This window comes from Rattus rattus, chromosome 3, assembly GCF_011064425.1.
Source record: "Rattus rattus isolate New Zealand chromosome 3, Rrattus_CSIRO_v1, whole genome shotgun sequence".
Lineage (NCBI taxonomy): Eukaryota > Metazoa > Chordata > Mammalia > Rodentia > Muridae > Rattus > Rattus rattus.
The window spans coordinates 116,727,434-116,799,522 of record NC_046156.1 but is presented as its reverse complement, the minus strand read 5'-3'; the positions used below and the strand labels follow the sequence as shown (position 1 = coordinate 116,799,522).

At 45.3% G+C, this 72,089-nt stretch overlaps 1 protein-coding gene across 1 annotated transcript; it reads right to left on the bottom strand.

Moving 5' to 3' along the window:
* Positions 1-12,491: 12,491 nt before the first annotated feature.
* On the bottom strand, positions 12,492-20,085 carry Il21 (interleukin 21). The gene is made up of 5 exons (XM_032896762.1): positions 19,936-20,085; positions 19,785-19,820; positions 15,190-15,345; positions 13,091-13,168; positions 12,492-13,002 (listed from the first exon to the last, which is right to left on the bottom strand). The coding sequence occupies exons 1-5, from the start codon at positions 20,083-20,085 to the stop codon at positions 12,979-12,981; spliced, it is 444 nt and encodes a 147-aa protein (XP_032752653.1). The 3' UTR covers positions 12,492-12,978.
* Positions 20,086-72,089: the final 52,004 nt, after the last annotated feature.

The window sequence follows — 72,089 nt, the reverse complement described above, 5'->3', positions numbered from 1 at the left end:
CCAGCATTTTCCACGGATCCGCTCGGTGAAGCACATGTCTTTAGACCTAAAGAGTCTCATTCTATTCTGAGATTCCTTTTGAAGCAGAGTTCAGGCTGTGTGCTGAACTGTTGACATTTTCCAGAAGTGATTCAGGTGCTGTTACCATATTTATCTTCAAAACAACTTTTGCAGATTTCTCATAACACTCTGGTATTTCTCTGCAGGCTTCGCTTTCTGGTTTTCGTTGTAACATCCTCTGTGAGATATTTTTGACAACAAAGTTTGTCTGATTCGGTCTTCTTCTCATTTCTGAGACAACGTTTCTGACTCACCTTTAGTATGATGCCTCTTGCACAAGCTTGGCTGTGGCAGTTCTATGTCACGGGGGTCTGAGTTAGAGGCAGGAAGATGAGAGAATACCTAAGGGACATCGGCTTCCCAGTGCCCTCCTCACTGTTTCTGCTTTGTAGGTGAAGCCCCTGGCTCATGTTTGACACCATCCCTGCTCGGGCTAGATACTCAGAGAAAGACATGCGTTGGCCACTTAAAGTCACATTCTTCCTAACATTTCATACTGAGAAAGGCAGAATCTCATCCAGGTTGTATCCTGCCCAAAACATTTAATCTGAGCCTAACTACTCGGGTTCATTCAAATGAGAGTTAGTGAAGGGCTCCTCAGAAATGTCACAGTAGCTGGGCATGGTGACCCACACCCTCTTAACTCCTTGGGAGGCAAAGGCTGGCAAACCTGAGTTTGAGGCCAGCCTGGTATATAGCATGAGTTCCAGGATAGCCAGGCCTCCTGGTTTCTGTCATGAGTTCTAGGACAGTCAGGGCTACACAGGGAAACCCTGACTTATAAATAAGTAAACAAACAAACAAATTAAGTAAGTAAGTAAGTCAGAGTAATAGAATAGAAAACCATGGCAAATTGTTGTGGGTCAGTTTTCACGTATAGAACCTGGAGCTCTCGTGAGGGAAGACCCTGACCAGTGGAAGTTCTTGTGCCATAGTAGCAAGGTTTTGAGCGGCATGTTCTGTCCCCTTCACAGCAAGCAAGCCAAGTGTCTGCCTGCCTAAGTGTTCCCGGCCTCTATCAACAGTGCACCAGTATGGCATATGGAAAGAGCAGTCTCGTAAGGGGTTGGGGGGAGATCTGGTTTGCAACTCATCAGCAAAGTGTGACACTGTAGCCAGCGCTTACAACATGAACCTGGAAAGCCTTGTGCAAAGTGTCTCATGACATAACAGCCAACAGGAGCGGGGCTACACTGATTTCATTCATACACCGATTTCATTCTGTCTGTCAGGATTGCTTATTATGTGTGGCATTGGGTCTGTTTGATCCATGCCAACTCGGTCCAGTGAGGAGCTCCTTCTAGGAATGGAGAACACAAAGTCCTGTCATCCCTGGCCGCTCAACACACTGGTGACCTGGGTAGGTGACTTGAAACTTCTGCCCACATGTGGCATATGCTTGTCTATACACATAGTCATGGGGTTATGGGATCATTAGTAGTCTGCATGGCATAACTTTTAGCATGTTCTGTGAAATGTTTGATCCAACCCTTAGATATGTTGCTAATCCTAGCTCTGGAAATAAGCCCCACATGTAACCCACAAGTCCAAGTTCCTGTCCAGGAAAGAGTTGGTATTTTTCTTCACATAGACATGCACACAAACACAGCACGAGGTTCTTCAGGGCTTGTGTTTGCTCTTCTGCAGCCAACATTGCATTTGCTTTTGTGCCAATGGTCTGCTCACTTCCCCACAACTCACCCGGTCTTCTCTCCTTCAGCTGTAGCTTCTTCATGACCAGAGAGGCTTGCGGGCTTCTGAAGGGCTGTACTGTCTACTGAATGGTCCCATAATTAGAAGACCTCCCTACCTAGCAGATCACCTAGGCAATGCCTGTGCCTCTTGAAGGACATAGGGAAACATCTAGAGGTGTTTTATTGACACAGCTTAGGATAAGGCAGTGCAGTGGCGTCTAAGGATCAGAGGACAGGGGCATCGTCATCTGTTCGGTCTAATATGCCAATGGTGTCAAAGGAGAGAACCCTCTTCTACCATGCTTGGCAGTATGTTGTCCTGAAGTTTACATTTCAAGGCCTCCTGTAAGCACGGCATGTTCTTAGCAGACTGTCCAGTACACAGGGATTCTTCAATGCAGGTTGCTGTTTTGACTGTTGATGTTTTGGTCTTTGTCTTCTTGGACTTCTGGACTTTTATGTCAGAATTAAGTTTCTTTTTCTTTCTCATAGTGAAAACTTTCCAAGACAAAATATGTTTTGTGTTTTTAAGTCTTTCCTATTGGCTGACATCATAAAGAACCCAAGAGAACTGATTATTATCCCCTGACCTGTGAACAACCAGGTCTCAAAATAGAAAGACAGGCTCATGAAAAATGAGAGGAATGGGGTCCTTACCCCCAAAATCTTACTGTCTCCATCACCCACTTTTACAGTAAACATGTAAAGCCCCCTTCTCCATGTCATTCTTTCCTTCACAAACTCTCTCCCTTGGCTGACATCCTTAGCAGTTGCTGATATCCCTGGGGAAACTGGCTTCCCTGAGCTCTTACATCCCTTTGCGGCCTTCTCCACTCTGAACTCGGTTTGACATTGTTCACAGAAAGCCTTGGCCTCCCCCAGTTTCCAAGATGAACTTCAAAACCCTACCACCATTCCATTCTGTTAATATGTTGGTTTTTTTTTTAAAAAAAAAAACAATTTATACAGTAATTTATACTTTTGGGCATTTAAAGGGTATTTGTCCTTGAAAAAAGTAAGAGAAAAACATAGATTTTTATTCTATATTTGCTTGTGGATCTATTTCCAGTGCTCCTTATCTCTTACTTCTTCCTAGAAATCTGAGTGTCCATCTGCTGTTATTTTCTTTAGCTTGAAGCACTTCCTTTCATTAGCCCTTCTAAGATAGGAAATGCTTTCGTATTTTCTTCATTCTGATAGAATATTTTAACTGTAGAGTTTGAACTAAGACTTTCAAAGTACATTAAAGATGGGATTTATTTTTAATCATTTATTTTGCTTTGCTTTCTAACGAGAGGCCCAGCCTCCTCCTCCCCACCGTCCTCCCCTGGTATGTCCTCCTCCCATCTGAGGGCTTGTGTGAGTGTTCACTTGGGTTTTAGAAATTTGATCGGGATGATTTTGGATATGGTTTTCTCTGAGGCCATTCCACATGAGAGTCTGTGGGCTACTTAGATCTGGAAATGGGTTTTCAACCGACTTGAAAAGCTGTGGCCACCATGCCTGTCAACTTTGTTCTTCTGCTCCATTATCTCCCTTCTCATTTCAGTCCCCAGAAGCCCGGCTTCACACATCAGAGCAGCTGACGTTGATACAAGCCCCAGCTCACTCATTCTTTCATGTTGGTTCCATTGGAAACGCTCAACTCCATCTACAAGGTCATTGGCTTTTTATTCTGCAGTGTTCAGCCTGCTGAGTCCATCCAATGAGATTCTCCCTTCTGATGTTACAGCATTGAGTGTCTACAGTCTGTAGATTTATATGTTCCCCCTGGTACTGTATTAGTTCGTTATGACCATTTATCCTGTGTCTTGAAACATTCCTATTGACAACTTTGGAACTATAACCTACACATGCTGTTGTTTGGTTTTAAGCTGCCATCTATTTCTTCTGGTTGTTTTTCTCCTGACGATGAGCAGTATGTCTCCCCTCTCCCTCCTCCCAGACTACCTCCCTCCCCACTATCTCTTTCTCTCTTTCTTTCTTCCTGGTGGAGGAGGGTGGGACGGGTACATTCTACAGCAATTCACAGAAGTTCAGCACTCTATCACCTTCCCCTAGGGCATAGTGATTATTTTAAATTGAATGTTTAAGTTTTGACTCATTGCTTGAACTTGTAGAGACTTGATTTTCTATCTTACTAGACAGGTTTGCTTTTGTCTGTCTCTGTTTCTTGAGTGGATTTTTTGAGTTTGAATTTGAGTCTTTCTACCAAAGTCTCTACCTCTTCAGGGTTTCAGTGAAAAGCCAGAGGATTCACCATGCCCTTTCAGCCCGGGGGGAATCACATGCCTACTCTCTCCACAGAAGCAAACACTGGCTGAGATCACTGTCTGCCCTCCACATCTTGTCCACAGGCTCCTTGAGCTCAGAGGCTGTCTCAAGATTGAGGCAGGGTATGTGCAGTTCTAGAAGCTTCTTCCCACACGTCCTCAATCCCCAACTACTCTGCCCCACTAAACTAAGCATTCTGGTACCTTCTCATTGTAGAGTAAAGCTCTCTCATTCCATCTTCATGGCTTGGACAGAGCCCACAGGAGAAAGTCATGAATACATACATTCTCAATTCAGAGAATGAGAGAATCTTCTTATTTTTGCCCACTTTTGACCCTGCTGCCATATGTGTATCTCTCTCTCTCTCTCTCTCTCTCTCTCTCTCTCTCTCTCTCTCTCTCTCTGTGTGTGTGTGTGTGTGTGTGTGTGTAGGCGTGTTCATGTGTGCAGGTACGCATGTGAGCAAATATGTAGTCATTCTCCAGGTATCATCTTCCTTGTGGTTTTTGGGAGTCAAGGCCTCTCACCGGCCTGAGGCCTGCTGCTTTAGCCAGGCTGGCTGGGCAGTGGGGCCCAGAGATCTGCCTCCCCAGTGTTGGGATCGTAAGCATGAGTAATGCTTTATAAATGTGGGTTCTGGGAATTGAATTCAGGCTCTCGCCTACTGAGCTATCTCCTCAGCCTCCTACTTTGGGTTATTTTTAATCCAATACAAATAATGGCTTTTTCACTCAAGCATTCAGCCCAAGGCTTTTCGCTGTTGCCTCTGGATGGTTGTTTAAATGGAGTTAGAGCTCTGTCACAGCGTCGTGAGCAAGCACCTAAAAGGAGTCGCATAATAAGGAACGTTAATATCTATCTCAGTTTTATGCAGTGCTGGAGACTGAACCTCACACACTAGGTTCTAAGCACTCAACCAGCCAGTTGACCTACTCCTCAGCCCCCGTTTTGATCCCTTTTAGTGATGTCAATAAAACCAACAAATGTTGGTGGCGTTCACCTGTCATCCTAGAACTCAGGAGGCTGCAGTAGTAGAACCTTCAGTTAAAGGCCAGCCTGGGGCACATAGTGAAATCCTGTACTTTTTTTTTTTCTGGAGCTGAGGACCGAACCCAGGGCCTTGCGCTTGCTAGGCAAGCGCTCTACCACTGAGCTAAATCCCCAACCCTGTGAAATCCTGTCTTAATACAACAAAAATATTAGCAACACCCAGTACTTTTGCAACTATTCTGAGATTATGAGTTTACATGGTAAATAAAAACCAGTGGCATGCTGTTGATGTTTTAGTCATATGAAACGACTGGTTAGGTGGTCATGGTTCCCCTTATGCTATCAGGAAAGAACAGAAGAGATAGCTCGTGTGCTGGTGCATGGTGGCACAGGAACCCAGATCCTAGCATCCTGGGGGAAAAGAAGCTCTCTCTTCAAAGAATTAAAACAAAAGCAGCAGAAGGCTTGGTGTTGCTTCAGCTGAGCTGAGGTAAGGACTTCCCCAGCTGAGTTGGAGGCTCGTAAATAAAATGTGTGGTGCTAATACTGAGGGTGGACAAGGCCAGTAGAATGTGGCTTGGGATTTATTTGCTGTTCCCCACTCTTCAAAAGGAATAAAGCTGGGAATATGGTTTTATCACAGGGCACTTGCTTGGGACACCCGAGGCCTTTGGTTCAACTCTCCAAAACAGCAGAAACAGAACGTACAAGATGCTAAATAACACCGAAGAGGTTGAGACCCAGAAACAGGGCATTCTGGGAGGCATCTGCAGGAGGGGACTTGCCTGCCGTGTTCACCTCACAGTGTCCTTGAACCTTTCTTCTCTGGTAGCCCTGGGAATGTCTTAGCTTCCTGCTTCATAGGAAACTGAATTAAAACATAGTCCCATGAGGCCAGCACTGAAGAAGGGGCTTCTCACAGGGTTGGGGTGGGGGGCTCTGCCCTGAAAGGAGTGCTCTGAAAATGAGGTAAGGCAAAACCATCAACACAGTTGCTACTAGACACAGAGCCAGCCTGACGTAAGCTTCTGTATTCCCAGATGTGTGCATACACACCCAAGCTCTTCTGCTTGCTCCATTTCACCTATGTGAGGGTTCTGTGGTCTTAGAGGGCTGAAAACCTTAAGATCATGTCAAGGTGAGGACATCTGCAGTACCTCTGGCTTCTAATAAATGAAAGAGGAAGTGTGGCATTTCCTGCTTTTAAGGAAGTCCAGAAAAAGAGCTGCAAACTTCAGTTGTCAGTGCTCTGCCTGTGAGGGGACCAACGAGTTCTGTTTTCCAAAGCTCACACACGGCATGACAGTGGTGGCTTTCACACCATGCCTCTCTCTTCCACACTGATTTATTTAGGGTTATGTGTGAGAAAGAGTGTGTATATGCATGTGTGTACAGAAACACGTCTGTGTGTGCAGAGCTGTTTATATGTATGTGCAGAAGCATGTGTGTGTGTGTGTGTGTGTGTGTGCGTGTGTGTGTAAAATCGTGCATGTGCATGTGCCTGAGTGCATCTACATGGAGGTCAGAGGGCGCACCCAAGTGTCATTCCTCATTTTGTCATGAATATTGATTTTCAGTATCACACTTGAGACCCAGACACAACAATTTGACTTCAGCTATGATAGCTGATCAGTGAACTCCGGAGACCCACCTGTGTTTGCCTCCTTGGCTCTGGGATTACAAACTTAAACCTTTTTTTTCCCTAACAAACGTGAGTTCTGGGAATCAAACTTGGGTTTTATGCTTACACAGAAAGAACTTTGTTAATTAAGCCATCATCCAGGCCCTCCCCCACACCCTTTCCTGGCTCTAAAGCTACCTTTATTGTGAGTTGATCGTATCTCAGAGAATACAAACCAACTGTGTTGCAGGTGTGGGGTGACAAGATGTATCCCTTTGGAACCTGGCACTTGAAGTGTTTGCGTTCTCCCTACAGGGGGCAGCACAGTCTCAGTGTGGAGGGCCACAGTGTGGAGCTCCTGCGAGGAAATCAGAAGTGATGTCATCAGCACAGGCAAGTGCATCTGCCCCCGAGACGTACTGTGAATGTAACACTGGGGTCAGATCTCCAGCCTTTGTCCATCCTGGGAGGTTAGAATCAGACCTAACCAGCTATTATCCAGCATCCATAACTTTAGAACAGAGCCATGGCGTGAAACTTCTACTTCAAGCTAGAAAGCTGTTCAGTTCCCTTATTATTAGGGAAGCAGGGTGCTAGACAGTCTGTGGACTGGATAATGGACATCTTCCCTTCCTCCTTGTGGTACCTTTTCCATCCTCACTACCTTTGGCCTTTCTCTCCGCAGCATCAGCCCAGTATCTTCTCTCTCCTCAGGATGGGTTTATCAATCAGCAGATGTCAGTGTGTTGACTCCATTCATGCTGTCTTCTCCACCAAACAATGGCTGGCCTTAAGTGAGTCACATAAGAGAGTGGGTGACTGGAAGCCTCAAAACCACTGGCCACCGAGACTGTGAATGTCTGTGGGGGGGGTGAGTCTGTTTGTAGCCTGGAGTTGTCTGTGGCTAGCAAGAAGGTTGGAAGGAGGAGAAAGTACCTCTGGGTGTGAAGGACTTGGGGTGTACGTTAGAGCATCAGATTCTATTACTGAGCATTCTCTGTTTAGGATGCAAAGATATCTCTAGAAATTGGACTCCTTTAGGTTAAATAAGCTTAAAGAGAATTCAGTTGTAACTGTAAAGGCAATAATCTAGGTAACCTGTAATAGATGTATAACCGTGCTTACCTTCGTGGCTCAGGCATAGCCTAACAATACTGAAAACCCTCTCACGATGATTACAAAGTAACCTCTTCTCTACCTTTATGTTTTGAAAAATAAACTTAGAAGGAAAAAGGCCACTGTGACGTTAGCAGTGGGGATTTATGTCAGGGCCCCGCAGGTCTGTCCCCTCAGTTCTGTGAGGTTATATTGCCTTGTCTTCTGTGTGAGTCAAGGGTATCTTAGATATTAGAAATTCTGGAGTAATCTCACCTCACCTGAAGTTCACTGTGCATGGATAGCTGTCAGAAATAGACACCCAAACCCTTGCGCCTCCAATGTAGCTAACAATCCTCAGGTCCCATGCAGTCAGGGCAGTCTGGAGCTCCACCTGCTGTGACCATGCCCCGCCTAGTCAGCTCGGTTTCTCTTTCTCCTCCCTTAGGAACTCACTGGACCCTAGTGCTTTGGTAGTCAATTAATCTCTACTCAGATCGACCGGGCGGTGTACATTCCTTGATACCTGCCCCAGTGTGTTTTGGGTTCCTGAATGAAACACACGCACACGCACACACACTGGGTCACTTCCTAACCTCCACATGACTGATGTACTTTTGATAATCCTAACTCATCACTTAGACCTGTATTCTATCTTGCTGCCCAGGACCAGACCTGTAGCCCTCCAGGGTCACGGTCCCTGGTATTTACGTGTTGGCTGTCTCTCTGTCCTGCACTTCTCAGGCATGGCAGCTACAGCTTTCCCAGCTTGGTGGCTTTCTCCTTCCTCCTCCCTCAGTCCCCTGCCTGGGAATCCTGAAAGTCCTGCCTCTGTCTCCTTTTGTTGCTGCTGGCAACTTTATTCACCAATCAAAACCAGCTGGGGGCAGGGACCCTCAGCGGCTTACATGCAGACATGCGGATTCCCATGTAATTTTGGAGATCCAGTTAACAAAATACAAGCATTAGACCAAGTCCACAACACCCTAGTTATTCAGAGAAACCAGATACATAAACAGACTCACATAGACACAAACATAGGTACACACACACACACACACACACACACACACACACACACACACACACACACTTTCACTTCCTCTCTCACACACACACACACACAATACTCAACACACACACGCACATTTCTGCACACACGTGTATTCACACACACACGGATAAACACACACACGCACATCACACACACACACACACACACACACACACACACACACACACACACTCAGGTACATTGAAGCCAGCATGGGCTATGTACTGAGTACCAAGCCAACCTGGGTTACAGAGTAAGACCCTGTCTTCAGAAAGAAAAACAAAAATTTAGAAGTACAAATGCCCTCGATGGGGTTCCCCTGGAATGTTGGGGAAAGAATACCGATGTGCCTGGAGTCCGTTGGAAAAAGAAATAGGGTGGGAAGACAGAGGGAGACCAAGTATCCCTAAGTGGCATGGGAACTGTTGGGGTCTTTGAGTTGAGGGAGGGACATAGTGTGATGTTTCTGATATGCACATGCACCACAGGGCACATATGGAGGGCCAGGGGACAATGTGCGGAAGCCAGTTTTCTCTTTCTACCATGTGTGGGTCCTAGGGGTCCAGTTACGGTCAGCAGGCCTGGCAGTGAATGCTTTCATCCGCTGAGGCATCTCACAGGCCCTGAGGGTTGGCTTTTAAAGGAGTTATTCAAGTTGTTTTATTACAAATAGCTTTTAGTGCAGAGCAAGGACAGGGGCAGAGAAGTTGCTTAGGAAGGCTCTACAACCATCCAAGTAAGAGGTCCTGGTGGCCTCACTTTGGTGGCTGATGGGGTGAAGCCAGAGTGGGGAAATGACTCCAGTAGCTATGGAAGGTGTTTGAAATTTTCCCAAGGCGAGCAGCCAGAGCCAATGTTTGAATCTGAAGTAGAACACAGATAGGTGTACACTTCATGGGCAGGTTCTCAAGCAGGTAGAGGCACCATGTTTTGCTCAGCCCCTGGCTCCAGGTTCCAGGGACTCAGTGGCCAGGGCTCCAGAGCAGGTGAGGACCGAGGGAGGGGTCAGGAAGACCTGGCTTTACAGAGACAGTAGGAATTTGATGGTTCTCGAGCTATGTGACCAGTAGTAGATGCTGGGTTTCCATGTGTGAGAGTCTGGGCCATGGCCCTGAGAGTGACAGTGGGTAAAGGACACAGGTGCTCACACAGAGACGTTCAAGGTTCTGGGAGCCTCCTGGTGAATCCACCCCACTGCAGTCACCTGAGAGGGGAGCAGAAATTATCAAGGAGCACAACTAAGGCCTTGATGAGCACAGCATAGTAACCCACAGATGCAGATTAAAAAAAAACATTGAAAATAAGAGACACACAGCCAAAAGGGAGCGACATGAACCCAGGAGTGTAATCTACATGGAACACATGTGTCGGAGAGACAGGCAATTTTCAACCACTTCAAGCCTACCAGGTGTTCAGAGGGTGGTCTTCAAAGAAAGTGGGGTCTTTGAGCAAGAGCAGGGGATAGTTTTATTTTGGTGGCAGTGAACAAAAACTACATCTATGCTGTAGCCTTAGGAAACCTGTGCACCCACATTTTCTGCCAGGATGGTCGCATTAAGGACATTCAGAGATCACAACAGACAGTTGTACTGACTGAGTAGTATTTAATACGATCATGTCTTAAATAAGAAGCCATGAATACAAACATTCAAAACCAAATACATAATAAATAATCATTAAGTTATAAAGTACATCATTCATATTAAAACTAAATTCTCAGATGTGACTGTAAATAAAACAGAGCAGTAACATAGGTCAATAATGCTATAAATTTATTCACATATACAAAGAAAACACTTTCAGCTACAGTATTAACAACCATAACTGATTTCTCTGAACTCTCTCATGACCTACAACAATCTCTCTCTCTCTCTCTCTCTCTCTCTCTCTCTCTCTCTCTCTCTCTCCCTTTTCTTCCTTCTTTTTTTCCTTTTTGAGCAACTAAATATCACACTTGGGATGAAATTTAACTCAAGAGTGTGGTCAGGTGCTCCTGTAAGTGTACTGGAAACATTAAAACTCAGACATATAAAGCTCAAAAAAAAATACAGAATAGACTTAGGGAAGCCACACATCCTTGTTCTACAGATAGGAAAATGAAAACCAAAAAAAGCTTACACCAGGGGCAACCTCCATGTCAACAGTGTATCAGGCCCAAGGTGTTGCCACCCACAGAGAACAAAAATGTCAAGGACTGGCTGAGTCTCTAGCACAGAGAGGTTCAAGACCGCTGTGCAAGACTTGCTCTGTCTAGTTATTAAAGCATCGCTTGGCCTTGGCTAGTGGAGAAGCCTTTAGGGCTTCCGAACTCTACAAGCTCTTAGCCTGTCTGCACTGAATTAGTTGTACTTCTAGAGTAGAAATAGTCAATGGTTTAAAAGCCTAGAACAGATTTTTAACAATAAACACACCAAAATAAATATGTTGTCTTAAATATAAAAATCACAGTGTCAAGAAGTCAACAGTTATAGCCAGAAATAGCCACAGAAGACGACACAGAGAAGCTGTCCCTCTCCATCATGCATCTCTACTTCAGCTCCCCAGCAGCAAACTCAACAACCCATGCTAGCACCTCCGACACGTAAGTGGGCTAGGACATCATCAAGAGTCGCACATTCACAGTTACACAGTTTCTTTGCAATACATAGTTTAACAATTTAAGAAAATACATTGTTTCTGTTGTGACACTTTTCTGGGAATCAGTTAACAGCAGTCAGCTCTGTCTTAGAGCAGTGGCTGTGTCTGCGCTTGTTTTAAAGGTACTTTTAAATACAGATACTTTTTTCTTGGAGCAAAGACTTCCCCAGGCCATGCCTGGGATCTCAGGTCCATTTTAACAGTAAGAAATTTACAAAGAGAGTATACTATTCCAGGGGAAATGACTTTCTAGACTTTTTAACTTGCCGTTGAAACATACTGTTGGAATTGATATCAAATGGTGGAACCATTTGCTCAGTGTAGGCTCTGTGGTTAAAAGATCAGAATGGTAGGTAAAGGTCCGTTTAAAACCGGGACAGAACCTCTGGTCTCTTGACTTATCTCCTGACTTCGATTTTAAATACGTGATTGAACTTAACTTATCAAAAGTGTGCACGTGATGTCTCTTAAATGCTGAACTTGTTCGAAATGCCTGTTCTTAGAAGTTTCATTTTACACATCAGAAAGGAAGGAAAGGATGTGGGAGAGGAGACTGAGGCTGGAGTTAGCAGATTCCTCACAGCACACCCATAACCACTGGAGGTGAGCGCTACAAAACTGAAGACTCTATTTGGCTCCAGAAGACTGGTGATTTGGTTGCCTTCTTCACAGATTACACTATTAACTTATAAAGGATCTTGACATTGAGAGGGAAAGCAAGTCAAGCCTCTTTTTTTTTTTTTTTTTTTTTTTTGGTTCTTTTTTTTCCGGAGCTGGGGAGACTGAACCCAGGGCCTTGCGCTTCCCTAAACAAGCGCTCTACCACTGAGCTAAATCCCAACCCCTCAAACCTATAGCTATGCGCCCTTACCCTTACCGCTTTAGAAAAACAGTGAAGGCCAGGGGTGAACCTCATAAATAGGTTAAATTCTACCATACTTAAATATTTTGATAGACCTAATCAAGAAGAAAAGTTGTTTGTGCCCATCAGGAAAAGCTGTCCTGTAGAGAATAAAGTTATCACTGGGCCAGATGTTAATGGTAACGAGTAAACCCTTCAGACATGCTTTCAAGTACAAAGATTTTCGTAAAGAATAAAGACTTCAGTCTTCAATATAATCTTATGCTTATGTATTTTCAGCTTACATCCTTCAGTTAGGGTCATAATAGGTCTTATTCTTGCAGACCAACAAGTTCTTTAGCCTTATTTTTAGTTAAAATTTTTAGTTTTCCCTTTCTGATCAAAGAATGTCACAGTCGGGCAGTAAGATGAAGCCACAACGTGAGAAGTCCCAGAAATCCCCATCACCACGATAAGCTGGGCTCTTGCTGAGAAGAGATTTTCCATGTTGACAGCATGGAGTCTGTGCAGGGAACCGCAATATCTGCATAGTAAATGGGCAAAAGGATCTTAATCTGCAGCTTTTCTGAGTTGTTCCTATCATAATATATCGTACTTCTCCACTCAGAATCCCAGGAGGAAAGAGGTACTCCTGTGTTTGTGAGCGTCTATACTGTCCGGTGTCCTCGGGAATCTTCGGGTCCTACGTGTTCTAGGACAGATGCTGATGAATCATCTGTGGAAACGACAGCCTGTGAGTCACTGGGCACAAGAGGCAACCCGGAGACAGCATGGGAGAGAAAGAAATTCATTTAAAGGCTTACCTTTTGAAGGAGCCATTTTAGTCTTTCAAGGAACTCTTTGGGTGTTTTTTTCTCATACAAATCACAGGAAGGGCATTTCTGGAAATCAAATAAATAAATAAATATTTAAAAACTTTTAAAATTCCTTTTAAAAACTTTGTACTTCATAAAATACTTATGTAAAATGCATTTCTTCTCTTGCAAACATAAGTCACATTCAGTAACAAACAGGAAAAATTCTGTAAAATCGTTCTGGAAACCACTTGTGATTTCATCCTCAGAGACAACTCTGGTATTTTAGTGTTTAAACTATTATATGGGGGGGGTTTCCTCCTTCTCCTCCTCCTCCTCCCCCTCCCCCTCCTTCTCCCCCTCCTTCTCTCCCTCCTCTTCCTTTGCATTCTTGTTGCCCTGCTTGTTATGCCTGTTTGTTGTTAGTTTATAACCAAGTACAAGGGTTTCCTGGGCCTTAGATAAGCTTTCAGCACAGGATATGTGGCAGCTGCTTTGTTTTCCAGCACAGACAGAGCACTTACTATTTTTGGATACAGAAGTGCTGTCCCCTTTTATGTACAAGTCTACAGAGATCATCTGAGCAGATACTGTTTCATATGTGTCAAATTTCTAGAGTTTATTAAGTAGACTAAAGGGATAAATACCTCAAGGAATATACATTGTAAAACATGTTTCCTCTTTGAGCTTCAACCAGTCTTACCACTGTTGGGTACTGTTTCCATAATTTAAGACAGGATTTCCTCTTTTAAGGTCCATTCCCTTGATTACTAGGGATCAAAGTAGTGTGGCTGGCTTTCCTTCCTTCTCCTCAGTCTCTCTCTCTCCCTCCCTTCCCCTTTCTCCTTCAATTTTATGCTCATTCCTGTTTTGTTACCAAAGCAGCAGGCTGCTTCTCAACCCTCAGTCATGTGATGTTACGGTGAGACCATTGGGGGGCAGCACAACAGCTGTGTTCTTCCTCATCCTGACACAGCTGTTTGTGAAACCTGGAGAAAGTCGGCTTCGTAGCTCTCACTTTCCTCACCTCTACATGAAGAAGCTTGGTGTGGAAGAGTTGAGTTCCAGGTCTATAGCACACAGCTCCATTCCCTAAATCTCTTGCCCTGAGTTTCACAGCCCTGAGTTTCAGTGCGTCCCCCACCCCCATTTCTCTTTCCTCCTGCTTTCCTTCCTTTCCTTTTCTCCCTCCCTCCCTCCCTTCCTTCCTTCAAAACTTTGGAACAAGGTCTCACCCTGATAACCCAGGCTGTCCTGGAAGTCTCAATCCTCCTGTCTCAGCTTCCTGGTGCTGACCTCACAAATATGCACTACCTTCTCAGGCAGTTCCTTTCTTTGTGAAGAAAGTTTCAGAGGGACGTTTTCATATAATAACCAGGCCAAGCAGTCAGAAGAAACAAGACTCCTTTTTGCAATGTAATTATGATTTCATTTTAGCCCATGTGGCATTTCTTGAAGGACAGACAACCAATAAATAAGGCAGAGAAATGTCGTTTATGTCCTCTCTGCAGGTTTTGATTAAAGTTTGAATTAGTCAATTCTTGAGTCTCTGAATTGCACAAAGGTTGACCAAGAAGATATACAAGGAAATTCAGGGTCCTAAAGAAAACAGGAACCTGGACTGTCCTGCCCCATAAAAGATGCTCCCTTTTAAATTCACTATTCACTCTGCTTTTGCTTGGGACAGTAGTATTTTAATCTTGGTGTTGTAAGCTGTTCCCTCTTCTTGTCAGATAGCTAAAATCTAGTCCCCCATAATGATGCCACAAGCTATGGCCAGCACATGGATGAAAGGGAAATATCTCTTAACTTCGAACACATTCTTTTCCTAATGGCTTCTTCATCCCAAAGCTTAACACACTGCCAGGGAGTGGTAGCCAGTTCTAGTTGGGTTTCTGGACAGTGAAGACTTAACAAAGGCAATGCTACTTCTCAAAATGCACCTTGTACACTGCGGAGTAACTCAGCAAGAAGGTAGGAGGGGCTCTAGCTGCATGGACATGTGAAGCAGCGTATGTTACAGCTAACAAGTACAACTAGGATACAGATATACACGCTCCGTGGGAGTGACAACTGCCAACAAGAAAGATGACAAAGGACAATCTTACAGCCATGTGCGTCTGTTTCTGTCCTGTCCTCTTAGCAGGCAGCTTCCTCCTCAGCTGTGCCAACAAGTCGTTGATGAACATCTTATTGTTTCCAGTGTTTGATGGCTTGAGTTTGGCCTTCTGAAAACAGGCAAAAGCTTCGTGCTCACATTGCCCCTGAAGGACAGACAATTAGCATACGTCAATGAACATTGTTAGAGGTTAAAAAGGATCCTCCAACCCGCAGCTTCTGCTTGTACATTTGTTTTGGACATTTGTTTTAGGGGCTTCATTAGGCCTGGTCATATGTCCAAAACTGCAAAAGATAGTTTTTCCCCGACTCAGACAGCTTCTCTGTCTAGGAGAAAAAGGGAGCCATTTCCTACCGCACAGAGACAAGCAGGGCCTCAGCCTTCACAATTTTCTATGCCTGGTGCATGCTGATGTCACTCTGAGGTTGAAGCAGTGGACACAGCTTTGTGGGGTTGGATGTGAGTGAGTGTGTGTGTGTGTGTGAGTGTGTGTGTGTGTGCATGTGTGTGTGCATGTGTGTGTATGTGAACCTGATATGTATGTGTGTTATGTCTGTAGATATTTATTTATGTGTGTGTGCATGTGTGTGTGCATGTGTGTGTGCATATGTGTGTGTGCATGTGTGTGTGTATGTGTGTGTGCATGTGTGTGTGTGCATGTGTGTGTGTGTGCATGTGTGTGTGTGCATGTGTGAACCTGACGTGTATGTGTGTTATATGTGTGCATATTTATATATGTGTACATGTGTATGTGTGCACTCGTGTGGATGTGGGTGACTGTAGCGGTGTAGGAGGTATTGAAGAGAACCCAGGGACACACATATATAGGCAAGAAGTCTACCACTGAGCTAGTTGACAAGTCTTTCTATCTGTGACAGAGAATTTCGTTTAGGAGCAGTCACTAAACTCTGAGACTGTGAATTGTGACCTGTAGCAGCTTTGTGGAAATGATCCAACAGTCTGGCTAAGAATCTTTGTCACTTCCATCCACGCTGCACACAGCGTGGGTGGTGTGCCTAGGGCAGCTCTGTAATCTGCAGTGCCCAATGCCAGTGCTCAGTAACTATGTGTGGAGTCCATTAGTAGGTGAATGAGTTTAGACCACTCCACAGTACAGTCTAAGAGGCATTTCACCTGCTTGAGAGCCACCAGACATCTTGTAACATCTCAGTCATAGACGTCTGGGTAGGGCAGGATTCCCCATAAAGGGTCAAAACAGACGTTAAGACTTGTTTAACCAGTGGGAAGGACAGCCTTCTTTAGAAGAGCTGTGTCAGAGACTTGGACAGGTCAAACAACCACGGACCAGGGAAGAAGCCAAAATCATAACAACGGAATGCACTGGAAGAACACACTGGGCAAGAGCTTTTCCACTGAGGGGAATGAAGCCTTGGCTCATCAGAGCCACATCTGAAACCATCTTAACTCTGATCCTGGAGCTCCTGACTGGTTGCTATTTCCTTTAGTGTGTGTGTGTGTGTGTGTGTGTGTGTGTGTGTGTGTGTGTGTGTGTGTGAGAGAGAGAGAGAGAGAGAGAGAGAGAGAGAGAGAGAGAGAGAGAGAACTGTTTTCTCTGGAAGTTTCTGCATCTTCTTGTCACCGACGTTCACTTAAGCCACTGACTTCCACCCAGGAGCCTCCCTCCTTCCCAGCAATCTTGCCGGAATCTTCTCAGGGACAATCAGCTGAAAAGCAGCAGCCTGCTTTGCATTTTTCCAACCGATGCACTTGGCCACCGTGGATGTTGACTAATAACAGGAGCCCTCAGCCTTGCTTTGCATAGGTAGCAGCAAGCCCAGCACGGCTTATCTAGTTCCTTCTATCAGGTAGCCTGTCACTAGGGCAGAGCACCGGCCTTCCCATGTTTGCCAAAATGCTTATTTAATAGAAACTATTTATAAATGTTAATTATAGCACTTTTTTTTCCTTGAAAACCACATGTTCATGCTTGTTGAAGCTTTTTTTCTTTTCTCTTCTTTTTGACCACAACCGGCTTAACTTACTGGAAAAAATAATATTCATATTTAAAGGGGTAAATTTTCCAGCTGAAACTGAAAACGCTAACTGCTTCATCTGTGATGATCTGAGAAACCAGCATTTCTCACAGAGGCTTATTTTGCTGAGTTAACATTTTCATTTGCACACTGCAAAAAAACTAGGTTCCAAAGAAGCTTGGGGAGGGGTCGTAAGAACAAACTCCCAGAGACTATTCTGCCAGGAATGGTCAGGCTCAGCCATCAAAGCCAGACTAGAGGAGAGTTATGACATCAGGATGTGGATGTGCCACTGTCCCTACCCTTCCCTGTCTACTACTGATAAGACACCGGTTTGGTCTTGTCCTACAGGAAGCAGCCTGTCTCTAGAAATCTGTGATCTGGGATAGGACCCTCAAGCTGGATTTCAGAGCAGGTCAGAGGCTGAAAAGCAGTGGAGAAACGTGAGCTGCAGAGTGACTGAGAGTTGGGGAGTTGATAGGGAGATGGAGGGAACCAGGGCCTCTGAGCCAGCACCAGAAGATAATCATGCCCGTGTTTCCTGGCTACTTTTCTCAGTGGGGCCTCAGTGGAGAGTGTGAGGAATTTTCTAGACCTCCTTGGCTCCTGCAGACTGGAAGGTACAGTAAGGAAGCAAGGAAAGGAGGTGAGAAGCCACTCCTCGCCTTAGCAGAGAAGAGATTTTCAGAGAAGGCACACCTGGCTTGCTAGTTCTACAACTGAATAGCTGAAATGTAAGGTTGATTTCTCACAGCCCATTTCTGACAACAAATAAAGTATTTTTATCTTTTGGAAGGAAAGTCCTGGCCAAGTCAGCAGCTGTTAGGTGACCAGGGTTTCCCAGTGACACAGGTATATTGGGCTGGATAACTTTGTTGTCAGATCCATTCCACACATTCATTCCACAACATTCACTAGCATCCCTGGCCTCTAGGGACCAGACGCCACCCTCAGCCCATTCCCAAATGTGCCAACCAAAGGTCACCCCACATAATGTCAGCTTTCACCTGAGGAAGGGCAGCAAACGCTCAGATAAATGAGAAAAGGAGACACAAGAGGGAGTTGGCGACAGAGCTCAGTAGCTTTGTAGAACTTGTTACAGACCCTGCTTTGGATGCTAACTCTGAAAACTTGGTGCATCATTTCTGCAGCCCTTACTTGTCTTCCTCTGTCTTTACATTGCCTGCCAGTGTAGCTTGAGGGTGTCAGTTAGAGCAGTGCTCATGGCTGCATAGGCAATTCTGCTTGGTCAAATCATCGGAAAGATGCAGGTTCACTGAGACAAATCTTCTCAAGGAGATGTAAGATTTTCAAACATCTTCCATTAGAAGATAGATTATAAGAGACTGGGAAGAGCGTGGAGGGAGAGGACAGAGGGACCAGACTGTGCATGTATCCCACAGGGGACTCATCAGCTTGTACAGGTCTCGTGTGTTAGCAATGTGAAGGCGATAAAAATTAAAGTGACTACTGGGAAATTCAGACTTAAAAGCTATTCACTAAGAAAGTGTACCTGAAAAGTACTCATTGGGTCAACTCAGCTGAAGGTGAGGGATTTTCCTGTGTTCTACTTTGCTGCAGGCAGGAAACCCGGGAAAGAGCTCTACCCCCAGTCATCAAACACGGTGCGTGAGATGCTGAAAATTAGGCGCGTTGAGAAATATTCTCACTTATTGGAAATGTCCTCTCAATAAGTGGGATGTGCTACTTTCTGTTTAGAGGCTGCTCATTAGAAAGGACCCAGTAAACCCAAGAGTGGTCATGTTCAGAGGCAGAGAGTGAACTGTGGAGCAGAGAGGTGGTGTGACTCACTCACTTTCTAAACTTTTACGCTGTCATTTACCATAATTCTCTTCTTTGAATGTCTCTGTGCGGTGCCCTCATTACTGGCAACACTCTCCTAGTTTTCCTGATTTGTACAATTAAAGGTCTAGCGGTGTGAGTGTTTCCCCAGTTTCATTTGCAATGCTAGGGTAGCAAACCGAAGGCCAGAATAAAGACATTCTCGGGGGAGAGACAGCGATGAACGCACGAGGGCTGGAATGAGCTGTAGAGAACCACCCTTTGGAAAGACTTCATCAAAGGCTAAAGACACGGAGGCTCACGGAGGCCCAGGTACATGGGAATTGCACACAGAGACTTGTGATTTCTGCACTCTGCTCTCTGCCTTCCTGGCAATCTCATTCTTTCTTTCTTCCTTTTTAAAAGATCTGTTATTAAAACGTAAATGTTGGCTCTTAGCTTAAATAGATTACAGAGAAAGCTACAGAGTCTTCATATCCCAAGGCTCTAAAATGAGAATTATCAGTTCTCACTGTTCAGAAACTGATCCCAGCATAGCCTTTTGTCGTGGTTGGTTTGTCTTTAAAACATGTATTTTAAAAGGATATGTCATATGTCATTATAAGGATTTATAAAATGTCATTGTTTGATTCACTAGTAAATCTATGGCCAAAATGGAAATGAAAATTTTGCCAATCATTAATTCGGAAAGTCATTGGAAATAAGCATAAATAATCATTCTACTGACTTGTTAGACTTTAAACTTAACATAAAATACATTTTCAGAAATAAATTCAATTGATCTTACCTTTACATCTTGTGGAGCTGTTAGAAGTTCAGGATCCTAGGAAAATTAGCCAAAGAGAATTAGTTCTGAGTTGGTGGTGCAAGCCAAAAGGTTCCTTTTGCATTAATTAAAAAATATCCTTTAAATTGCATTGTGACAAACATGGCCTTACCAAGTCATTCTCATAGATTTTCAGCTGTTCAACAATGTCCATAAGGTGACGAAGTCTAAGGGCCAGAAGGTAATCTGGCCTTTGGGGGCTTGATTTATGGGCCACGGTCCCCAAGAAGATGACTATCAGACAGACAAGGGTCCTCTCCATGCCACCAGACCTGGGTCTCCAGCAGCTGATGAACAAGGCCTTGGTCTGGTTCTCACTTCAACCTGACTGTGGACAGGTTGTCTCTACAGCTACCTATTTATTCATCCCTCGAGAAGAGGCAAAGCCCTCCCATTGCAGCCTGGAAATCTTTGTACAGTGTAGAGTGAGTAACTCGTTTTTCTTTTCCATTGGCTAGGTATACGTGTGCGTGTGGGGGCAGGGATGGATAGAGTCCACGAAATGTGCTCCATCTGCATCTTATACAGGAAAAAGAGACACAAGGGTGAATTCCAGTTTTCAGCACTCCTCACCAAGGTGTGTGTGTGTGTGTGTGTGTGTGTGTGTGTGTGTGTGTGTGTGTGTGTGTGTCACAGGAGGCACCACCATTTCAGAGAAGTAAACACAAACACTTTGCTCGTTTGCTCTGCATCCCTGGCACCTTTCCTGGTTTGTCTGACAGTCATAAAGGCACTTCTGCAATGAGTAAAGTGGCGGCATGCCCTTTGTTGGAACTTTTCATAGGGTAATGACCATGCTTTCTGACTGAACCATCTATCCTGTATTCCATTGCAAAGACGGAAGACGTTAACTTGTAAGAGAAATTAAGTGATGGACTAGTTTCCTAACTAGTAAGAATATTTTAGATCCTTCTGTGTTTGCAGAGCTGTTAAAATAAGATTTATTTTCAATTTTCTCCAGTGTACCTTTAAATAGCACTAATGGTGCTTCCTGCCACTTCATGTAATGATGTGGTTTGTAGTGCAATAAACCGTTTTGATGAACTACGTGGACAGCTATGTGGACAGCTATGTGGACAGCTCTCTGTGAAGACATTGCTCTGTCTTCATTAAAATAAGGACCCACAAATTCTGTACCATTTGTTGCTTGTATTCAATGTACCAATTAAACAAATGAAAATGGTAAATGTTCCTCTCTGTCCAAGTTAAAAAAAATATTATCTTCAAACATCGAGAGCAAAAGTGTGTCTCTTTTCCTCCTAGGGCTGTACTGACTGTTTCTGCTGGGTCTGAGCAGCAAGGTTCTAACTGCATTTGTGACCAGGTAGAAGCCGATAAAAGTCTCGGAGAGCAGAAGTGGTTTTAGCGCCCACCTCTCTGCTGCATTTCTTGTTCTCGTGGCCCTTCACCCACTGGAGAAAGTTGAGTGTTATACTCTGGCTCGAAGGATGTTTAGGGCATAGTCAGGTATTCTTATAAATAAGTCTCTTGACTGTAGATTTTGATTTACCTGCTCGTCCACCTGTTTTGTCACACACCTAACAACCTTACCTTCCTGTATTCCAGAATGTTTGCAGCCAACATAGAGTCTGTACCTGATTTACTCTGAAGGTTGGATTGTGAAATGCAATAATATTAATTCAAGCTATGATCTTATGCAGGAGCTGGGCACTCTTAGTCTGAGGAAAAGGTGCTTCCGGTAATCATTTAATAGTGTAAGGGAAGTTGCTGTGTGAATTTATTAACTGATAAGGACTAAAGCTCACCACTTGGTGCACCCCATTGCTTTGCCCACATGGTCTTTTCTATATGTCTTCCTGATATACCTATGTAGATTCTATCTCTTGAGTTCACTATACACGGCAATTAAGAGTTCAAAGGCAGACTTCCTGAGTTCAAATCTAGACTCTAACAGTGCATTACCATGTGACCTGGGTATGCTCTGGTGACGGGAACGTGGGAGATTACAGGCTTACGAGACCAAGGAAAGGGCTGAGTATAGCACAAGGTGAAGGCCCAAGATACTAATTGATCCTAAATGAGGGTGGGAAGGAGGTACAGACACATACAAAGAAGACTAGATCAATAAATGCTAAGCCACACTCGTGGCATGGCTTTAGTGGTGGTAGAAACATTGAAAGTCATGCTGCCCATAGGAAACCAGTGCTCTTGATCTGGTTACAGATTCTGTCATGCCTCAAGACCTCCTGGCACTTGCCACAAGCCACCTGTCCAGATCAAGTCTCAAGTGCCCTGCCCAAACATCCCCACCCAGGAGCCATTAGGAGTGGGAATCCTGGGGACACTTCTGCAGTGCCGAGGATACTAGCTAGCATCATGGGACCCACAGGAAGGAAAGCAAAGGGTCAAAGTAGATGAGATGATGGAAACATATCCTGCCCAGCACATAGGCAGAGACATAGGAGATGTGTATCCTCAAAGGCTGGGGAAGCCAAGGAACAGACCAACTCCAGAGCAGTCGTTCTTAACCTGTGGGTCACGACCCTCTTGGAGGTTAACTGACCCTTTCACAGGGGGCAGCTAAGACCATGGAAAAACACAGATTTTACACTATGGTTTTTAACAGTAGCAAAATTGCTGAAATAATGAAATAATTTATGGTGGGAGCACTAGGAATGTTGAGAACCACCGCGTTAGGGATCCTACTCCACCATGCATCTGCTTTGTTCTATGAGCTCCTTGTACCCCTGATCTTTTGAACTGCAAGATACTTACTTTGAGTTGTTTTGTGTTTGGTTAGCAATATAATTTTTTTTTAATTTTTCCCTCTTACTGAAAATAGAGTTTTCTAAGATACTATATCCTGATTATGGCTCCCCCCTGCACCCCTCCCAGATCCTCCCATCCCCATTTCCACCTGGACCCGCCCCTTTTCTGTCTCGTATTAGAAAACATACAAGCATCTAAGGGACAGTGATAAAATAAAATATAATAAGATGAAACAAAACTATCATATCAGAAAAGAACAAAACGAGCAAACGGAGGGGGGAGCCGACAAAAGGCACAAGAAGCTACAGACCCAGAGGCACAAGCAGGTGTGCACTTGCTCGCACACTCAGGAACCCCACAGAAATACCAAACTTGAACCCATGATACATATGTGAAGGGCCTGTAGTATAAAAAGAGAAAAGAAAATAATTAATAATGATGATAATAATAGGAAAAACCTAGACACAACACAAGGAGACAAGAGCTTCAAAGGAGCCTCCATGTTGTCTTCTGTTGTGCACTGCTGGGCCTCAGCCCACCCTAACGAGTAGTTTGTTTCTCCAGTGAAGTCCCTTGGAGGAAACGGAATTTTCATTTACAAGTGGTTATCAGTTGGAGAAAGCTTCTGGGTTAGGGAGAGAGGCATGTGTCCATTTCTTCCAACTGGTGCAGACCCATGCAGGCCCCGTGTAGCTGCCTCAGCTCTGTGAGTTCATGTGAGCATTGGCCCTGGGCGTTTAGAAAGCCTTGTTTTCTTGGTTTCCTCCATCCCCCATCTCTTACGTTCTTCCCACCTCCTCCTGTGTAAGGTTCTCTGAGCTCTGGGGGTGAGGGAAAACATTTGATGGAGATTATCCCATTTAGGGTTTAGTGTTCCAAGGCCTCTTACTCTCTGCGTACTGCCCAGCTGTGGGTGTCTTTATTTGTTCTGTTACAGGAGGAAGGGGGAAGCTTCTCTGGTGATGGCTGAGCAAGGAACTGATCTGTGAGTATGTCACTAGGAGTCATTTTATTGTTTTGCATTTGCTGTTGCTATAGTTTGTTTTCAGAAAGTATCTGGTTTCACCACAGGTCCCTGGACTATCTAGACTCCGGTTCTTGGTCACCTAAGCAGTATTGGGCATGGGTTCCATCCCCTGGAGTGGGCCTTAAGTCCAATGAGATATTGGCTGGTTACTCCCACAAGCTTAAGTCATCATTGTCCTAGCAGATCTACACAGGACACCATTGTAGAGCAGGGGATTTGCAAGCAGGTTGGCGTTTATGGCTCTCCTGTGGTGGGATCTAGAGTACCTCCCTGTACCAAAGACACTAGCAAGTGTAGGGAAGGGCTTGACTCTCCATGCTCAGTGAGTTGCATAGGTCTTAGCTTTAGCCATGGAAGTGTGATCTCAGTTTGTGGAGAGCACAGGTAACAGCCTGTGGGGTTTTTTTTTTTTTTGGTGGGGGGGAGGTTTCCTATGGATCCCTTTTGGACAACAACTCAAATAGACATAACCCAATCCCAGTCCTGGAAGCATCCTGTGGTGACAAGTGGTGTTCAGTTGGGGCTTTATCTACCCCAATATTTGGCAGCTTACTCAGATTGCCTTCATACATGTATACATTTTAGGAGGCTTCAACTGCATTAGGTTTCCATGCTGCCCCTAAAACAGACTTTAATTTCATCTGTCTCTCCACATATCCTTCCCTCATCCCCCTCTTTTCTCTCCCTCTCCACTTGATCCTACCATTCCAGTGACCTCTCCATTCATCCATAACTACCTATTCTATTTGTCCTTCCTGGGAAAAGCTGCCTGTTCTCCACTAGTCCCTTGCTCTGTACCTAACCTCTGGTTCTACTGAGCATAGCTTGGTTATCATTGGCTTAACAGGTTATCCCACAAACGTGAACACACACCATATTCGTCTTTTGGGGTCTAGGTTATTTCATTCGGAATGATTGTTTCCTAGTTCCATCCATTTGCTTGCAAATTTCATGACTTCATTATTTATGATGGCTGAGTAATATTTCATTGGGTACCACATTTTCTTTTTCTATTCATCTGCTAAGGGCCATCGAGGTTGTTTCCAGTTCCTGGCCACTATGAATAGAAAAGTAACGAACATGGTTGAGCAAGTGTTGTTGTGGTAGGGTAGAGCATCCTTTGGATGGTGCCCAACAGTAGTTGGATCTTGAGGTAGCGTGATTTCTGTCTTCCTGAGGAATGGTCCACAGTGGCTGTACAAGTTTGCCCTTCCACAAGCAGTGGATGAGTGTTCCTACCTCTCCACAGTCTCATCAGCATGAGTATTTTATTGTATCTTTGCCATTCTTATAGGGGTAAGACGATCTTTTGGATATGTTCTTGGATTCAGTCTGTAAGTATTTTATTGAGAAGTTTTAAATCTATATTCAGAAGAAAAATTGGTGTATAATTCTCTTTGTTGGATCTTCATGTGTGGTTTGGGTATCAAGGTAACTGTGGCCTCATAAAATGAATTGGGCAGTTGTTCCTTTTGTTTCTATTTTTGTGGAATAATCCAAGGAGTCTGTTGTTATGTCCCCCTTTTCATTTGTAATTTGGATATTCTCTTTCTGCCTTTTAGTTCATTTGGATACAAGTTTGCCATTCTTATTGATTTTCTTATTGGTGGTCAGATAGCATTCAGGGAGTTATTTCAATTTTCTTGTACCATTTGAGACTTGCTTTGTATCCTAACCCAAACCCTTAGTATATATGTAGCCAATACTGGAGAAGTTCCATGAAGTGCCCCTGAGAAGAAGGTATATTCTTCTGTGTTTGGATGAAATGTTCTGTAAATATCTGTTAGGTCCATTTGGTTTATAACATCTGTAGTTCCATTATTTCTCTGTTTAATGTTTGTGTATTGGTGAGAGTAGGGTATTAAAGTTTCTCACTATTAGTTTGTGAGGGTCAATATATGGTTTGAGCTGCAACAGTATTTCTTTCATTTGTATCCTTGTGTTTGGGGCATAGATGTTAAGAATTGCAATGTCCTCTTGGTGGATATTGCCTCTGATGAGTATGTAATGTCCTTCTTTGTCTCTTCTGATCAGTTTCGGTTTGAAGTCTATGTTTTCAGATATTAAAATAGCTACTCCATTCTGCCATTTTGCTTGGTTTGTCCTTTTTCAACCCTTTGCCTTGATGTCTACAGTTGATGTTGAGGTGTGTTTCTTGGTTACAACAGAGGAATGAATCCTGTGTTCACATCCATTCTGTTAGTTTCTGTGTTTACTGAATTGTTTTAAATCCTCAAGTATGTAACAATTTGTTACAGAAGCAACAGGAAATTAAAATGCCCAAGCACTGATTTTAATTTTAGACAGAGTCATACATCCCAGATTGGCTTCAGTCTTGCTATACAGCTCAAAATAGCCTTGAACTTCTGAGCCTCCTGGTTTCTGCCTCCCAGGAAGTAGGATTAACAGATGTGTAACTACCACATGTGGCTTATGTCGTCCTGGGGATGGAGTTCCTGATCCTGAACATGAGGCAAGGACTCTAACCACTGAGATATATCTCCAGCCCTAGAATTTTTACTCTTGAGGAAAAGGGGGCGGGCAACATGTTCTGTGACTGTGTCGGGCTTTTGCAGTGTACAGAGAGGATGGGGAGGTGTGAGGATGGGAGGAAACTGAGCACCCAGCCATGCAGTGTGAACTCCAGAGGCTACCAGGGAGGTGTGGTGAGGATGAGAGGAAGATGAGCGCTCAGCTGTGCAATGTGAACTGCAGAGACTAGACGATGAGTCCAGCCCTCTCAACCCCGAGAGGCCTTCGGTCAGACCAACAGTATGCCTCAGAGCCACGAAGCTAATCTTGCCTTTTGTTTGAATTTACCACTATATTGAGTGATAAGGCCACACTCATTGTAGGTGCATATGCAAAGATGGTGGTTCTCTGCTTAAAACATAGCCCATTGCTTCTCTGCACATCTCAGTGGCTTTCACTCGCTAACTCAGTCATTGTTTAATTATGTGGCAGCACTAAGTCTGCCGTAACCCCTGCTTTCCAAATGAAGCTTTAGGAGATGAAGGTATCAGAGAATACTTTGATTATAGTGTGAATCCTATGTTGTCTTGTGCAAGATTTTTGCTGTAAGGAACACAGGCTGAATGCAAGAAATACCACTTGTGGAGCCCTGTGGAGAAAGCAGCACTGGGTTCTCTTATCTGAGGCTCCAGCCACACCGTGGTGAGCCACACCCATCCATGGTACTGCCAAGAGCTTCCATTTCATAGACTCCCACACAGCCACAGTGAACTGCAGTGGCACCCTTTCTAAAACCTGCACCTGGGGGCCAAATCTTTTTTGTAGATAAAACACTTTATGTGTATAACACTTACTGCTTCATAATGGTTCAGTGCACCCAAAGCCTTTCTATTGTATCATGATCTTTTGTATCAGGTTCCTATCTACTCTTTCAGTCTCACTTTCCAGTGTTTCTCTTTAACCCCATTTCCCCCTAGGCCTGTGGTTTTTATTATTTACTCTTGCATGGTGCTGTGATTTTATACACATATCTCATAGTAGAGTGGGACTAATGGCATTTTGTTTGTAAGTGTTGCACTCATATTACATCAGTAAATTTAAATCCAGGTCAAAATAAGGGGTTTTGCTTGTGTTTTCTCCTGTCTGTCTGTCTGTCTGTCTGTCTGTCTCTCTCTCTCTCTCTCTCTCTCTCTCTCTCTCTCTCTCTCTCTCTCTTTCATTTGTTTTGCTTGTTTTTCTGTTTTGGCTTCCAGCTCTAGAGATTCAAGCCAGGGTCTTGTGCATGGGCACTTTGCAGTCCATAGAGCCATAACCAGGCCTTTAATCTTTTTTTGTTTTAATTAAGAAATAATATTTCTGAGTTGTCCAGGCTAGCCTTGAACTCATTAAGTAGCCCAAGCTGGTCTTGAACTTGCCAGCCTCTTTCCCTCAGACTCCTAAGCAGCTGTAATTCTAGATGGCCAGGCTTGGCTGGGGTATTCTCTAACGTTCACAGGCCTCCTGAATCCATTTGCAGAATTTAGTGTTCATATTTGTGGGAAGAGAATGGTCTTGAATTTCTTCAACTGGCTTCTCAGGGAAAACATCGTGCAAGTGCTGTTCTATCTTCCAGACTGCAGGGGGCGTCGGTGAAAGCCATGAGAACAATGGCACTTCCCATCATGCCAACCTCAAATCAGAGATTTTACACAGAAGCTGGGCAGAGGCATCCTGTGCACAGCCGAGTGGCTTCATGCCTGGGTCGCCTCAGTACCTTGGTGTTGGGTGATGAACTTCCGAGGGTGTCCCTGCAAATGCTTGAAAGAAAGAAGAAAACTTTAGTCATCTACAGGAGGAGAGTCATGGTCATATTTCAAGAGCTTTCTGTGACAGCCTGTGCTTATGATACAGGGCAGAAACACGGCCGAGGGGGTGTGCCAGGCCACCTGCTCTCAAGGCAGTGAGAGAAATGGGCAGTGTGATCTGAGCAGATGACAGTCTTTGTAGGTCTGCACTTGCCTGGGCTGATGGCACCCAACTCCTGTGCCCTGTCTGCAAGCTCTTCCTCTAGCCACTAGCTGCTGTGAAGTCTGAAGGTGCTGCACAGAGACCAGCACTCACATATGCAACTGGCAAAAGTGGTTTTATTTCGAGAAAGCAAGAAGCCTGCATGTAGGTCGGCCACTTACAAAAATGGCGAAGACCCCAACAAAGGCATGCAGGCCTGTTTATAGGGAACTAAGGGAATTTTAACTAAGCTTGGGTAATCTAAAACTTCATTGGTGGGTGCTGGGGATGATGTATGGGTTGGTTGCTGATCAGCTTGTGTCCAGGTGTTCAGTGGACTGCATTCCTGTGTCATGAAAGTTAAACCACAGGATGCGATACCCAAACTATATATGGCTGCCCAGCAGATGGACCATCCTGAGGTATTTCCCCGTCCTTGTTGTTATCTTCAGGCTGTTCTTTGAATGGGGGATTTTATGGCCTTGTTCTTGGAATTTATGGTCTGTTTCTGGATCTGGTGACTTATGGCCTAGGCCCTGGAACTTATGACTTAAGGGAATTAGGTGCATCTTCTCCCACTGAGGCCAGACAAGGCAGTCCTCTGCTACTATGAGGCAGGGGCCATGGACCAACCCATGTATGCTCTTTGGTTGGTAGCTTAGCTCTGGGAGTTCCCAGGGGTCCAGGAACTTGACACTGTTGGTCTTCCTATGGAGTTACCATCCCCTTCAGCTCCGTCAGTCCTTCCCCTAGCTCTTCCATAGGGGTCCCAACCTCAGTCTAACTGTAGGTATCTGCATCCATCTCAGTCAGCTGCTGGTAAAGCCTCTCAGAGGACAGCCATGCTAGGCTCCAGTTTATTAGCACAACATGGTAACAGTGTCAGGGTTTAGTGCCCACTCATGACATGGACCCCAAGGTCTACAGGTCACTGGATGGCCTTTCCTTAAGTCTTTGCTCCATTTTTGTCCCTGCATTTCCTTTAGACAGGAACTATTCTGGATCAAAAATTTCGAAGATAGTTTGGTGACCCCATCTCTCCACTGGGGGCCCTGTCTGTCTCCTGGAGGAGATCTCTTCAGGCTCCTCCCCACTGTTGAGCATTTCAGTGAAGGTCGTCCCCACTGAGTCCTGGGAGCCTCTCACATCCCAGGTCTCTGGGACTTTCTAGACGTTCCCCCACCCCCAACCCTACAACTGCATATTTCCATTCATTCTCCTGGCTCTCTGGGCTTTCCTCCTGTTTCCGCCCCCATACTCTCCTATACCCCTTTTTTCCTCCCCCTCATCCCTTCCTCTCTCTGCCTTCCATAATTATTTTGTTCCACCTTCTAAGTGGGATTGAAGCAACCTCACTCACTTTGGCCTTCCTTCTTGTTAAACTTCTATGGTTAAACATCTATGGGTTGTATCCTGGGTATTCTGTACTTTGGGGCTGATATCCAGTTGTCTGTGAGCATATACCATGCATGTTATTTTGGGTCTGGGTTACCTTACTCAAGATAATATTTTCTAGCTTCATCCATTTGCCTGCAAACTTCACGATGTCCTCATTATTAATAGCCGAAGAATATTTTATTGTGTAAATGAACCACATTTTTTTGGTATCCATTCTTTGGTTGAGGGACATCTGAGTTGTTTCCAGCATCTGACTATACAAATGAGGCTGCTATAAACTTAGTGGAGCACGTGTCCTTGTGGTACTGTGGGGCACCTTTTGGGTATCTGCCCAGGAGTGGTATAGCTGGGTCTTCAGGTAGAACTATTTCCAATTTTCTGAGGAACCACCAGATTGATTTTCACAGTGGTTGTACCAGTTTGCAAACCCACCAGCAATGAAGAAGTGTTCCTCTTTCTCCAGTATGTGCTGTCACTTGAGTTTTTGATCTTAGCCATTCTGATTGGTGTAAGGAGGAATCTCAGGGTCGTTTTGATTTGTATTTCTCTTATGACTAAAGATGTTGAATATCTCTTTAAGTGCTTCTCACCCATTCAAGATTCCTCTGTTGAGAATTCTGTTTAGCTCTGTACCCTATTTTTAATTGGGTTATTTGGGTTTTTGGAGTCTAACTTCTTGAGTTATATATTATATATTTTAGATATTAGCCTTCTGTTGGATGTAAAGTTAGTGAAGATCTTTTCCAACTGTAAGTTGCCATGCATTTGAATTGCACCTATTTGACAGGATAATTCTTCCCAATCCCTACCTTAAATGTGTGTTTAAAGTAAAAGAATTGAGCACTGTCTTCTCCAGAGAACAGAGGTTTTGATTTGAGGTCTGGGGTTCCTTCTCCTCACCTTGAATTAATGATCTTTTAACAGAAAAGCCAAAACATCATTTGTCTGGGAAGAACTATAAAAGGTGATGACAGCCTGGAAATGTGATGTCTCTCAGTCCATGAATGAGACCTTTTTACTTTCGAAAGCATCTCTCTCTTTTCTAGTTGGCACTCCTAGGTGCTACAACAGTCTGATTAGGCACTCCTGCACAGCTTCTCCATTGCACAGACCCGTGTTAAAAGCTGTCAATCACTCTCCGGGTCAGCAGGGACCAACAGAGAGGAAACATTTTCATACAGTTTTGTTTCGGATGGGTAAGACACTGTTTATATTTTCATTTATTTCAGCACTCTCAATTTGTGGGTTGTAACTCCTTTCACAAATCTCTATCTCCAGATTATTTGCACTAAGATTCATAACAGTAGCAAGCTTATAGTTGTGAAGTATCAATGAAATAATTTTATGGTTGGGGTCACCACAACTACAAGAAACTGTATTGGCCGCAGCATTAGGAAGATTGAGAACGACTGATTTATCTGCTACGTTTTATATTATTAGAAAGAGACAGGGGTTGGGGATAGAGCACTTGCCTAGCAAGGGCAAGGCCCTGGGTTCGGTCCCCAGCTCCTAAAAGAAAAGAAAAAAAAAAAGAAAGAGACACTTATGTGAAAGGTATATATGCTCCCACAGGTGCTTAGGTGGGATATAAAGACGACTTGCTTGCTACACTTGAAGTTATTGGATAGAGACTTCCTGCACCAGAGTTCACAGAGGTCAAAAAGACATTGGGTTGGGAAGCGCTGGTGCTGACAACCCCGGGAGGAAACACAGCCAACATCCTTCGTGGGTTTTCTCTGAGAGCATGTGCCATGGATGTCCTGAGGTCACTCGAGTGAGATGGAAAAGGGTCTTAGTCATCTTTGAAAATACTGACACTGGAGGTAAAAAGGGGGAAGCGAGAAGACCGCATACCGCCTGTTCTGCGCCCTAGACACACTGATAGGAGCAATTCTGCTTAGAGGTTGACGAGGTCTGGAGACGTGAATTCTCTAAGCTGGCAGGAGGATTATGCATCTCTCTATCTTGCCATAACCGCAGGTGAATCACTGTCCTTCGTAGACTCTGGAGGCTGCCCTGCAGTGACTGCCTGCTCCTCCTGCCCAAGTCCGAACCCCAGCAAAACCTCCTGTACCTTGGCACACCACGTCCTGCGTAAGATTCAGATTGGAGGAAGATTTACTTGCCATTAAAAGTAAATGTCTTGGAATAACTCATCCTGCCAGCTTTCTGAGGCCCTCCAGCAGAGTTACCTATTCTAGCTAACCACACAAGGACAACTTATGGAGTGAACGGGCTTGAAGACTCCTTCACAGCATCATCAAGGGGCACTGGGGCACACACTCTCACATAACTGGTCACTTGAAGCACGGCAAACAGGGTCTTTGTACCTACACAGGTTTTATTTACTGCTGCACTCATTGGCTTCTGGACACCAACCATAGTTATCTCTTTCTATCTGTGAAGCCAGCTACCTCTGGTACTCAGTAGGGTCAGTGAAGTACAATAAACCATTCCATCCTGATATTCATGAGGGGATAACACCGTAACCACCATCCATTTTAAACATAAGAAACCAGAGGCTCGGGGTATAGTTCAGTTGATAAAATCCTTGCCCTGCAACAAGAGAACTCCAGTTGTCCACATAAAAGGCTCAGCAACATGGATGTATTTAACTTCAGTGCTGGGTGGGCAGAGACAGGCAGATGCCACTTTGGTTAGCCTATTAAACTTAATTAATTGGTGAGGAAGAAGAAATGGAGGAAGATGCCAACCGTTGACCTCTGGCCTCTACGTGCACATTCATCTATTCATGTGCATGAGCCTACACACACACACACACACACACACACACGCACACACACACACATACACACACACCACACATATACACATACACACACACATATACACACACACAAACATACACACACACACACCACACACATACACATACACACACCACATACACACACACCACACACATACACACACACACACACACACATACACACACACACACACACACACATACATACACACACATAAACACATACACACACACACACACACATACACACACACACACACCACACATATACACACACATACACTCACACATACATACACACACACCACACACACACACACACACACACACACACACACACACACACACACACACACACACACACACACATACACACACACACACACACACACACACACACACACACACACACATACACACACACACACACACACACACCACACACACACACACACACACACACACACACACATACACACACACACACACACACACACACACACACACACACACACACACACATACACACACACACACATACACACACACACACACACACACACACACACACACACGCCCATATGTGCAATGAAAAATCAGAGGCTCAAAGAGCATAGTGATCAGGTCACTCTGCAAGGTAATGACTGGGCAGGAAGAATCCTAGTCCTGGGACCACTCTGACAGCAACTCATTGTTCTTTGTCTGGCTGCATTATTCATAGTAAAAAAAAAAATCATTAGACTTCAATGAAATAGCTGACTGGACCAAGACTCAAAACCTTTCTCGTGCATTATTCTTATTAAGAGTGACAGTTGTCACCTCTAATGTTGAGTGTCCACAAATGTGTGAGTACTGGGGTTTTTGTGGTCAGAGCACTGACAATCCCACATGACAGTGCACACAGCACATTTCTGTGACTACATGAGAGCCAGCAAGAGCCTATTAGGTTAAAAAAAAAAAACCAGTTCAGGGACAGCTGCTTATTACCTGGAGTCCCGTGGAGGGAAGGGGAGGGTCTCAGTGAGGAGCTCAGGCCACACAAAGCCCCTCGGCTGTTGGAAACATGATTAAGAACAAGACCAACAAGGAAGCATAATGTACTTCCGCTTCGTGTGTGCGTGAAGTGGGGAAAACACACGGTTTCCCTGTCACTTAGCAAGAGCCAATGGGCAAGTGACGTGTATCTGTCATTTGTCACCTAAGACGTCTGTGGCTTAGGAACGTGCTGAGTCAACTCGTTACCTAGGAATTTACATGACCGTGATGGTGGGCTTCCCCAAAAATGGAATTCTGAGCCGCTCACATCCCGCCCTGCGGAGGCTGAGATGTCATCTTTCCCCTCTGGGAAGCCACATCAGGAGGTGAGCCCAAGCCAGACCTCATTCTCTCCACCTTTGTTTTCCCTTACCTAACAGCTCAACTGTGGGCACACTGAGTGCCATTCTGAAAATCAGAAGCCAATGCTTTCAAGGAATTTCTTTAACAGTGAGTTGAAGATTCTTCAGCTCATCGTTTCACCAAACAGACACACTAACCTAAAGTAAGAGGCAGCGTGCTACCTAAAACAATAAATAGGAAACATTACATCATCAAAAGTGTGTGTCGAGCCACATGTGTTTGGTATGTCTCTAGATGCTATCAGCTCCCTCGCTGTGAAGCACTCAAACCAAAGCACATTCCATCTGTGCTGGGGAGAAGGGACACACGCTGGTCTGTGGACAAAGTGACAGTTGAGAAGAGACCCACAGGACTTGAGATGGTTCCCAGCCACATTTACCTATCCCTCCGGTCTGTGGCATACTCCCAACTCGCAGCCTATGCCATGACACGCACATCATTATCAAGAGGAGGGACTGTAATCTCAACGCATCAATGTTTTGTTCTTTAGGGCATCAGTAGAGACCAGGGCCATTAGCTAGCACTAACATGAAGCTTTAGTAAAGATAGTGTAGATGTAAGAATTTAGGGAAAGGCTCACTTTTTAAAAAGTATTACCGTAGAATAACGGCAAGATGTGGACGAAAACTTGAGTTCATTTCTTCTGAGCTCACCTATCTGGGATTACCCAGTGAGGAGCCACTATGGAACAAGAGCATGATCATTTAGCCGTGGGAAATCCATCTTGACAATGTTGTCCAAATTTCTGTGCTGGTTTTTCTCTGTCGGTCCGAGTTGGAAGAGCCTTAGGTCACTGCCCTGTGTCCCAGTGTGATGCGAGGACCACTGTTACAGCTCTGCTCGTTGCTGTCTCTTCACAATGCTTAGCATGGAAAGACCCTTCAAAATGTGACTGACTGACTGACTGACTGACTGATGACTGACTGACTGACTGACTGACTGATGACTGACTGACTGATCAGCTCACATAATCAGCATAGCAAGTGCTAGGGTTACAAAGAAATACAGAGTAAGAAAGTAGTCTTCAGCTCAGTGCTGAGTCCAGCAAGGTAGTCAGATTTAGCGCCTACTAACCAAACATGATAGAGCCGCTTCCAGAAAATGCAGCGTGGAGGCTCCTCTGCAGTCACATCCCCACTCTTCCCCTCCCCCACCCAGAGAAAGCTTGCCAAGGCTCTCCAGATAAAACAAAGTTTCCATTTATCAGGCAGACACAAAGTTTCCATTTATGATGCAGACACAGGGCTTAATTCACAAAGAGGCGGTCATTTGAGCAGGCCAGGCAAGTGCCTTGATCAGTTTAAAAAAAAAAACAAAACCAAAACGTTTTCTGCAGAAGAGGTTTCTGAAGACTGCTTTAGAGCAAAACGTGGGTAGTTTCCTTCTCACGAGCCCAGCTTGACCTGGGTAGTACATGGTGCTAGCATTTGTTAACAGCAGAAGCAGTGAGGAAATTACTCACCGTGGTTGTCCCATGTTTGATGCTCGTTTAGAAGCAGAGAGAAGGATGGCCTTCGGGAGCCCTCTGTTCAGACAGCTACAGTCAGAGAGTGTGGGACTCAGCAGGGGAGGATGTGAGAGAGGACGTGGGTATTGGTTGGCAGCCTCCTCTGGTGAAGCTGTAAAAATTATAATGCAAAGAGCTACTCAGCCTGGTAAGGGCAATTGGGTTCTTTTGTTCTAAACAAGGAGGATCACCGGAAGGCAGCAATTCAGAGTTTGAATCCCATGAGACTTTAACTTATGGAAGTAAAGTGCTATCTTTAACCTGGTTTCCATTTTTTAAAATACGTGCAGGAGATAGATTGTACTCCCTTTCCTCCTGTGACCCACTTCCATGGACGAAGTGACTTTATCAGTCCCCTCCACGGATGACGAAGTGACTTTATCAGTCCCCTCCACGGATGACTGGTGCATGCAGTTGGGCTTTGCAGGTGTGTCCCTTGTATCTGGAGTCTCACGAGTCTGTGCATAGAGGTAACATCTTTGTGTGCTTGAGATGTGTTCACTTAAGTGCTGGTCCTCACATCTCTGCCTTTTGCCTGTGTGAAGAATGGGCTGCCTTTTACCTGAGTTTCTTTGAGTATAACTTATGAATTTTTACGTTTTTGTGGAAATAAAAATAAGTCAGTTCCCTGTCTGTGAGAAAGTTATTCTCAGTAGAGCCTCTCCCTACAGGAAGAAGAACTGTGCCTTGGGTTGGGAGCTGCCTGCTCTGTCCTGACGCTGTCTCACAGGTGCAGGAGCATGCCTTTGTGTGGCGTGGCCTTCCATGCTCTTCACAGAAATGGTTGCAGTGGGGAGAATACCTTTAAATCCTCTTAGCTAGGGAATGTCCAAGTGTCTCTGTGCCTCACTGTCCATACACCAACCAGAGGGCTAGGCAAGAGCTCATCAGCTATCGTTTAAAAATATTAAGTATTCGGGCTCTGCAGCACAGAGGTGAGGGGCCAAGGCTGTGGGGCCTGCCTGCCTGCCTTTGTGCCTGACTGTGTGGTGTCAGCATGCGTGGGCCTTGAAGGATATTTCTGAGCCTTGACTTCATTTGTTAGGTGGAGATCATTGTTCTAATTGGTACCTATCTCACAGAACTATGAGGAGATATAGAAGGCATTCAACTGGGGAGATTGCTCAGCGGTTTAGAGCACTTGCTGCTCTTACTGAGGACCTGGGTTTGATTCTTAGCACCCGCAAGGTGCCCTACAATCTATCTGTAAGGTGCGTTCAGTACAAAGACTAGAGGGGGCTCAGCTTGTTCTTAGTGACCATCATCATCAGTCATGCAGTCACAGTGATGACTATCAGCCATTGTCATTGTCATCATCGTCATCGTTGTCATCATCATCATCACAGAATGATGTCATCCTCGGCATTCCCAGTGCTCAGTAACCATCAGCCATTATGGTTGTCATATCCACCTTGCAGCCAATATGGCTCTGTAACTCCAGAGAAGCAGCACATCCAACCCCGCCCTCCACCTGACCGGGTTCCAGCATCACTCACTCAGCTCTGTTACCCAGTGTAACTTATCCACATGTCACTCACCAATGGGCACACACTGTCACCAGGTACCATCCTACCATGCTCATAGAACATGAGAATTCATCTCGTAACCCTTCACCAGGCTGCTCCTGCCAGACACCACTTTAGCGCCTTGGCAGACACTCGCTGTCTTTTTATGAGTTAGCACCTTTGCTTGAGTCAAAAGATGAGCGTTTGTCAGGTCACCTCAGTAAGCTCTCAACAGTAGACCCGGATAGACTCGTAAGAATAGTCCCTCGGGTGGATTCCAGGTATACCTTCTGTAGGAGACCGTGTATCTGCTAGCCTTCTCTCTGCAGCCAGTGGCTCCAAACCCTGGTAGTTATGAACAACTGCACTGGCGGATTTTACATCAATTTGACACAAGCTGCAGTCATCTGAAAGGAAGGAACCGCAACTGAGAAAATGTCTCCACAGTGCTTGATGCGGGGCGGCCCAGGCCACTGGGGATGCTACTCTTGGGATGGTGGTCCTCAGTTCTATAAGACAGCAGGCTGGGTGAGCTATGAGGACAAGCTCGTCAGCAGCGTCCCTTGACGGCTTCTGCATCAGCTCCTGCCTTCAGGGTCCTGGCCTGTCGGGTTCTTGTCCTGACGTCTTTGATGATGAACAGTAACATGGAAGTTAATAAGACAAATAGACGTCCATCATGGCAACAGGAACTCCAACTAGGACAGCACCCGTCCCAGGGCCTGTGTAGCTCAGTGATGGAGGTCTCGATTAGCGACCAAGTTCTTAGGTTTGAGCTCCAGCATTGAAAGCAACAAGCAAAACCACCATTCACTACCCTTGGCCCGCCTGTGAGACTGTGGGTGGCTGCTCGTGCAGCTGGCTGCCTCAGCTGGTTTGCTCATGTGCCCATGGCCAGTGCTAGGCCTCTCCCCTGCTCACCGTGAGGGAGTGTTTCAGGGTGAAGGGAGTTAATATATAAGACAAGCGGTACCCAAACCCTGGTGTGACTGTAACCACGCCAACAGTGATTGCACCAGCCCTACTGGCTGTTCTTCAAGTAATGCAGCCTGACTCAGTTTCCCCTCAGATCAGAGCCCATTTCCAGCTCTGGGTTCTCCAAGCTTAGCATTTTTCCTCTTCTTCTCTTTCCCCTTCTTCTTCCTTCCTTCCTTCCTTCCTTCCTTCCTTCCTTCCTTCCTTTCTTGACTCAAACCTTAGCATTCTTTTGTAAAAAGCACCCGGGTGGGTTGGGTGAAGGCAGGGGAGGCACATTCAGCCCTGTGTGTCCTACTTCTTGTTTTACTTCAGCCTGTTCTGTTGAACTTACAGTTTCTGAGAGCGTGTTGCATAGAAAGAGTGATCACAAAACTGTCCTATCATACCGTGAAAGTCGGTCTCATTTTGACAGGTTTTAGGATCACCTTGGGCTACACTGTCTGTGGTGTTTCCAGAGAGGTGTAGCTGATAGGGGAAACCCACCGTCAAGCTGAGCGGTCCCTTTTCAACTGTCGGGTCGCAAGCAAGAGGCGGTTTGTCTAGGCTACCAGCATTCTCCTCCAGAACGCTTGGGTCTGCAGCTGCTGCCGCCCTCCACTGCATCTGGGCCTCTGCTTTGTCTTTGTGGATGGAACACGAGAAGCTCTTCTGGGAGCTGCAGGCCTGCAGGGCCAGGTTGGGACCCCCGAGTCTCTGTGGACTGAGAAGCTACAGGCTCTTGCCCTCGCTGGCATCCAATGGCCACTGTTGACCCACCCAGGCCCTATTGTGTAAGGCAAGCTAACGGAGCCCCTTTAAAATACATAATCCATATTCTGTTGGCTCTGCTCCTGCACCATGTCCTGTCCAGTGCAGTTTCTTATTCTTGAGAAGAGAATGAAGACAAATCTACTGAGGCCCTCCCTCTGCTCAATACACCTCACACTGTTGTCTTTCTAAAGTGACCACGCAACCCTGCAGAAGTTCTTTATGGAGCTGGAGTGGGTGAAGTCCTAAGGAATCTATGTGGATTCACCCCATCATAGACTGTCACCTCTCTCCAACAGAACAAACTTCGCCTGGCAGGGCTGCTCCCAGCCGTGGGTCTCAGGATCGCCTTTAGCCTCTGCCACTCCAGGCAAGTGAGGAGGGACAGGTGCCTTTTCATTGTCCTGCTAGTACTGACTATGCTGGCTGATCTCAGCTGTCAAGTGACCAGAGTAAGAAATGCTTAGGACATCAGTGAGGCACACTTTGGGACTTGCCTATGGGGACTTTTCCTGAGAAGATCAACTAGGGCAGAAGATATTCTGTGACTGTGCACAGCACCATCATGGGCTGAAGTCCTAAAGTTGAGAAGAAACCATGCTTCTTGGCTGCAAGTGCAATCAGCTGCCTCAGACTCTTGCTGCCGTGCCTCCCACCAGAGAAACTGCGAGCCCCTCACACTGTGAGTCAGAACAAACCTTCAGTGCCCTTAATTGCTTATGAGGACGTTTTTGGCTACAACAATGGGAAAAGTAACTAACATAGTTACCTAGTGCACACACACTGCCACTTCTATATTTTCTCTCACTTATTTTCATAATCTGGAGTTTAAGTCATTTATTCATTCAACAAATATTCACTGAATATACACTTTGTGCCAGGATAATAGACAAAGAATCCCAGCCCATTCGGAGTTTGTAACCTGGCTGGGTAGAGACTGAAAGTGATACAGGTAATGATACAAAATAGCTTGTGTTTCAGAAACGGGGAATGTCTAGGATAAACTGGGATAGATGCATAAGGGAGGGGGGTGGAGGCCAGTGCTGCTCTCTTGCTGAATGAAGACAGGAAGTGAGACTGTGGAAACCGCTGGGAGAACATCCCAGACAGATGGGATTGACGGTGGAGATGCTGAGGAAGCAGCTGGATGCACAAACCTCCTGTTTGGGAGAACTTGGGTCTGGAAATGGAAGCATGACCGGCCTGCTTCTGGTGTCCAGAGTTGAGTTGCTTTGACTCTGCAGGACTCGGAGCAGCTTATGAGCAGAGGAGATGTTCAAGCCAATCCTCAGAGTCTGAACGCTTTAAAGTCTGGGCCAATAGGAAGCAATCGGCAAAGAAAATGAAAAAGGATTGCCCAAAGGCAGGAGAAAGATAAAGAAAGGAACTCAAGCAAAGAGCTGAGTGAGCCAGCGACTAACATTGGGAGATGAAGGACAGCGATGAAACCAAGCTGACACAAGCAGTCAGCAGCCATGAACTTGAAGGCAGCCTGTCAGAAAGTTGGTGACAAAATTTAATGGGGGAGGGGTCAGCAGCGGAGTGGGAGGAGAACGCTGGTCTGGTTTGGAGAGGGGTTTTTTGTTTTTTGTTTTTTGTTTTTTGTTTTTGAAATGAGAGCACAGAAATAAAATGGTAGATGGTGAAATGAAATATTAGACACAGAAATAAAATGTTCGAGAGGGAGAAGCAGCCAAAATTCTCCAACAGGAGAAAATAACACCTGTATGCTAATGAAGTGACTGGGGCAGTGGGAAAGCTGGAGCTCCCACAAAGGGGCATGGGGCAAGCTCTTGAGAGAGATAAGGAAATGAAGAGGGAGCTGAGTGCTTGGGTCAAGGACAGCAGTGGCCACACTTGCTGAGGCAGCTAGAAGGAAGGACTCATGCCCACAATCCCAGGCTTTAGGAAGACGGGGCAGGAGGATCACTGTGAGCTCAAGGCCATCTCAGGCTCTAGACTACAACCCTGTCTTTGACAATTTTTAAATGAAAACTGAAGAAAAGATATGTGGTGGGAACACGAAGACATTCTGGTTGCTTCTGTCTGCCGAGGGAAAATGGAAGGCAAGGAGAGAGAGTGCGGGATGTGAGAGAACCACACTGAGAACACACCAGTCCTCTCGTTCATTTGAGGCCGGTGGCTACGGCGCTTCATGGAGACCCCTTGGCCTGGCTGCGTACTGGTCTCCACTCAAGCTCGGCTGTAGGTGCAAGATAGATGTAACCATGTAGAGAAAATGAGTGGAGAACTGAGCAGATAACAATGCTGGAGGGAGGGGTGGGGTAGGGTGGAGACTCGGGAGGGAAGGAACAGCACACAGGCAGAAGGATGACTACACTGAAAGGGGAATGGAGGGCATTGGGAGAAGGAATACTAGAGAAAAGAAGCCGGGAAGGTCGAAGGCAGTAGCCGGTGGACGGGGACCTGGAGTTGGGTCTTAAGGGATTAAGATGATGGAAAAGAAGACCATGTAATGGCCTGTAACTCAAGAACATGGAAATGAGTCCACATGAGACACAGGATACCTATGAATGCAGCTCAACACAAAATTGTAAACTCACTTAAACATGGCTTATTTTACAGTGTGTGTGTGTGTGTGTGTGTGTGTGTGTGTGTGTGTGTGTGTGTGACTTGATTATACAGTTCTCACATGTGAGTTTTACAAATGACAGCATCATGTCAAAAGGTTGGGCAATCCTGGTAGGCAAAGCCTTTGAAGAAACAAGGCCCCTGAGCCCCTGAGGACTTACAGGTTAGAGCACCAGGATTGAGTGGACCCTTAAATCACCAGCAATTGTCAAGAGCAATGTTGTGGGGAATAAGTGATAGCTAGGAACTAAGCGTCCAAGGGCAGAGGGAAAGAAATGAATGAGGTAAAGTGGTCACACAAGAACCTTGTAGCATCTGGTTCAAGGCACATGTACAATTTTCAGAAGAAGGCGCACAAGAACGACCTAGAATCAGCAATCAGGTGCAAGCTGTTTGAGGTCTCAACTTCTTTCCTTTATATCTCTTCAGCTTAATACATTCATAGAAGTCCTTCATTAGGGTGTGGGGTGGGCATTGGATAAGATGATGGTTAAAATCTAGGAAGCAGATTGATACATTCAGTAAAACTTGCTGTCTTTTTTATTTAACTGTCACTCAGGTTGAAACCTCCTGGCGTTAAATCCAGGGGCTCAGCCCTGCTCTGCACATTCACATTCACCGCTGTCCTCCCTCCAGAGCCCGTACAGATCTGAATGTGCGGCAGAGCTGACTGGGCTTGCTTCAGTAGGCTTCTGCGTAGGAGTCTGCACTCGCCAGGTTCTCAGCACCTGCATCCTCACGATCTGAAAACTGCACAGACACCATATAACCATCGCCTCAAATTGCATAATTTGCTCTTGCCAAGTGGAAAAAAGAAGTTTCAGAATGTGCATTCAACCTGCACTGGCCTCCCGTAGCTCCCAGATGGGTGGAGAATGGGGTCACTGGGGGTGGACAGCCCTGAAGACAGGACCCAGGTGAAGGAGCAATGGGTGCTAATCAAGGCCCTGCCCCACCCCCTCTGTATCTCTCACTGAGTCTTTCATGCCAGAGAAGGAAGACATTCAATGAGTTTTGCGTCCTAGTTGTAGATGCTTCAGAAAGCCATTTGCGCTACCGAGTACTGAAGTCACCTTCACTCAGTGGGTTACCCAACCTCTGGGGGACTCGAGCCGGTCTTTCAGTAGGTCTGGCATTCCCCGCTGGCCTCTGCTAATACACACGCACGTGCACTCTGCATATTAACTCATTAATTCCTGAGAACGTGCATGAGCCAGGAAGGAGGGCAGAGAGAGTTCTGATAGCCAACAGGCAGAGAGTGTGTTGTGTGTGGAGACTCAGATCCTCACCTCAGCACTTCAGTGAATGCCTCCATTTCGTAAAGAGAAAACTCAAGTTCACAGCAGCCAGAAGGATTGCTCAGTTGAACTATTGATAGGCATGGAGCTCACACTCAGGCCCATGAGGATCTTCTCCCAAAGTGGGTGCTTTGTCGATTGTATCAAAAAGCTCAGGGCAGCAGCAGCACAGTCTGGGTTACTCTTCCTTCTGGGTTACACGGCCACCGGCTGGGCTGGTGGCACACTCCGTATCTCTAAAGTGGACAACCGTGATCTGCCCAAGAGGCATAAGAGACAAGCAGGCAGGGAGCTAGTGTAGAAGAAGGCAGTGGGGACTCTGGCAGACAGGGAGGCATCTCCCACCTGATGGGCACCATGGCCAGTAAACACTTGGCCTCGATGCAGACTGTCTTCCATGAAAGAGGTTGTGATATCTTCTAATGTTAAATGCTAGGTCACTATTTTTGCTATCTATAATGTGTTCCTAATGGTACGTTTGAGATGCTATAATCTAACAGAGGTCTGACCCCCAACTTTAACAGCTGCTTCCAAACTCTTGCCCTGGCCTCTTTTTTTGTCATCCCAGGCTCCTCTAGATGTTCACATGAGTGCCACTGCAGGGCAGACTGACCACAGTCAGCTTGGTATTTCAGTTGGTTTGACTGCTTTGGACTCGAAGATGCGTGCAAACCTGAAGACCGTGGCTGCTGAGAATGGAGAAGCAACCAAGAGTTAGCCCAGGCATCTGTAGGTAGGCACATCAGGAGTATGCAAAGGGTAACTGTACGAGTGACCAAGTCAATGAATTAAACGTGGGAGTGTGGGCCTGGTGCACAGGTGAGGTTGGCATAGAAGAATGCATACAAGAGAGTACAGGAAAGAGAGTGGCCGCTGAAGAGGGGAAACCACAGATACAGTCACCCAGTGCCGCGGAGAGCAGCAGTGAGTGAATCACTGCCATTGCCCAGGAAGCCAGAGCAGGGTGGATAAACGCCCATGCGAGATTAATCCAGAATCCCCTGGTGTCTGGTTTTACATGTGCGTGTGTGTGTGTGTGTGTGTGTGTGTGTGTGTGTGTGTGTGTGTGTGTGTGCATATGTGTGTGTGTGCATATGTGTGTGTGTGCATATGCGTGTGTCTGTATGTTTTGAGACAGGGTGTTTCAGTAACCAAGACTTCTCCAAGTTCCAGACTGGCTGAGCAGCAAACTCCAGGGAAGAATCCCCCTGTTTCTGTGCTCCCAGTGCTGAAATTACAAGCAAGCACCAGGCACCCAGATGGTTTGGGTTCTCTTTGTTATCTGAGTTCTATGGATTAAATCCACTCTTGCAGGGCAAGCGTTTTACCAGCTGAGATGCAGCTTGGGCCCTCACCAGGCTTTCTTTCGTGACGTGCTGCTATGTGCACACCAGAAAGTAACTTACATAAACATGCTAAGTGATGATAAATAATTATCATAAATCTTCTTTTTTTTTTTTTTCTTTTTTTCGGAGCTGGGGACCGAAACCCAGGGCCTTGCGCTTGCTAGGCAAGCACTCTACCACTGAGCTAAATCCCCAACCCCTATCATAAATCTTCTATAGGACAACTGAGGACCATTTCTGTGTAATTCCATGTAAATCACCTGCCTGCTCCCCCAGTATCTCATTCCCAAGCCCTCTGACTCGTATTGGGTTTTATCCTCACAAAGCCCTAAGGTATGGATGTATCAACTTTTTCTTTGCAGATGGGTGACATAGAAGATGATCTCCAAAAGCCACAGTGTGGGTGAATGACAGATCAGGACCATCTCACCAGCCATTCTGTCCTCCAAGCCATCCTCCCATCACCTTGGCATCACTGAACTGTTCATATCATTTCTATCTATCTCCCTATCCACCTGTCTGTCTGTCCATCTTTTCATCCATCCATCTGTCTATGTATCTATCATCTATCTAATTATCTACCTATCTATCTGTCTGTCCATTCATTCATTTGTCTGTCCATCCATCCATCTGTCCATCTATCTATTATTTATGTATCATCTACCTATCTACCTATCCATCTGTCTATCTGTTCATCCCTCCATCCATCCATATCTGTCTGTTCATCCGTCCATCTGCCTATCTATCTATCTATCTACCTACCTACATACCTACCTATCATCTATCTCTCATCTTTTTAAATTATATGACTATGAGTGTTCATTAGAGAAAATCTTTTAAGCATAGAGAATCATAACTAAGGCTACAGCTTAAACTTGCCCATTGCATAGCACGGTACCTTTTTAGTGAGAATAACTTTCCCATGTTCCCCTTGGGAGAGATGGACAGAGTAGTGTGGATGATAAATGTACCATTCTTTTCAGGGGTCCATCTCTCCAATTGTCTTCATATGTACACAATGAAATGTCAGAATTTAGTAGGATCAAATAGATTATTAAACGATTCTGGACTAACTTATTCATTTGAGAAGAGAGGTCTATAGATGCCCCAGTTGACTGAATAACTGAAAACTACAATTATTTAGAGAACGTCTCAGAGAATAGACAAAGCTCTTCCCAGCTCTGCACATACAGGCTGTGCTCATCCGAAGGAATTCTGGATTTTATCCCTTCCCTGTATGCTAACCTACAGTTGGCCGTTGCTGCCATCTGTTGGCAGTGTGTGGAAGTGATGCATTTCTTCCTAGATGCATAACAGGGTTCCTCCTAGGCAAGTCCTTAAATATGGGAAGCTCTGTGAGGAAAAAAGGAAGGGGGAGGGGACAATAAAAGAAAAGGAAAGAAAGAAAAATCAAGTTCATGCAGAGTCAGACCTGGTTCAAATATTAGCAATACCAATATAACTAAACAGTCTTTCTTTCCCATCTTTAATGGGGATGCTGTCTAGTTCAAAGAGATAATATAAGAGTTAAAAAACATTACATACCAACTTGACCAAATGCTAATCCGGATCTCTGTGGCAGTTCCCTTCTGAGTTGCATCTTAGGACAAATATCATTTCCTCCAATAACTCTCCAACTTGAACTTCCCAGATTACTTAGATGCCAGCCAGGAAAGCAGGAGGAAAGGGCGTGATGCTTGCAAAAGAAGCACTTGTGGGCCAGCACGCTGTTAGCTGGATCTCAGTGCCACAGTGATGTCAGCTGAAGAACGTGTGACGTACAAGGACCCCACGCCTTGGTGGCTCAGATGGGGAAGCTTTCTGTGAGAAACATCTTAAAGGTGGTTCTAATGGCTGAGGAGAGTGGGGATGAGGTTGGGATGAGCTCTGAGGAGCATCACAAACAAGAGGGCATGATGAGGAGAGACGCCTGGCTGAGGAGATGATGCGTTAGGTAGGTAGAGAGTAAACCGAAAGGATGTTGGCAGTTGGAGGGAAGAAGGAGCCAGCGAGAGGCTTCCAGGCTTAGAGAGCTGTACTAGATCCAACGGACACCAGCAGAAAGCCAGCAGCCCCGGGAAAACCAACTGGTAACTGGAAGAAGGAAGCAGATTGCTACACAGCACTTGATGCTTTATATCAAATTCCTGAACTTCAAAAATCTGAATGCTGCATCAAACAATCCTCTGAATGTTTCCAAGGTTCTACGACTGTTCCAGGGGCCGGGGAAGGCTTTATGTGGTAATGGAAAAACAATGAGGATAGGGCAAGAGTCAATTGGTTACACTGAGAAGAGAGTCCTCCTATGTCAGAGAACAAATAGGTAGCCAAGACTGAGTCAGAGCAAACTCAGAAAGCACCTAGAAGCCTTCCCTGTGTGAAACACGCCAGCCAGTTTCACGTGGGTGAAGTTTGGTTTTAAAGAAGACGAACCGAAAACACAACTTGTTTGTTTAGATTTTGTGATTCTCCTGGAGACTTGGGTGGTTCAGTGAAACGTGTAGGAGAATTTTCTTCATTGGAGCGCAAATGGTAGAGCACTTGCCTGGCAAGCCCAGGATCCCGGGAAGTTTCTTCCCGGGAATATTGAGTTTCCTTGGAGAGGCCCTAGTGTGACGAGTACACAGGGTCGTTGTTTCCGGCCCACATCTGCTGTCCTCGTTGAGACAGACACAGGCACAAGCCCAGTCCTGTACACACTTGGGTTTGAGGGAAGGTCTCTGGTTCCCCAGAACACTAGAGAAGCCCAGACAACACCCTGACCTGCCTTCAGCTCTTAGGGCATTTAAAAGGAAGGTTTGTCTCTGTTTTTAAGGAAAAGATTAGATTTGAGATGAATGGTTATTTGCTATCTCTTTATTTACACAAATAAGATATCTACTGTTAAAGACAGGCAATGTGACCTTGGCAAGTACTGAGTCTGCTCTGGGCTTTGGGCTTTTGTTTTCTTCTCTATACAATTATATAATCTCTGACGTCTCCCTCTGACCTGAAAACCGAATTCTAGAACAACTTCCTGTTTCTAGTGAAACAACTCGAATCTTGAGGTTACTTTATCGCATCACAAGAAATCTCTGCCATTGTTGAAAAACCTAGCACTCCAGGAGGGAGCCCCGGGGATCGTTATTTAGGGGCATCACACCTTCATGGCTGAGCCCAGAGCTGTTTATCTTACACCCCAGACAGGAAGGGACAAGAGCTTTAGTCACACCTATCTGCTTCCTCAACCATGGCTCCACAATGCAGTCCCTCCCTGTGTGCCCTTCCCAACTGGACATGGGTTTGCATGCTAGCTACTCTTACACCTCTGTCTGATTCAGTATTGCTGCATAAGCCCACCCCTCTCTGAAGGATATTTGCTCTAAAGCAGGACTACATCCTGGTCAGTCTCCCATCTTGAAAGTGCTCAGGAAGTACAATGGCTGACTGCTGCCTCATCTCACTGAAGAACAGACCTACCCCATCACCACAGAGAACACACTTGACAGTCTGCCCATGCGCTGACTGGCTAGAAATGAAAGGATGGAAATGGCAAAGAGCTTGGAAGGCACTTAGACTTCTTCTGTGTGGCTTGGCTCAACTAGTTCCAGCATCACAGAACGTGCCACCTCATAAAGTGGCCCATTCCACTCTTGGAAAACTTGGTATTAGAAAGTTCTTCCTAAGGACTCAAAAATGCTGCCCCCCACATAGACCCCAGCCACCCCCCCCACACACACACTATATGCATAGGGCAATTGTAATGACTCTTCTCTCTAGAGCTCCAGAGTGCGGCTCAGTGGTAGAGTGCTTAGCCAGAGGGCATGAGGTCCTAAATCCAGTCCTCAGCACAGAAAGAAAATACAAATGCATGCACATAAGTCAAGAGTTGAAGTCCTTAGTTCACATCTCATCTTCCCTTGTTGCTGTCCCTTGTCTTACTTTTATCTCCCCACTTCCTCCTCTATCTCCTGCCCTCTCTCCCTCCCTCCCTGTCCGTCCGTCTGTCTGTCTGTCTGTCTGTCTGGTCTTGATAGAGATCAACCCTACTGAGCCATAAACCCTTGTTTTATTGTTTTTGCACTGCACACTTTCTAAGAGCGTTCCTATTTCTTCTCCAGCAAGGCAACAATTAGGCAGATTGTGTGTCCGTGCATCAGAACCCAAAACAACTTCCTGTATCTTCCCCCCAGGTCTAAATGTAGAAATGTCTAAGTGGCTTGCTTTAGTTTGACAGTTCAAAAACATTTTGCAAGTGAAAGAGGACAGTAGAAGCACTGAAGATGAATGGTGGACTTCAAAATGGTGTCTACAAAAGAGATTCCAGAAGTCAGGCTCCGCGTAAAAGGGCAGCTCTTCCTCGTGGGTGGAGACTGCAGGGGCGATACAATGCTAAGCACCAGGTACAGCTTCAGATCTGCTCAACAAATGCCAGCGGGGTCTGCTGGGGCAGCAGGGAACTGAGATGCTGCTCTTAACCCGCAGTTGCTATCAAAAAGGTGTTCCTTTCAAATCTTAGCACCGACACTTAGATGATTTACAACTTTGGTAGTTCTTGGTACCACTGATAAATCAGCTGTCATTTTACACACGAAAGGATTAATGCCTGACTCACTTCATCAGCTTTAGTATGTGATCAAAATCAACACTGTCATCTGTGTAGAGCCATCCTGCCACTAATAGCCAGTACTAAGTACAGTGTGAGATCTACAGTTGACCACATACACACACACACATATATATCCATATACACTCATATACCCATACATACACATACAAACACATACATTCATGTATACACATGTAAACGTGTGCATAATATATACATATAAACACACATGAACACACATATAGATGGGTATATATACATACATGCAATCACACATGTACACTTATATCCATAGATTCTGCATCTATAAATTCAATCAATCATGGTCAAAAATACTTGAGAAAATATGGAGTCTGTAGTAAAGATTTCAAAAAATGTTTTTATTTAAGTGTATACCTGTATGTCACTGTATGACTATATACCAATTGGGTGCACTCCCACAGAGCCTGGAAGACAGCATCAGATCCCCAGGAGATGGACTTACAGGCAGTTGGGAGCCTACTGATGTGGGTACTAAACTCGGATCCTCTACAGCAGCAACATATGCTCTTCCCCACTGCAGCTTTCCTTCTTGTCCTTATCCCCTCCACAGCACAGTACAACTGTTTATATTGCATCGAATGTAAATAACCCAGAGAAGACTTAAACCACAGGGTATGCAACTTGTATGCAACTTGTATGCAAATTGTATGCAAATAGCATGCCAATTATATGTATGTGTGTAAGGGACATGAGCATTTGGTCATTGGGGGTATTTGAAAGGATAATTGTGATAGATAGATAGATAGATAGATAGATAGATAGATAGATAGATAGAAAGATAGATAGACAGATATTACATACATATTACATATATACATATCTGTACATGTATATACACCTATACAGAGATCACATAGAGATACATTTTATATAGTTATCTATGCTTATGTTTCATATGGGTTATTGTCTTATGCTTTAACTGCATATTGTCTTTAACTTTAACTGTCTTTTACATAAACTGCATTTCAACATACCTATTTCTAGTTGCAAACCTGGAGTATGCATTTTAACGTGATTTGATGCGTGTGCACACTCACACATAGATACTGCGGATTTTTGCATGATACATGGGAAATCTTTCATGGAAGCCTTGGAAGAGCAGGAAAGGATGCTGAGACTTGGAAAATGACTCATCTCTATTTCACATTTCACTCACTCATAAATTGTTGGTTTTTTACTTTTATAAGAACAAAATAGTCTTATAATATTTGGTTATACTAAGCAAACATTATCAGCCTACATCTCCTCCAAGATGAGCACAGCACAGAGTTAAGGCCTAATCCAGGCTGCACTCTGTCCAAGTTACGATAGTTTTGTCCCTCACATCTGCATGGGCCGTTCCACTGTGATCCCCCGTCCAGCTCTTGGCCGGTGAGAGGGGTATGACATTTTCCAGCTACTCACCGATAAGACGTGAATGGCTGAAATCCAGCGTGCTCGCTGCTTCACGGTGTGTGTGAGGACAGCCACTGGTTCCACAGGGGAAAGAAGAAACAACACTCAGGGAAGCGGGGCTTACACAGGGAGGGGTCCGGACAGTACAGAATGGTGCAAATACAAGCTCGGAAATGCAGCAGACATTCAGGAAGCCGGAAGACGATGGTCTGGCTTAAGTAGAGGGGGAAGACAGAGTGACCAAGGCCAATCTGCGAAGGCCAGCAGGGGTCCAGCTGCACAGAACAGTATGCTGTTCTCCGTCCAATCACAAGCAAGGTGCTGGGAAACCAAAATCTCATCTGATTTTTAAAGACGTTTTAAAAAATGTATTTAACTATTATTTTTTACCTTTAACAAATTAATAATTTACTTATAATAATTACCTTTAACATATGTATGCATATGCCTCTGTGGGGTGGGACATGTACACATTCTGTGTGTTTGTGTGTGTGTGTTTGTGTGTGTGTGTGTGTGTGTGTGTGTGTGTGTGTGTGTGTAAGCCAGCACACAACCTTGGGTGTCATTCCTTGAGAACCATTCACCTTACTTTTTTTTTTTTCTTTTCTATTTTTCCGAGCTGGGGACCGAACCCAGGGCCTTGCGCTTGCTAGGCAAGCGCTCTACCACTGAGCTAAATCCCCAATCCCTCACCTTACTTTTGAGACAGTTTTTACTGGCCAGGAGCTTACCAAGTAATCTGGGAAGAGGCAATGAGCCCTTAAACCTCCTATCTCCACATGCTAGCTGGGATTATGCCTGGCCCTTCTCTCTCTCTCTCTCTCTCTCTCTCTCTCTCTCTCTGTGTGTGTGTGTGTGTGTGTGTGTGTGTGTGTTCTCAGCCTCAAAATAAGATCTTTATACTTACCAGGCAAGTACTTTACCCACTAAGCTATTTTCTCAGCCATAAGAATCGTTTTCACTTTTTTTTTTATTACAAAGTAGAATTTTCTGTTTATCTTTCTATTTTGATAAAATAATTTACTAGATAAATATAGCATAAAGAATAAAATATAGAAGTAAATCAGATCCTTTTTTTGTTGTTGTTGTTTTATCAAAGTCCCATGTTTGATAAATTGATGGAAGCCGTATTTCTCTCCCATAAAAATGCAGATATATAGAGCTCTCAACGTGACTCTAAGTTAATAAGGGTGCTTGCTGCCAAGCGTGACAGCCCAAGTCCTGTGTCTAAGACCCATGTGACAGAAAGAGAGACCTGACTCCCACAAAATGTCCCCTGACACTCCCCCCACACACGTATGCTGAGGCATGTATACAAATATAAAAATAAGTTCAATGTAGGCATTTAATATTACATATAATTCCAGGAAGTTCGCAGGACTTAAGTTTTAAAAAAAATCCCTGAATTTAAAGGTTGCAGAAGCAATTAATAGGCAGTTTTGTTTTGACAGATTTGGTTTTTTTTTTTTTTTTTTTTCAAAGAAGAGAATTGAGTCCAGAGCCTTGGGGACTCACCTAGAACCTACTGAGTTCTAAAGAACCAGCTCAAAGTCTCAGTTAGCATCAAACTCTGAGCGCCCCTCCCAAAAGCAGCGTATGGTGCTGAAGTCCTCTTAGTTATAAGAAAGCTGAGGCCGTCAAGTGGGTGAGGCTGAAGCTAGGTCCTCGACTATGGCAGGATACACGAACAGGAAGTGAAAGGTAAGCCATCCTATAAACTAGCTGGAAAACAGTTCCATCAGGTCCAATTGCAAACCCTTCCCAGAGTGACTACATTCAATACCAATGAGAAGGGGCCCATTTTAAGACATGCTAACTTTCCAGACAAAATGTGACTCCTTTATTGTTTATTGGCTAAGAACCTCTGGAAACGGCCCTGGCCGAGGGAACGGAAAGAAGTGGATTGAGACCAAGTATGCAGAGGGGCGAGTAGCAAATTCATGGTTCTAGGTCTGAAAATGAGTAAAAATAGGACCGAGGAAAACAAAAACACACAAACAAACAAGCAAACCCCTGCTCTTTGTAAACACCTTCTTGTTCTATCATGAGAAGAGCCTACTTTTGAGACTTAGTCATAGGGAAGGACTCTAGAGATCTGGGAAGGTGGGACGAGGTATGAATGGGTTAGGTGGGGGAGAGAGGCCAGCCAGGGGTCGAGGCTCCTCTGGCTGAAGTCCCAGAAGGAGCTGCTGGCTCCTCGGAACCTCCCACCATCCTGCTTGCAGCTCCTGCTGGACTACCGCTGTCGCTGTCGCTGTCGCTGTCGTTGTCTTCGTTGTTGTTGCTGCTGCTGCTGTTAGCATTCCTTCCAGGCTCTGCCCTACAGCTACTTGGCAATAGCTGACTCTTATTCTCTTACCCTCTTACTCTCTTATCCATCTCTTCACATTCCCCTTCTCCCTCTCTCTCCATGTGTCCCTGACTGGATCCTCTCTCTCTCTCTCTCTCTCTCTCTCTCTCTCTCTCTCTCTCTCTCTCTCATCTCTATCTCTACCCTTCAACTCCCTTCCCCCCCATGCCCTAAATAAACTCTATCCCTTCCACTTCACCTGTGCCTCTACCAAACATGTTCCTCTTCTTTTTTATAAAACACAACATTGGTGCCACGTGACTCGGATTTCGGTTCACATCTCCTGCTGCCACATGGAATTACAACCATCGGATGGCTTGATAGATCTGTCTACCTAAGCACCTTTCCGGTCGGCAGACAGGGTCTCTTCTCCCAAAGAGGTTTGGCCACCCTCTGTGGGCTTAAGGATGGACTTCCCATGGTCCCTGTGACCGGCCTTCCAGATCATGCCCCAGTTTAGGACTTTGACCCTTGGGTGACCCCTCCCTCTTAGATGCTGTTTTCTCTCACTGCAGAAGAAAACTCCTAACCCTAGGTAAACTGTTCTTTGGACCCAGGGCCCACTCAGCCACTAGCTTCCACGTGACAATCCGGTAAGTCTAGACTTGGCTGCCTGCTCTGAGGTTATTAATTTATTCTCGAGACGCCGGTAGGAATATTTTAATAACGTCCCTCACCTAAGGGGCATCTCATCATCTTTGACCGTGCCGCCAAGTTCCTCTCTGGGATGCCTTCTGGAAAATCTCAAATCTCTACAACTAACACCTGCTTTAAAAGCATTTGAATGTACTCATCTTGGCTAAAGTTTAGCCCCAGTACCCATTAGATAATAACTCCAAGTGGCCACTTAACTGACACTTTAAAACCAAACTTTTACAACTATCTAATTAGCGATCTGTAGACACCCCACTCCCCATTCTCTTGCCACTTTGCTTCTTTGCTCTCGCTTCTGGTTCCCCGCCCCCTTGATTCTGCCAGCTCCACGTTCCGGGTTCCGAGGCCATCTGCCCTTCCCTCTATTGCTCTGGGCAGCTGCCGCCTGACTATCCTCACTCTCCACATTCTCTCTCGCCCCCTGCCCAGTACTCTGCTCTGCTGAGTCTGCCTGTGTTTCTGCTGCTGCCGCCTCTGCCCACCCAAGTCCGCTGTCCAGCGCTGGTGCACTTGGCCACCCCCCACCGTCAAGCCACACCGTGATCCCTTACATTGCGTTGCTGAGATTCGTCTGAATATTTGTCTTTGCTAAGCTTCTGTTGTTTCGTTCTAAGATACAGAGCCACATTTTACAGCTCCAGTCTAAGCTATAACACTTTCTCCTGGCTGAGCTGTAGCTTCAGCGCCATCTTTGTTGTGGGCAGTTCCCAGTTCATTGACTTTAGAATACAGCCTGTCAAAGTCACTTAGTAATTAAGATAAAGTTTCTGTTCTATCCTGCCTTGGTAAATAATGATTTCTAAACAGTAAAAAGTTAAAGGTCACCGCCTTAAATATATGTTTAGCCTTGCTTTTGTTATTGTCATTAAGTTATAGTGTGCTGTATTTGCTAGGTACATCTAGAACAAGTAACTGTTTAACTCAGATATGCTTAGTAGACTGGCTCTCAATCTTGTCAGAAATCTGCTAAATCTAACATTAAATGTTTAAGCTCATGACAGAGACTCCCAAAGCCTAACAATGATCCCTCCAGCCCCCAACTCAAGGTCTCCAAGAAGATATGGGCCCAGCAACAAGACTGCCTGGATCGTGGTATGATAACCACTGAGAAACACTGCTCCATTGCCTTGCTGACTCCCAGGGCTTGGTCTACACCGTGGACAGAGGACACCCTCTGTTAATGCTAATGTTTCATATTGTCGAAGTCAAGGCAGGCCATTTCTCATTTCACACATACGTACTCCTCAGGAAAAGCTTCTCATCTCCTGGGCCTGACAGCCAGACTGACTCCACCCAAGTTGTTATGGAGACCACAGGGACCTGGGAACTGTTTAGACTGGACCATAGACCAACCTCTGTCGTTTTAATTAATGCAAGACACCTAGATTATAATTTATTCTTCCCACATTTCTGACTACATTGACAGTTAACTGTAGCTTGACAGCCAGCAAACAGACCTAGCTCCTTACCCCCAAAGTAATCCACCACCTTATTAGCTCATTAGTTAATTTGTTAACTAGCTAAGACTACCAGATCTCTTATCAAAGAGACAGACAGGTTTGCCCTGCTCACAGACTTCATGATAAAGGATACACAAGTTCAGACGTGAGTCCTCACAGATGTAACCTGCTGTTACTTCCTTATCTAAACTCAGTTTCCAGTGAGTAAATGCTTCGTATTTCTTCTCTTTGCCAAGACTCTGTCCTAACACTAACCAATAGAGTGCTTATGAATTAGCCTAACCCTAATAAAACATTCCCCTATATGGTCCACTTTCATAATCACAAGTTCAGTTTCCTTTGGTTGTCTTTTAACTATAGATGTAAGGTATTCCTCATGCTAAACTGTATGATCAGCTATCATGTTCACAAGGTCAGGGTTTTAGGTTTCCTTTGTCTTTTAAATGTAAACTTAAAAATGTTTCTCATTATGCTAGTCAGTCTCCTAGACAGAAGGAAAAAGCCCTTCTTGCTCCTTCTACTCCTCAAAAAGTTTTTTGTCTTCCCTAAGTTCATCTTGTTAACAAATTTATCTCTTTCATAAATTTATAAGCTATAGGAAACCCACTCAGATCTACTTCTAATGGACCGAATAGACTCCATCCAGGTAAGTAATCTACCAATCAACAGCCAAAGTCCCCACTTGCTACCTATTCCTCTCTTGTGCCCTGGGATTGGGTCTCCCCTCACCCCAACCACCAAGACCTACGGGTTTCAAATGTACTTTCATATGTACACCTAAGAAATTTTTTCTCCCAAACATACTTAACTTTATAAATATATAAATATGTGTGTGAGTGTGCGTGTGTTTCAGTATCTTGCTAGGTCCAGGCGTTTACTCAAAATCTGCATCCAGGACAGATCCAGTGAAGCAACTCACTATACTCCACTCTCTTCTCACAGACACAGATGTGCTCCTTCCTGTCCATAGATGGTTCCACAGACCCTGGAGAGCAAGAAAACAGACAACTCTCCTAACTGGACCAACACGCCATACCCATTTCTTGTTTGTTTGTTTCCCAGAGACATGTTGCCCCAAAGTCAAGAGAAAGTAGCTAACGATCACGATGAACCTATTCTGCTCCATCATCTAATGCTTCCTGATTTAAATTAAACCAAAACAGAGGGATTTTAGCAATTCCTTCTAGGCTCCGCTCACAGCTAACTGACCACAGCCAGGTATGCCCGACTCATACTCTCTCTTACTTTTTTACTCTCTTACTCTTCTCTCCCCATTCTCCTTCCCCCTCTCCCTCTACGTGTTCCTGATTGGCCTGCCCCCCTTCTCTTTCTTTCTCTGTCTCTATTCCCTCAACTCCCCTCCCCATGCCCTAAATAAACTCCGTTTCATACTATATGACTGGTACCTCAGGGGAAAGGGGTGTTTCGGCATAGGCATGATTTTGTTGTTGTTGTTGTTTTGTTTTGTTTTGTTTTCTGTTTTTTGAATTTTCCTTGATCCTCAAACAACCCAAAACTCAGAAACCCGCTTCGGCAGGAAGAGGGCAGCTGGTGGTCCTGGTTTCCTTCCCAACAGGACTTTGAAGCCAGGTTGCTACTGACTGTTGTGGGCCAAGCCACAACTGAGAGAAGATCACACCAAGCTGAGAGAGACCAGATCTCAGAACTCAGAACAGATTTAAATGCCTAGATGCCCATCTCCTCATGGTGGTACCTCAGAACACAGGAAAGCTCCACAAGGAGGAAATCCTGAGGGCTGGGCAGGTACAAAGACTGAATGCAACTGTCAAAACTAGCTGAGACTGTCATTTGTCTTGCATTTAAACAGATGAGATTTATACCACAGGGTACTATCTGAGTGGTTAAGCATTCATCCATGTGTCTAAACCTCCTTAGTTACAACAGAGCCTGCCCATAGGATGATGGCATCTGTGACACAGAGCTGAAGCCACTACAGGTCTGTGCATGTGAGTATAGACCTCTGTCACGTAATTCTGCCACCAATTCAGGATTATATCATGATTTCTTACTTTCTTTGAAAACTTAGAAAAACCTAATTGGCAAGGCTTATAATTTCAAATATACTAACCGCCCTTCTACATGTTTAATAAATGATTGAGTTTTCTAGATTCTGTGTGTGGCATACACACTGTGTTTTCTAGTTCCTCTTTTTCTTACATTTCCTGTGTGCTGAGCTGGGGTATTTGGTTTTTTGAATGATGTAATGGGTTAACAAGATAATGTATCAGGAAGGAAATCTTTTAAGGTCCAAGGACCTCAACACTACCTTTTGTTTCGGTTTGATTAAACGGGTGGAATTCCACGCAGTGGAAAGTTGTGCAGGTGGCTGCCTGGGAGCTCACACTCCCTCCATGAGCAGGTGGGAAGGCTCTGCGTGAAAGTGGCCGGATGGTTCCTGGCATCTCATTCTTTACCTGCACTTCCCTGTGGTCCTGAATCTCGACGTTCACTATCCAGCTTCTATAACAATAAGAAAAAGTGATGTTTTCACTTGTGAAATTCTAAGCTCCTAATCATCAAAGAAAGGAGTGGGTGATTGCCTAGAAAATCGACTCATACATTCCTTGAACATTTCTCTTTGAAAGTATTTCATGAACTACTAGGGGCCATCAGAGCCTCCAATAACTGTGGGAGGTTTTCTTTTCTCAATAAAAATGACTACAAGTCGTGATCAGGATTATTCTTCGCTTTGTACACTAACACTAAGAAGATGACACCCATCAACCAAAACTTCAAGTATAATGTTTTGGAAAGTTTGGCATGACCCAATTCTAGTTAACTGGAAAGTTTTCTAATTAAAGATGAATATATTTTGAAATGACAGAATGCTTAAATGATAGTTTCCAATGAATTGTAATATAGAAATGAGAATTAATTAAAAATGATAAGTTATAAATTTAACATCCACTTTTACAAAGAGGCACATGTCTTACTGATTTGACTAATTTTTTTACTGACTATTTGCATTTTAAAATTATACAGAACTGGAGGTTTATCATCACAGTCAGTTTGGGTGCATTCTTTCAAATAGAAGACAGTCCCATTTCCCGGGCAGGACAAAGACTGTGTGCTAATGAGTGTTTGAGGTGTGATCCACTTGTCAATAAAACAGAGGAAGATCACAGAAGAGCTTCACCACCCAGTAAGAGGAGAAATGTCAGTTTTCTGCATCTAGCATATGTCATGAACGTACACTTAGCTTCCCTTTGTCTTCTCTTCTCTAGGGAGGGGAGAGTGGTTTGTAGCCACAGAAACACTGGCTAGGTCACTCCACACCTGTCACCCATGTTCAATATATTCTAATGAACGTGGCCGAGAGCCAACAGGGAACAGTCACAAGAAAACCACTCCCAAAACTCAGGTTCGTCTTCCCACTCGGACATTTTATCCCAAAGCACCATGCAGAATAAACTTCACCTCCAAAAGGGGGTGTTTAAGAGACATGGGTGCTTAGGAAAGGGGTGTCACAGAAAGATGTGAGATAAATATGGCGACTCTGAGGGCGACACACTGGGTATCCATCCCAGCTGACTCCAGTCTCCCGGATCTCTGTGACTCCCTTCTCAGGCAGGAGGTGGAAGCCAGAATAAGTCCCTGGGAGGACTGAGAAGGAGAACTGAGTGCCGAGCTCCTGTCCCACCCGACTTTAGTAGGACTTCTTAGCCCCTTTTCTGAGTATTTCTACTAATACGCATTAATGCAAATGTACATGCTGATAAATTCTCTAACAGAAACATCTAATTTACATGCGCACTGGAGGTAGCCTTGACCTGATAGTGGGCTGGATGCTCCAGCTGTGCCTGCTCTGAGGGCCTCGGTCTTCCCTTCCTCACCTACTTCCAGCAATGTTCAGATGGTCCACGCAGAGCCCCCTGAGAAGCATTGGCTTGTGACATTCCTTATATCTGGAGAAATCCAAGTGTTTCTCATCCTCTCTAGAGTAATTCAGAAATAACCCAATTCTCCTTATCCATGACTTTAACTTTCCCCATGTTCTACAGTTCGATAATTCTTAATATAATGGCTACAGAGTGCAGTGACAGCTGCCAATCAACCCAACCATGGTTTGCTGTACACCATTTAGGCTCCTTCCCACAATTCAGGGAAGCTGTACTTTTATTCATATGTGTTTCTTGTCTTGTCTTGTCTTTCTTTCTTCTTTTCTTTTTGAGACAGTTTTTGCACATACCCCTAGCTGTCCTAGAACTCACAATGTAGAGCAGCCTAGCCTCGAACTCACTGAGGTCTTCTACCCTATCTCTGTCTCCCAAATGCTGGGATTAAAGGCAGCATGCCACACCCAAGTCACACATGTTTCTTGATAGCAAGAGCTAATTCTTTCAAGGCAAGGTTCTTGAAGAGCCTCCCTCAGAAGCAAACCACCAGGGAGCAGACCAGTGCTTCCTCCCCTGCAATTCAGAGACAATGCCTGCACTCTTCAAAGGCCAATTACCACCACGGGGTCTGAACTGACCTCAGGCTATGTGCTGAGTTCTTAATTGTTTCAGCCATATTGTGAGCTTTCCTTCCACACCCTTGCCAGAGGCTGGCCCAACTCTTAGCCTTTCTTTTTGCCCAAAAGGATTCTATAGTTATCCTCCTGACATCTGAACAAGGCTCTTGTGGTGTCCTCTTGGCCCTCTCTTACTTTCCCTAACCAGTCTCCTGGATCTCTGTGACTGCCTTCTCAGGCAGGCGCTGGGAGCTGGGAGCTGGGAGCTGGGAGCTGGGATAAGACCCTGGGAGGAATTATTCGGTTTTTTACAAAGCTTTCCACAAACAGTCTATGAATTCTGTGTCTGCCACAACCACAAGTCCCACACATACAGGTACAGCCTCAATGCTTCAAGACTTTGCACATAAATTATTCTGCTGACGTGCAGAGAGCTGTTGCTGTGGCTGACAAGATGACCGAGGGCCAGAGACAACCGAAGCTTTGCTCACACACAAGTCCATGGAAATGCTCGTCTTCCGATGCTTCTCAGCAGCATTTGGTTAGCAGCGTTTAGCCAACTCGTAAGATCCTGATCGCTGAGGAACATTAAGAACTCGAAAAGTTGAAGGACTGATTCACTGCCATTACCCAGAAAGCTTACCGCCAGAGAAGATTCACTTTAGGAAGTTTAAATAAGGTTGAAATAGATTGTGGGCTAATTATAAGGCAGTGAGAGAGAGGACAAGAGGGGGAAAGAACTTTGTGGTTGCTTTTCTTTCAACAGAAGATCTTCTTACTAGAAAAGGGCCTGACTAACCCCTTGATTCATCCTGGACAGATACCACTTTTTGTTTTAGTTTTTTCTTGCAAACCTAGTGTTTCTTTTAACCATTTTTTCTGTCTCCATCTTCTACTGCTTTTTCTGATTTTTTTTTCCTTTTCTGCCCTGTCTTTCTCCTCTGTTTTCTTCCATTGGATGGGGTTAGTTCCAAAGCCTCACAGATTGCACTACAAGATTAAATCTATCAGAAGGGATTTTATGTTTAGCCTAGTTTGCCTTCTCTCCTTGTCAACCAATACTAGGCTGCTGCCTCCCTTCGGGAGAGAGAGAGAACTATCAGGATGGGTTGGCTATAAAGAGCAGGAGCTGGGGAGGGAGTAGGCCAGTGTAATCCTGCCCATGTTAACTCCTCCCTGAAGTTGGAGTCAGTGACAACTAAGACCAAGAAGGAGGTCAGGACTCATGCTCAAGAGAAGGGTGCACAGCTCCATAAGCATCTGGGGTCCCTGCTAGGGACAGGCCCCACATGCTGTGTTGGGGAATAGTGAAATCAATAGTCAAGGACCTCCTATTTCACTGAATAAGGGCGGAGAAGCAGACAATTGTCTCCTTCCTGATTCTACAGGAAGTACTTTCAGTTTTCCCACTTAATACAATGCTAGCTCTAGGTTTTCTGTATACACCCCTCCTTATGTTGAGGCATATTCCTCCCATTACTAGTTTTGTCTGAGCACTTATCCTGCAGAGCAGTTGCCCTTTTTAGCAGGTATAGAGATGACCATGGGATTTTGACAAAAGCTCATTGATTATTGATGGATGTCCGATCAGTGAGCTTTTTTGGTAGCTGATACTTGTCCTTCCCTCTGTGAAATTTGCTCACTGATGCCTCCTGGGTCTGAGCACAGCTGCTAGCATGTCAGCTCCTATCTTTAAGTTCCAGTAAGTCCTGAGTTTGATCTCTAGCACCCACACTAAAAGCCAACATGGTACTAGTGCACGTTCAGAATCTGATGGAGCAGAGGTAGATTCCTGGGGTCACTGGCCGGCTAGCTCAGGCTAGTTGGTAAGCTCTGAGATCCAGGAGACACTATGTTCAAAGGAAGATGGCTACTCAACACCTGAGGTTGAGCTCTGACACACACACACACACACACACACACACACACACACACACACATACACACACACAGAGAGAGGGGGGGGGGTAGAAGGAAGAATAAACCATGCAAAGCACCAGGAAGTTTCTAGGCTTAGATTTCTTCACTAGAGTCTTTAAGAAAGAAATGAGGCTTCTAATGGGACGGTGCAGCCTGAGTGTGGCTAGAAACCACTGGATTCCATATCCACTGCTGCTGCAGACTGTGCATGCAATGAATGTGTGGATGGTTCCTTACTTTTTTGGCTTGTTGGATCAGCCACTTGATTGTAGGAAGGTAAAGAGTCACAGATTTTGAAGCAAGGGTATGGCAGACCAGAGATAATTACACTGGATTTCTTTTTTTACTGTGTTGCATTCATTTTAATTTGTCTTTCAATGTTTTTCACATGTTTTGATATGTGTGCATGAATACCTGCCAACTTGAATGGTAGTGGAAGTAGAATTCTCTGCATAGCTTGGTTTGGCACAAGGCACAGGGAAGTGTGATGAGTCCATGGCTTCATAACTTACCACTTTTTATGCTGGGAAAGTTGGTCTCTTTTTGCTCCCAATTCCTCCTTGTAGGAGAGTGGTAGGCCCTCCTAAGAGGGATGAGCATTGCCTTATTGCTATGAAGGTCATTTTGTTTTAAATTAGGACAGTGTCTCTGACGACGACTTGAGCAGAGATCAGAGGTTAGATTTTAGGCCAGAACCTTGCTTGAACACTTCGCCTGGTACATTAGCTCATTGCTTTTAAATGCATCCTCATGCAGATGTTCAGGACACAGCTGGAAACTGATAAACTCTTTCCCAGAATAACACTAAAGACCTGTAGTCCAGTCCCTGTGCATCCTTATTCCAGCATTCTTTCCTGTCCTAATTTCTGCCAGCCTCTGGCTCCCTAGCTCCCACCAGCATGGCTCGTTCAGTGGATCCTGCAGCACTTTAGAGCTTCTGTAATTCAGACCTCTCTGCTCTCTCACGTTCCTCCTGAGAGACCAGACCAGCACCATCTTGGGTTCAGGCTCCACCTTAGAGAACCTGACCTAAGGTTGAGCTCCTGCTGGGTTAACCAGCAGGCCTGCACCTAGCACTGGTCTCCAGGTCACTCTCGAACAACTACCAATCAGGGGGAAAATAGAAGTTACAGTTGTACCTAAAGATATATACTTACAAAAATGTGTGGTTCAGCTCCCAACACCAGCCAATCATTTGAAAAGGCAATAAATTCCATAACAGCCCCCCAGTGAGATGTATGCCAAGCTGGACATCCCCTTGCTTGTTTGCTTGCCTCTGAATGCTTGCTTGAAACTGAGGTCATCGTAATGACCCAAGTTTAAGCTTGAATAAAGAGTCTTGTGGGGTGGTATCAGGATCGGCTCCTTGGTGGTCTTTGGGGGCTGGTAAAGTGGGCATGGTGCTTCCTTCCACAGGCCAGCCCAAGAGACCCATGTGGTCAGTTACATCATACTAGAACCTACGCTTCATTGTGCTGATTTTGTCACATTGTTGTGAACAAATAACTCACAGAAAAAAACATCAAGGCAGAAAGATAAATTTCGCTCACATTTTGAGGGGATATTTGTCATCATAGAGGGAGGTTCATCAAGGTACAGTCATTCCATCCATGGCAGTAGAAGTATGAGGCGTTGGACATTCATATGACATTGGACCTCCAAAGGCCCTCCCTACGACATCTACTTCCACCAGTTAGACCCTCCTCTGAAAGCCCCCACAGCTTTTAAAATAATCATACAAGCCAGAGACAAAGTACTCAAAACATGTACCTGCGGGAAGTATTCCAAATTCAAGGCAAAACAATGGAGTTGGATGGGTCTTTTTTATGAATGAGTTAAGAGGGTGGTGGGGAGTGGTGGTGTGTTCTTGTCATCCCAACACTTTGAAGGCAGGTAGAGACACGAGTCTTTCAGGTGAGTCAGCCTAGCCTACTCCTGAGCTTCAAGCCAAAAGAAAGAACTTACCTTAACCAACCAACCAACCAACCAACCAACCAACCAACCAGATAGGTTAGGTGTCTCCTGAGAAGCAACATGTAGGGAGTTGACTTCTGGCATCAACACACATGCACCTACATGAACACTCCCTCATATGAACACATACCTACACACACACACACACACACACACACACACACACACACACACACACACACACACACGTACACACACACGTACATGCACACACACACAGGCACCTTGGAAGGAGGAATGGATTCACAGTGTTTCTCATTGCTTTGAGCTGTTGGTGCATCAGGGTGGGCGCACACAGCAAAGGAAGACTGTTTATATCACCCAGGCCAGGAAGCAAAAGAGCCAAGTCCTAACTTCCCCTCAAGGGCAGGCCTCAGGGACCTAAGGTTCCACAACCACCTCTAAAGGTTCCACCCCAATAACACTGAGAAAGAGACAAGAGCACTGACTGCTCTTCCAGAGGTCCTGAGTTCAATTCCCAGCAACCACATGGTAGCTCACAACCATCTATAATGAGATCTGATGCCCTCTTCTGGTGTGTCTGAAGACAGCGACAGTGTACTCAGATATAATAAATAAATAAATCTTTAAAAAAAAGATACAGACTTGGCAAATACATTTTAACATTCTAGGATTACGATATATATATATCATATATGTTGTATACATGTGTGTATACATATGTATATATGTATGTGTATATATGTATATAAATATATACATATAATCTAGGATCACAATTCAATACCATGAATATGGTTTTTGAAAAGTAAAAGACAAAGTTGGAAACCTGTGGGGATGCAGAGAAAAGGGACCCTTGCATGGCTGGTCCCCTTCTACCCTTTTCTTCCATTGTCTTGCTGAGAAAGAGGACTTTACGCAAGATGGTTTGCAAAGGTTGTGATAGTACTTTTAATTCCTCCCTGCCCAGGTCTTTGACAACCTGATTCCAGCGATGAAGCCATTTTTCCATCTGGCTGACATTGTCACCTGACTTCCCCAACAGAATTCTGTGCAGTATTGGCCGCAGCTCCAGGCTTCTCGGCGTTTAGTGGCCTTGCAGCTTCTGCTTCCCTCTCCTCCAATCACAGAAGGAAGCCCAGAGGAGGCTCTTAGTGGAAGAGTCTAAGAGAGGCACACAGCCAACAGTTTCAACAGACTGCCAGACACAAGCAAGCCCACCTCCTAAGCCCCCAAACTGCAGGTGATTGAAGGCAAGGTATGATCCAGATGAAGCCAGAAGAAGAGGCATTAAGTGGGCAGACTACAGACCCACAGAACTGTGAACAGCAGACTACAGACCCACACAACTGTGAACAGGTGAAATCTGGTTATGGGAAACCACCAAATTTTCAGGTGGTTTAAAAACAGCAATAGTGCTACAGACAATCTGATCGCCAAGTCTCTGAGACTGCAGGTGCCCTTTCAAGCCCTGTACCCCTCCCCTCTGTGCAGGGAGGGGCCCACTTCCTTCCTTTCCTCCTCTGGATCATAATCTGTCAGGGCATCATGTTTAGATAGTGATCCATGATGCTACTTCCCCAAGGCCAAAGCGCTGAATTGAGGTCAATTAAGCCAGGACCAAATCCAAACGTCACCTTGGAAGGAAAGAACTCCCAGGAACCAGTTGGGAAAATAATACAAAACTTTTCAAGTAACATAATTTTAATTTTGATAGTGATCAAAAGGAAAAGTTTTGGCTCAGGACCCCAAGACTAAGGTCTCAGACCAAATTCTCAGAACGAAGGAGTTTTATTTGCTCCAGAGAGACAGAGGGAGGGGATAAGGGACAAAGACAGGAATAGAAGAAGAGGGAGAAGGGACGGGAACAAAGGGAGCAAAGGGTCAAGGGAGAGAGGTCAGGGGCTTTTGTCCCAGAGTGGGGCAAAGACTACTTCTAGATAGGGAGGAGACAGACAAAGTGGGAATTTTCTTGAAAACCTCGTGTCTGTGAGTGGGATTTGGTTTTGACACCCGACGACAGCTGCTGCTTGGAGAAGAAGCTGTGTGGAAAGTGTACAATGATCTGCTGCAGATGATGTCTTTGTTTTCTTCATCCCCTGTCCCACTAACTGGTCTTTATCATCAGTGTACCTCAGAGAGGGTGCACTTTGTTGGGAAGAAATATAGCTTTTCTTTTTGTTTTGTAAATTCATAGTTGGGACAGATCCCTCTACAACAAAAGAATTAGAAGAAAAGCAATCTCGTTTATTGACCTGAGACAGCACATGGTGAGGAGACTGCTCAGGGCAAGAGCATTTAGGGCATTGGATTGGCAGGCACTCTGGTGGACAAGGTGAAGGGAGTTCTTGCTGCTCTTCAGAGGACCTGGGCCAGTCCCAACACCCACACCAGGCAGCTCCCAATTGTCTAGAACTCTAGCTCCAGGAACCTGACATCTTCTGGCCCCTGCAGGCACCGATACATGTATGAATGGCGTACAACTGTGAATGCACACACACACACACACACACACACACACACACACACACACACACAATTTTAGTTTTTTAAAAACCCTCTGGCACATGAGTTGTAGAAATATGAAGGACAAAGGAAAGTATCTTTAGGCTTCCAGAGGCAATGAAGTGTGAGAAAATCTGTTTGCAGAGGCCATCCCTTGCAGTCGCTGGGCTCAGCTGTCCCCAGAAGGTGAATCGTGCAGACTTTGGGTGCCATCTGCTGCACCCTGGTTGCCTTTACCTCAGACTTGCCTCTGTAAATCAAAGGGGCAGCTCCCGCAGGCCCAGCCTCCTTTACTGCGGTGCTCATCTGGACACACTGGACTCCTACTTTGACTACATCAGTGCCGTGATGTTGCCCCAGACAGCCGTGAGATAAACACATAGAACTGGGCAGATGACTGTAATCACGGTCCTAGGGAGGTTGTTCAATTCAAGGCCAGCCTCACCTGCATAGCCAGACTGTCCAAAAATAAATAGAAAGGAAGGAAAAAAGGAAAGGAGAGGGGGGAGAGAGGGAAGGGAGGAGGGAGGAATGAATATGTGTAGCACCTAGAAATATCATAACACAGGCAGGCCGAATCTTTACCAGTCACAATCAATACCTTCCGTTTGTGTTGACATGGGAACATAGAGAGTAGTTTTTAAGGGATATTTTCTGCTGTGTAAAATTCTTATTCTTGTACAAATACAAAACGAGAATGTGTCAGAGAGTTAACCCACTCATTAAGGAGAGAATCGGGAAGATTCTTTTCAAACACACAACCAGCAGGCTGTGAGGAATGTTGACGCATTCCCAAGCCAATGGAGAGGACTCAACAACCTACCCACAGCCTAGGTTTACTCCATATGGAGACACTTAATTTCTTTCCTGTGGGGAAAAATCATTTGCACTGCTCTAAGTTACACCGTCCTGGGTTATTAAGCAGCAGGGAGGGAAGCAAGCCGCTTGGAAACATCAGCTAGAGGAGGCCTGCTCACCTGCCACCCATCACCCACCTTGCAAAAGCTGTCCTAACACAGAGAACCATACATCTTAGTAAACCGGGAGTTTGGAATCAGTGACCAATGACATGAGCTCTAGTATGCTGGCACCCGGTTCCTGGCCTACGTGTGGTGGCCTGCCAGAGCTGCTACAACCTTTTGCATAGGTTTAAATCAGATATAAGTGAGGCTTTGACTTGGTCTTTACCTAAAAACAAATACGATTCTGCCTCTCCCCAGCCACTCGTAGGCTGGGCTGACAACTTTGTCAACTCAACACAGCTACAGTCATCTGAGAGTAAAGGACCCCAACTGAGAAAATGCCTCCATGAGATTAGACTAGAGCCAAGCCTGGAACATTTTCTTTGTGACTGATAGGGGAGGGCTCAGCCTGTGGTGGGTGGTGCCATTTCTGGGCTGGTGGTCCCGAGTCCAATAAGAAAGCAGGCTGAACAAGCCAGTAAGCAGTGCCCCTCCATGACCTCTGCATCATCTCCTGCCTCCAGGATCCTGCCTTGCCTGAGTTCCTGTCCTGTCTGGTTTCGATGATGAACTATGAGTAAAATAAACCCTTCCCTCCCCAAGTTTGCCCTTGATTGTTTTGAATCACCACAGCAAGAATAACTTGAAGACAGACTGCATGTGTGTATGAACGTGCTCATTAACACGTGTAAAGGAAGCAGGCCGTGAGCAGAAGTCATGCAGGCCACTTGCTTACCAGTAACTTAGTATGAAGGGCCAGGAAAATACTCTGCAGATCCTACAGATGGGAAACTTGGGGGAGATTCTGCTAATTATTCGAGAACATACACAGGAGATCCTGTGAAATGGTTTGTAACCATGGAGATAATAGTCATGGTAGTGGGTGCAGGTCTGTAATGGGTATCTTCTCAGGCTAGCCCATTTTCTTTCTGGTAATTGTTCTTCAGAATAATAATAGGATGCACAAGGAACTCAACATCCTGCGACAGGGAGACGGAAGGGCTGAGCTCTTCCTACCTTCCCCTCCAACCGCCCAGAGAAGGTGTTGGCCCAGCCAATCATGTGGAATATAATCTCAGGCCCGTCTAAGACCCCATCTATCCAGGCAGTTTCTGTGAACTTGGACCAGTTCTCAGGGAATCTGTGGCTTCTGTTGCCTCTTGCTGTCCAGCTCTAAGTGTAAGATCATTTAGTGACTCTCATTGTATGTGTGAGTTCTGCACTGTGGCAAGCTTGTGACCACTGCTCAGGAAGCCGATTTACAGTGAGGTGTTAAAAACTAGTGATGATGCTGGGACAGGCCGAGTTACAGAGCAGAGGAAGAAACTGAAAGTGGGGTGTGTGTGTGTGTGTGTGTGTGTGTGTGCACATGTGTGTGTGTGCACATGTGTGTGCACATGTGTGTGTGCACATGTGTGTGTGCGCGTGCATGTGCCCATGTGCTCATGCATGCATTCATTCATTGTGTATGATTCAATTCTTCTCTATTAGACTTTAACCTCTAGACTTCAAGGCAAAGAGAAGGTCTACGTAATTCCCTTTGGTATGTTCATTGAATGAAGAGTTGAGCTGTGTTTTTCTTTATCTAACTAAGGACTTTATGTAACCCAAAGAGCTCTGAGTATATTCGGGTTAAAAAAAAAATCTACCTTCTTTGAAGGTGTGAAAACTCAAGTGATGGTTTTGTATACAGAGCTGACAACTTTGAGGGTAAATATTCTGCCTTTTAGATTTTTATCTAAACCCAGTTCAGTTTAGAAATCAGCTTCAAATCTTTTTTATTTAAATTTGTTTATTCTTCCTTGAATGGTTTCTTTTTAACTCAAAGGGTGCTCTTGATGGCAAAACATAAAAACAATCACATTTCTCTGTTTCAGTCTTTCTTTTCTTTCATCCTTGTCATTTCTGGAGACTGGGTAGCACTGTGGAGGGTTTCTGGTAACTGCACACCTACACCATGCGTCTCAGGAAGTGGGGCTCATACCTGGTGGCCCCGACAGCTCCCGACTTCATGAGTCATCTGAGAAGGCAGGACTGTTACTAATGTTGAAGATTCTGTCTCCAGTGTGTTTGCTGCAGCAGTGACAAAATGTATGGATCCAAAGGAAGTATTAAAAACCTCGGCTTTGTTGGGGATTTAGCTCAGCAGTAGAAGCGCAAGGCCCTGGGTTCGGTCCCCAGCTCCAAAAAAAAGAACCAAAAAAAAAAAAAAAAAAACTCGGCTTTACATGCACACATGCACACACACAGTTATATCCACGTTGGGTACACACATGCACAAAGGTAACTGTAAGTAAGGCAAGGAGGTGGGAGTGAAGGACAGGGGTAGAGAAGATAATAGTGATTAGCACTTCTGGTGTGGCTGCCAAATGACATTCATGTATACATCTCATCACTGAAATACCCCTGGCACAGTCACCGGTGACTACTTCACAGATGTGAAAAGTGTGGTTCAATGGTCAATAGCAGGCTCAGTTCTGAACCAAGTGAGGCCATGAATAGGACAGGGTGTGACTGTCCAATTCACAGGAATGAGCAGAGTTTCTTCCATCTATCTATCTATCTATCTATCTATCTATCTATCTATCTATCTATCCATCCATCCATTCATCCATTCACTTTACATCCTGATCACAGTCCCCCAACCCCTCTCTCCTACCAGTCCTACCCTTACAACCCCCACCCCCACTACCTCTTTCCCTTCTCCCCAGAGAAGGTTCCACCTACCCTGGGACATTCAGACCCAGGAGGACTAAGGACATCCTCTCCCACTGAGGCCCAACCACCAGTCCAGTTAGGGGAAGTCCAATGGCAGGCAACTGAGTCAGAGATAGCCCAGCTCCAGTTGTTAGGGGACCCACAGGAAGACCAAGCTGCACATCTGCTACAAATGTGTAGGAAGCCTAGGTCCAGCCCCTACATACTCTTTGGTTGGTGCTTCAATCTCTGTGAGCCCCCATGGGCCCAGGTCAGTTGACTCTGCAGGTCTTCTTGTAGGTCTTGTGACCCTCCAGCTCACTCCATCTTAACCTCCATTCTTACACAAGACTCCCAGAGCAACGCCTTGTTTGGCTGTGGGTCTCTGCATCTGTTTCCATCCACTGTTGAGTGAAGCCTGTCAGAGGACAGTTGTGCTAGGATCCTGTCTGCAAGCATAGCAGAGTGTCATGAATAGTGTCAGGGGTGGGCATGGCATGAATGAATATGTTTTTAAGGAACATTCGTACCCTCCCTGTCACCATCAACTATTGAAGTAGGCCTCGCCCCAACTGGACTACTTAGCTGTGCATATTTCTTACCTTCTGGTTAAACCTTACTCTCGTCTAGGATCCTGAAGATGGGAGGGTTGGGGGAGTGGGAATGATGACATGACACTAAGCCTCTGTGCCCCTCCTCCCAGTTCTCCACATTGAATAAATCCTGTTCTGTCTTCTCTAACAATTTTTCTCTTCGCTTGGCCAATTAAGGACAAGTGGCTGACTCTGGTTAGAGCAGTCAGAGCCCAGGTTCTTCTTACCTGAACTCTAGCAACAAACATGGCCTTTGAGTTGCTTCTAGAGTCTCACACAAAAGCCAGCAAACCCCAGCAAGTGTCCCACATTTTACTGTCCTAGAACTGAGTTACCCTGGGGCTGAGCACATCCTCCCAGGCTAATGTAGCTGAACTGCTCCTCCTGCCTATGCCACACCTCCACCCCGCTTCCTCCCACCAACAGGACTGAGAGGGAAAGTGGACCGCCTTCCCCTCCAAAGCCAACGGAAGGGAAAGCATTGCAGTTTCCAAAGACTGGGCCGCCTCCAAGACGAGGAGACCAACATTTTCATCCCCATGGAGGAGATTTGCTTCTTGAATGGACTCAATGCTTAGTCCCCATGAGATGCAAATGGAGGCTGATTTGGAGAGAGATGGCATCTCAGGGTGCAAGGTTGCTCTGCTTCACCTGTCATTTTTAAAACTGGAACATGGATTCTCACATATCTGTGGACTTAGCTGCTGAAAGGTGAGAATAGGATTACGTTCTCAGATGGTGTTTTCTAACGAGTGGACGTGTGCGGTGGTGAGGAGTGTTGGGAAGCCCTCCTGCCGAGGTCAAGTCTGACATGACCAGATAGCCCTGAGCTTAGTACAAAATGGTGGACTCCCTTTGACAGTGGGGATTCCTCTTTACTGGGGAATTCAGGACACCTTGTGACTACCTGAGGAATGTCACAGAGTCTTGCACCTGAGATTCCTGGAACGCCTCCCATGCTAATGAGGCATCTCAATAGCCTTATGCCTTCAGCCAGTGACCTTTGCCCAACCGGGACATTCACTCCCTTCCCCCCAAACTATGAACTTGGTTCACCATGAATGGAGTGTACTAGTACAAGCCCACTCCGAATAAATATGCACAAGCTAAGATCATTTCAGAGAGCTGTTTCATTGAAGATCACTGGAGACGGCCTTCACCTAAAAGAGCTAGAACACTAAGATCCTCGGAGAAGGCTCTCTCTCCCCAACCCCTGCACTCACTCCCAGCCAGACTGGAATCCTTAGAATAAATGGCCAAACTTCTCTAAGGGAAACCACTACCTAAAAGAGCTTGACAGGAATAAGCTCCTCATTTGCAAAGGGTGTTGGGACCTCCTCACCAGCCTATGTAGACAAGAATGGAAGCCATGGTTAGTCAAGAAGTCTATATATGTGCCATGTCTACTTAATACAGCTAAAAGAGAAGAGGAACATAGGTTCTGAGCAAGTCTCAGGCACCAGGACTCCTTAAAGCTGATCAGAGGTGCATGTATTTCTTTCTAATTACCTGCAGTAGTTAGATCCCCCAGCTGGGCATCCATCCACCCCTGGACCTGACTTGATGGGGAAGTTCAAGCTTATCCTCTTCATTACTGTTCTGAGATAGAGAAGGCTCAGTGGGTCAAAGTTTTAAAATCCACCCCCGTTGGGTCAGCGGAAGTCCTGTTTCCAGGCAGATAGCCACATGGGTCCTAGCTCTCAATTCAGTCAGAGTAGACAGTGCTGATGTGGTGGGAGGCTGGCTTCTGCTGTGTGGACACAGCTCACCCTCCCTGCTGTAGGAGAGTATAAGTGTCCCAAAGAGGGCAGGGACAGAACAAGAAAGAGAACACAGCAGGATCTGATCCTAGGTTCATAACCTAACACTCTGAACACCAAGGCAGGAGGTCAGTCTGGCCTGTAAATGGCTTCAAATAATCAGGAGTGATGTGGTGGTGCAAGCCTTTTAATCCCAGCTCTCGGAAGGCAGAGGCAGGTGGATCTCTGAGTCCAAGGCTAGCCTTGTCTACAGAAAGCATTCCAGGACAGCCAAAGCTACCCGAAGAAATTGTCTTGAAAACAAAGATAGATAGATGGATGGGATAGGTAGATAGATAGATAGATAGATAGATAGATAGATAGATAGATAGATAGAGTCCCTGGATTTGATCCCCAGCATCAAGGAAGAAGACAGAGAGATTGGTGGAGAGTGAAAGACTGGTTATAACTGGTTTGTATATCACAGCAAACTCATTGTCACTGTCTTATAGGACTTGGAATGCAGTTTTATAAAGAAACTGTTAATAACAGCCCCATGTTAAACTGAGACTTTCTTACTTGCAAACACTAGGGAAAACTAGTCAAACACTTTAACATGTGCCTAGGCGGTAAAGCAACATGGAAAACCTGAAGTGATGCAGGTGGTCTGAGGAATATGTTTGCACATGCACATACACAGACTGCCAGCGTGTATACTAAGCAAGTAGAACATAAAAGGAGGATGAGGTCTATAAACACACCACTCCATTTTAATAACCATAGCCGTTTCTCTTCTCATCACTGTGTCCAAATTCTTGATAACAAGGAACTTGTGTGTGTTGGGAGCCGGGTGTTGAGAGGTGGGGGATGTGGGTGGGCAGTGTGGGTGGGAGGAGGTATATGTGTGGTAGGGGGTGGAGATGTGGGGATGTAGGGGTTGGAAAGTGGTGTGTGTGAGAGGTGGGGGTATGTGGAATGGGGGTGGGGGTGGGGTGTGGTGGTATGGGGGTAGGGTGGGGGATGGGGTGCGGGAGTAGGGAGTGACTTGTGTGTAGGGTGTGGCTGGCGTGTGGGTATGGGTGGGAGTGTGGAGGGATGGGAAGTTGGTGGATGGGGGGTTAAAGATTGGTTCATGGCTCAAAGGTACAGTTCACCATGGTCAGGAAGACATGGGGCAGAAGCAGCTCACAGTTGTGAC

Coding starts and splice junctions, on each gene's coding strand:
- Il21 (XM_032896762.1), bottom strand. CDS start 20,085: ATGGAGAGGACCCTTGTCTGTCTGATAGTCATCTTCTTGGGGACCGTG. Junction 19,821..19,935: donor AAATCTATGAGAATGACTTG/GTAAGGCCATGT, acceptor TAATTTTCCTAG/GATCCTGAACTTCTAACAGC. Junction 15,346..19,784: donor CAGCTCCACAAGATGTAAAG/GTAAGATCAATT, acceptor TCTGTCCTTCAG/GGGCAATGTGAGCACGAAGC.